This window comes from Stegodyphus dumicola, chromosome 3 (assembly GCF_044657685.1).
Source record: "Stegodyphus dumicola isolate Sdum_Otavi_A_Nest chromosome 3, ASM4465768v1".
NCBI lineage: Eukaryota > Metazoa > Arthropoda > Arachnida > Araneae > Eresidae > Stegodyphus > Stegodyphus dumicola.
Window position 1 is genome coordinate 71,747,688 of NC_140770.1, and position 72,089 is coordinate 71,819,776.

Genomic DNA, 72,089 nt, shown 5'->3' on the forward strand with positions numbered 1-72,089 from the left:
AATACGTATGCACTCCTCTCATTCAGACTCCGGGAACAAATAGATTGTATTTGATTACTTAGTTAATGTAAATCACAAGAATACGTCTGCCTAATGTGATTTAAATTTTGGTCAAGAGCACTAATCTACACAGAAATCGAGTCTGAGATGTGTTAGGGATTTGCCTGTTTTTTTTTTTTTCAGCCATAGTAAATCATGCAAAGAGTACATAACTATAAAGAAGGAATTCCTCATTGAACCACATCCTAAAGAAAACTGGCCGATGTTCATAGGAGGACTTACACCCACTGTTTTCTTTCTCTTAACTAGCGGTTATTATTTAAAGCTTGTAAGAGTAATCAGTGCATTACAAAATGACTTAACCACACTTAATTACAATGCAGTGTCAAAGCCAAAGAAATTTCATTTAAGCATTCATTTTGGACTCAAATTTATATGTTTTAAATGTTTAAATTTATGTATTTTAAAAAACGCACACAAGAGCTATCTGTCAAGGGAAAGACAACTTTCTGGAAGGCTTTCGAAATTAAATTTTGTTCATATTCATATTGCGCATGAGAAAAACAATGAAAATGCCAGTGCAGCCAGCCCCCTCCACCAGGATTTGAATCAGGATCAAATGAATGATACTTCTCTGACAATTTTGTGGTTAAATTAGGTTAACTGAGACAAAAGTGCACGACAGCTATCTGTCTAAGAGAAGAAATGCCTTCGCAGAGAACTTTCTAAAGAAAATTGGCTCTTATTCATGTTACACATGGGGAAAGCCATGAAAATTCCCAATCAGCGAATCCATTCACCGGGATTTGAACCCAAGCCGAATTATCAGTATTCAGCGATCTTATTCGTTTGGCTAATGGTGCACTCATTCATTTAATACCGAAGAAGGAATTAAAATTTTTTTAAGTCGTTTAACTTCTTAAATTCATATTAAAACAGTGTTTTTCAGAAATAATATTAGGAAGAAATAAAATGCAGAGAATTAATATTAATCAAGAGGAGTAAACTACACTTAGGCACAAAGAAGTTGAAGCAAAACCTTGGAAAGCAAAACTGAAATGATAGTACTGATGTAATAATAAATTTATTTTATTCTTGACTAATATAAATTCTGTATATTTTAGCTGTGTCTTAGTTAAATTTATAGAATTTTGAGTGACATTATTTATTATTTATTAATTAATCAATTTTTAATATTTTTATACATATTTCAAAATATTTAGAAAAACTTAAAATTCAGAAAATGCAGAAAAGAGAAACGATGCTGTGTTTCATCATGCAGAAGAATTTGAAACATTACATATACCAAATAATAACATGCAATGCAATTTTTTTGAGGATTTCTCTTTACCTACGTGTCTGTTGTAAAGAGGTTTACTCAACAGCATTTTTGCGGGAAGCAGTAATGCGAAGCAAACATAAAATGGTTTAACACGGTGTAACTTATGTAATTGTTGCTTCATGAAATTCACTTTTATTTTCTTTTCTTCTAGACTTATGAAGTACACAACCATTCGACGCATGACTGAAGATATAAAATTGTATTTTTAACCCCAAAGACATTTTTGCAACTAAAGCTGAAAAATTCCTTAAAGGGTTACAATAATTTAAAAAGTAAAAAAAAAAAAAAAAATTAAATAAAACTCTTTTATTGCATTAGTTTTTCTCGCTGGTGCGTTTTCGTAGCTTGCATAATTTAAAACTCTCTTTTGAGTACAGCAATAAAGCAAAAATATATGAAAGAATATAGCAAAGAAACAGCACCTTTTGTTTTCTCTACCTATTTTGATCCATTTATCTAAGTTTACGGAGCTTTGTTTTGTTTCAAAATTCAAGTAAATTTTAAATGCGTATTTGTATAAGAAACTTGTAGCTGAATGAGCAGTATATGGTGTTATAAATGTTCTCCTTAAAAGCACTAATTGTGTAACCATTTATAAAAGTATTTTTAGATACATTACAAATTAAACTGAACAGACAGAATTGTTGTATTTTATAAATGAGTTACAAGAGCACATTGAAATATTATGAAATATAATTTACATAATCTGAAGGGTTTATTAAGATCTTCCTCCTCAAAATATACGCCTTTAAAAATAGTATTTTGCCTATACAATTAATTAAAGTTTTTATGCACGTCCTGTCAGAATTGGTCATTTGTCATGCTTCGTGATAATAAATGCTATGGGAGAATAAGGTAAAAATATAACATTGCATGAAAAATTCAAAGCAAAACTAAACTTTGCATGTTTCTAAGGTCTCAAACTCTTTCAGCAAAATTTGCATCTTAACTCTTGTCTGATATGCAACGAATGTTGGTTGGAATCAATAACATCATGTTTCATTTGATATCTTTGTTTATTTATCGAGAGTTTTTCCAAGTATGTGATAAAATTTTCAATATTTTCAGTAATAATATTTAATGTGTTTAAACATAAAGAAAATATTGATAATTTCTAGGTATACTTTATTACAGATTTCAAAAGCGTACGTAAAAATGTGATTTTCATTTAAAGTCGTTTTCCACCAATGACCGAACGGAAAAGACCGTTCAACACCGGAAATTCAAATTAAACAAAATCGGTTTTTAATCCTGACAAACAAGCTGTCTGCGTGTGTGCATTTCCGCATGTGTAGTTTAAATACAAGACAAGTTGCTTAGAAAACTCTCCGACGAAGTCATGCCTTTCCAAAGGAATACAGTTCTCGTGAATTCTGCTGCATTCAGACAAATAACATTTACAGAACCCCTGTGATCCTACCTTTAATTTACATATAAATGTTTCGTTATACCAAATAAGATGTTAAAAGATTAAATTTAGTATCAAATTTTTAACATCTATGTTAATATAGGTTCTGTGCTTTTCAGTACTGTAATCTTTTGTAAGCTCTGCAGTCGAAAAGAAAACATACATAGAATAACTTCATATAATTTTGCGAGGCATTATATTAAAGCAAATAAGGCTCTCGATATATTGAAATATGATTCTATGAAAAGATTTTTAAAACCTTGACTATAAAGAAGCTCATAAGGTGTTCAGCCATTTTTTTTTTGTTTAAATGAAAAAATATTAATGCTTATCAAATTTATTTTAATATTTTCTCTTGTTTGGAAAGTAAAATAATGAAAGAAAAATACGAAGCCTATAATTTGAACAGCTTAGAATGTACAAAATGAAAAACAATCAAGAGCTGGAATGAACATCTGTTCATACTCATTTATTTCCTTTAAAGGGAAGCAAACAAATTGTTTAACTATCAGATGCATGACAGAAAAGAATTCATTCCATGCTATCATTACTCAAAACATCGTCTGGCATTTAAAGTTCGTTTTTATGATCAAAAGTTTTATTGTTATCAATCTATTAGCATTATGATGTCTTTTCCTATAAAATGCACGGCTGTATTTTCCATTATATGTTGCGTAAGTAAATTTTATTTTCTTAAAAATATTCTTAAATATATTTATTCTTCTATTGCTGTGTAGACAACAAATATTTTCCTTTTATCTTATTTTGTATGCCAAGTAAATGTAACGCATTTTTATATATTTAATCACCTTCAAAATATTATGATACTTTTAATAACTAAAAATGCATTAAAAACTAAGAAACCTACTGAAAGAATTTATCCAATATATCTTCGATGTTATCATAAATTTTCATTTTCTGACTGAAGGATTCAATTTTAGGAATTATTCAAAATTTCTTAAGGTTCTATAATTACTTGTTAACTATCACTTTGTCGGATTATTTCACCAATTTATCTATCCGTTAAATAAGATGTAAACATATAGACATATATATTTACGACAACAGTTAAATCCATTATTTGCTCTTCGATGATTATGCGTATGTGTGATTTCATTGCCCATTATATTCGTTTCCTTATTACTTCTTTTTTTTTTTTTTTTCAGTTTTAAATTGAGAAAAAATAATTTGGCTTTTTTGGGCGTTTGTTTAGGTATTCACATAGCTGCAGTTTTATTGTGAATATCCACATTTCCTTGCGTTTTACATGTACTTTTTTTTCATTTTGTCACAACGTTCGCTTTTTTTTATTCTTATATTTATATACTTTTACAATTTTTATTTTAGTTTTACACATTTTATGTTTTTCTATACGACTCCAAGCATTTTAAAATTGTCATACTGGCTCTGAAGAGAAATATATGAAAGATTAAATATTAACTTTGATTTGATATACCTCTTAACTCTGTGTTTTAATTTCGTTATTTTCCCTTTCTGTTTTAAAATAATAACTGCCTATAATAAATCCCCCTTAATTACTAAAATCGTCACTTAAAAATTTATCCCCTTCACGTAATCATTATGTAATCCTAAAGACGCAGGTACTTATATAAAGTTTCAGAAAATAATAATTTAAAATTTTGTGTATTTAAACCTAAAACCAGCCTGTAAGGAAATAGTAAAAATTTAACATTACTAGAGCTTTATTTGGAAACATCGTATTTCTTCTGGCTTTTCTACGGCTTACATACTTGATACCCGTTGCTATTCCATCTATGCATCACAAATCTAAATATCCATTAAAATGAAATAAAATGAACGCCTAAGAAAAAACTAAAACTGTGTTACTCAAAGCAACAGACCAATTTCTTAATTACTACAGTGTGCAAATTGATTGGAGCTAAGCGATTTTTCCACAGAATTTCATTTTGGTAACCATTTGGCTCCAGCAGGTCTCTCAAAATTCTTTTATCTGCGTTAAGGTCATTTGGATGTCTGCTTTCGACTATTAAAAACTGGTTTAGGCAACAAATCAGGATTATTGCATTATTTTTAAGCTCGATTCTGTGAAAGGAAGAAGAAGAAGTTAGTTTTGCATTCGCTCAGTTTAGTTTTCCAGAAATTGATATAACGTTTAGAAAGCAAAGATTATTGCACTTAACAGTTATACATCCATGACTTGCGTGAAGAAACACTACTTGCGTGGTTGGTGTTTGAAAATCGAGCGTTTTCGAATTTTGAGGAAACACAATGCAACTGGATACTTTTCTCCGTGAAGGAAGGGCAGATATGGAAGGTAAGGGAATACAACTCCAAAACCTTATTAATTAATGCACCGAAATAGCATTATTAATATAAGAAAAATGAACAAAGACCTTAAAAGAGATCTCTTTTATATGGATATTCCTTTTTCAAATGTGCGGCACAGACTTCTGTCTCCTGGTCGGAAGGCGAGAGTGCCAATTAAAAAACAAATTTCGGCACGTCAAAATGAAGTGAAAACGATTACTGTGAGCCAAAAAATGCAAATCTTGGACCATACATGACTAAATAAAATCACTTCCAGCTGTGAAACTCATTTGTTTTTTCATTGTTACGCATCTAGCGTTGTTAGATGATGAAAGTGTGAATCAGTAAGACCTCAGCGTTTACAACAAACCATAAAATATCGTCAAAAATAAATATTGTGGGGTTTTCTTCACTGCAGATTACATTGGAAATCATTCTAATTGACGAAATTAATTTATAGACTTATATAGATAGTTTAAAGCGTAGGATTGTGTCATTCTTGAAAACGTTAGCAGGGATATTTCAAGATGACTTGGCTCTAGGCCGCAATTCCAAATCTCTTAGAAAGTTCACGTTGTAAAATAAAATTACTGTGGAAAATTGGCCTGGAAATTCATCAGACATAAATCCGATCGAAAACTTGTGGCAAATTCTGAACTTAGTAAAATGGATTGTTCGACAAAAGAGTGCAGGATTAAGAATGCTATTAAAATTTGGTTCCACCATAAAGAAGTAAAAAATATATCCGTAAGTTAGGTAGAGTTAATGCCTAAGCGCATTCTAGAGATCATCTCCGCTAAATGAGGATACATTTCCTATTAATTTCATTACTATCGCTGTATGTTAAAGTATGTACATAATTTCTCAAACAAATCGCTTTATTCCAATCAATTTGCACACTATTAGCAGAAAATTCTAAAGCACTTCTACTTAAAAATATTTCTTTTACACATGACGTACACGTTTCGATTAAAATTAATTGAGGCGATTGTTTTACAAAAGGCGAACTATATGATTTCATAGCTTAACATATAAAGTTTGCATTAAAATTAGGTAAATATCTAAACAAGGATAATTGAATTAGATTTAACTATTTTAGTAGATAATTTATTTTTTTTTTCAGCTTTATTAATTCTTTACTTTACTTTTAAATGTTTATTGGTGGTTATTTTACATAACCGCACTTTTATTTACATCATATGATTCTCGCACAATACATATACTACTCCTTTTCTGAGGCAGTGTCAGAAATTCTCAATATGCGTTTTCAAATCATATGTAGTGTATTTCACTTCATATATAGTGGCACAGATTTTCCGTATTCATTGTCCTTGTTCTGCAATAATGAGAATCTTTGGATTTAACGATGCTTCGTTGTATTAATACATAATATTTCAAAGACAAATTCTTCAATCGCCCATCGAAAGCATTTTAAAAATTCAGCGCTCTTAATCTTATAACGTGCGACTCTGAATTTTAATTGCATGCTAAGTCAGTGGTCCCAAGAGACTTGAGCAGAAATTAGTTAAAAGCAGCCTGTCTATGAAAATTGTTTCCCAATATAATGTATTGGTCTCATCATTTGAAGGTGTTTTCATACATGATTACATTACATTCAAAAGCGGAAACTACAGTTAGCTAATAGTGTCTTTCTAACTACTGATGATAAAATGTGAAACATTCTGCTTTTTCGTACATACCACACTGTCATTTCTACTATTCTAAATTCCACTTAAATTTGATCACATTCACTAAGTGCACAATACTCACTACCTTTGGATTTGCTTTGTGGAGTCTAACCATTATAGTACTTACTTTAGTGTGATACTAGCTGACTAAATTCAATATGCAGTCATAGAATTTAAATTCCTTAAATAAATATTCAAGTAAGCAATGAAACAATTAACCAATCACTTAATGCAAAATGAAAATAATTAAAGACCTAAAAATAATTCCGAACCAAATTTCTGCTGTTAGCAGTATGGAACAGGTGTTTACGCCCATATTTATCGACAATATATATCGATGTAACATTTTTTCTTCTTAAGCTTCTTGCTTTGACTAGATAATTTGTTAACCTAACTTTAGCTAACTTCTAATCTAAATAAAAGTTAAATCCAATAAGACAAAAGTTACTTATTGAAGCTTGCCCAAACCTCATTTTATTACTCCATAGCAAGAGCTGTGAAAAATACTTTACGTGCTTACCAGAGATTTAGGTTCAGTAAATCATCTGTGACCTATTACTGCTTTCCAAGTGTGCATCATTTCCTTCTTTTACACTGTTTCATTCTGCATACTTCTGGAGAGAGTAATGCGAACTGGAGGTGAGGAAATTACCGTGAAGCACTAAACATTCCATTATATTGAGACTTATCCTAATTTTGATTAGCAAAAATTCGGTTAGTTAGTTAAAATGGTAAAACGCACTCCCCGCTGATATATTGCTTAGTTTCGAGCGAGTCCCTTTCGACATATCAATAACGGTATTTGAAGATTTCAACCCCTTTAAAATGCTACCGGCACTTTTGTTTTAAGAAAGAATGCAAATTTAATTTTATTTAAATTATTTATTGATTCAAAGAAAATACTTTTATATCCGGTCATATTGTAAATCCTTATAATCACAGAAGTTGAAACAAATCAAAATCTTTCTTCCACTCCAAGCATTTCATGACTGTTATTGAACATTGAAAGACTCTTTTAATTACTTGAATGAAACTAAATAGTATCCTAAGAATAGTTTTGACTTCCTATTGACTTATTATTCATCTTGAACGAATTATGTGATCTCATCATCATTTTCTAAATAATATTAAAGATCATCTGTACCAACATTTAACTATTTATCAATTTCGAAATCATCTAATTTAAGATTTTTTTTTATCTCCACTGTCTATCAACATTGTATGTATTGTATCTGATATTTATTACCATATTGTTCAGCATCGCGCGCCTTCTTCTTCCCCCCCCCTCCTGCTTAAAACATTTCCTAGGCCCATTGTTTTTTTTTTTTTTTTTTTGTTTGTTTTTTTTTTTTTTCCTAAGCCATTCTGCTTTTTGGTTTAAAGCTTGAAATTTTGAAGTCTGTATACTTGGACAGCTCACATAATTAGAATTTGTGTAATCGAACGCTCTTTTGTAATAAATTAACGGAATGGAGAAATTTATAAATGATGTATTGCTTCAAGTTCAAAGCAAAACTTTAGAATATAAAAGTGATAAGATACTTCTTCAAAGTTTTCATAAAATAGTAACATGTTTCCAAATGTTTTTTAGGTAATTTTCAGTTCTCGAGCATCAAGACCATCGTGGTTTAATCCTAACGAAGAAGAAAGGGAAATCTGCCAACGCAATGCAGGAAACCGTAAATTAATAGATGTAAAGAAGGTAACTACTGAAATATGCTTATAATTAACAGCCTTTGCGGAAGAAAAATACAGTAGTCTCTAAACCAGAAATCTTTTTTCATTATGTTTGGTATGTTGGTTGCTTTATTTAGGCAAAATACTTTAAAACACTCTGCTGAAACGGAGCAATACCTTCGATGAGGACTTTCTGAGGGAAAGGGCTCACTTTCATGTAAACCATGAAACCTTCACATAGTCAGCTCATTCGCTATTTTTTGAACCTAAGTCAAACTACTAGTGTTCAGTGCTTTATCATCTCGTCCATTTTTGGACAGTTTTAGTGGATCTTGTTGATTATGTAAATATAATAAACATTATAATATAAACTTGGGTTTTTTTTTACACTGAAATACGGAGTTGCTGAAATGAAAGATTTCACGGAACCAAATTTTTTTTCTCTCTGTTGAATTGTATAAATCTAAGTCGAAATTTACCATTAAGGGTGAATCGCTTTGGTATCATTTAGCCACTGCTTTGGCCTATTATATATAAATATAACAACGATGACTTGAAATCTTTATGTCAGTTTTATAATGTTTAACGTTTGGTTGAAAAAGAAATTTTCTAGGTTCCGTTATATTGTTATAATGTCATACTATTATTTTTAGAAAACCTGCTTAATGAATGAAACTACTGCGCAACAAGAGAAATACCCCAGAAAACATTAATTCAGAACAGTTTTGCAAACTATATAGCCATTTTTGGGGGCTGTAGCATTGTCAGAAAAATCTAATCGAAAGCCAAATCAGGTCGAATGAAATGTTTCTGAGGAATATTGCAAATTAACTAACTTCAGTATTAGGAAATCACAGGAAAAAGAAAGTACATTTTTCAAACGACAGGAGCAGATTCAACAATCAACCTGAGGAAAATATTAATTTTCGCTTGAGGAAAAATAAGTTTACATATTTAGCATTGGGAATTTTATAAGTGCATGATATTAAAAATGCGTGAGATAAGTTAGTGTGTGCGATTTTAAAAATGCATGGGATTTTAAAAAGTGCTTGAATTTAAAAGTTTGCCTGAAACAGCGCTTAGAGCTTCAAAAATAAGTATGATAACATTTATATACATAAATGTAATTTTATAAGAAACGTATTTTCTCTGGCGCAATCTATGGAAGATTAAACTGAATACTCAGAGATGCAAAACTTTTCTTTTCTGGAAATACAAAGAAATAAATTTGTTGATAGAAATATTAGATATAGTTGGGAATTTAATTTCAATCCGAGATTGTTACAAGTGTATAGCACAAGGGTTCTCAACCGGGGGCGGGGTGAATTCCCCTAGGGGGAATTTCATAGTTTCAGAGAAGGGGATGCAGTCAGCTTTTTATTTACTTTCTAAGTATTTCCTTTTATTATATTAATATAGAAAATTATTTTTATTCAGTTTTTGGTATTTATTAATATTTTCTATACTTTTAATTCTTTAATTTATAAAACGCTTTAAAAAAATCTAAATTTAAATAAATGTATACATATTTTTCGAGTTTGGGAACATGGTTTGGGGTAATGATCATCTAGCAGTGATAAAAAAAAAAAGGTACATGGAGCAAAAAAAGTTTAAAACACCTGCTCTAGAACTTACTTTGGGTTTCACAATTAAAAGTTAGAAATCACATTATCTAATATAGTTTCTAACTTTCTATTACGTGTCTATGAAGCAGACAGAATAATGTATAAAGTGTACGTTACTCCAAGCTATATCTTAATATTAATCGGACTTTGATGATTTCCCACTCTAGGGAACTGTTCCTAAGTTGCACAGAAAATCAAAACAGATTTTCAGAACAAAGCGTTACATGTTACTTGACATATGCGTAATACAGCTTTACATAAAACTTTTAAATATCATAATATTTAATAACTATATTCTTGCTGCTGCTCTTAATTATTATTCCAGTATTATCAAAAACTCATGCTTTATGATTTTGCAATTAAAGACTGTTTTAGTTCTCTTACATTATTTCCCATAACATGAACTTGAGTATAAACTTTGTATTTTCGAGTCTTAACTTTGTACTTTAAGCCAGCAGGTAATGATACCTATCAACAGTCTAAGAAAGATACTTTGATGCACGTTCGGGGTAAATGTATTTATCATATAAATGCAGCGAAAGGACGTTCAGTAATTTAAAATTGTAAGTTTTATACTAATAGAAAAAAGCCATCTACAATGTAAGAATAAACGTTTTTAATATTTCGACATTAGACAAAACTTAAATTTATGTCACTAAATATTAAATAAAAGCCAGCCTTCTTTCTAAAGAAGAACTGTATAACAAAACTTAGGACTTTCTTGTACGGCCTATTAAATTATATGTATTATTTTGCTGCATTTAATTTAAACTCATTTTCTAGAATTTTCCTAGAGATATATTTCTCATTCAATTAATTCAATTCTCACTTCGCGGTAGGGCAAAAGTACACATAAACTCAAAACATCTTCATTAAAAACTGAAAGGTATAGAAAAACATAAAACACAAATACAGTTAAAGCGGTCCTTTTTTTTCAGTTAAAATTAGAGTTTGCATGCAAGAGCAAGCATTTCGGCCAGAGGGCAAGAAGGAGAGGGCAGATTTTTTGGTGCAAAAAAAAAATGAAAGTTCACTTTTGATCCTATTCGGCGAAAAGACCCTGAAGATGCAGAAACTGACTTAATTCGCTATTCGGCTAAGTTTGAAATGTAAACAAATGGCTGCTTCGTTATGATTAGCCGTACATAACAACATTTAAATTGTTTATAAATCTACAACTATTGCATGCAGATTAATTAAAGCCATAAAAACCTTAACCAGAAGTTAAGAACAACATAATTCAATCACTTTTAGAGCACAAAAATGCACAATTTACCAGCATATACGAATAAAAACTCTGAGCTCACCGAGTTGAGTAAAAGAGTGAGTATATATACCCACTCTCTCTTTATGTAAATATATATATGTATATATATTTATATACTTTTGGTGATGCCGATTGCAGCCAAAAAGTGAGATGCACAACTACATATTAGAGCAGACCCATGTACAAAATTTCAACTTCCTTCTTGTATAACGCGAGATACATATAAATGTACGTGCAGAAGTCACGGAAAAAATCTCTTCTGAATCAACTTTTAATCCGTTTTGGGGAAACGAAACCTTTATTCTGTCTGTATCTACAGATATCACGCAAAAACATCGTTCAAATGGATTCGAGAGCAGTAAAAATGGATATTTTCGTTGAAATATGTTATCCGAAAGTTTTCGATATTACAATACTTCCTTTACTTCGTTCAAGGAAGTAAAAAGAGTAGAACTATCTTTAAAAACAAATTCTTCAAAAATATATTTGAGCAAAGAATTTTAATAATTCCAACCAAATTTTTTTTTACAAAACTGTATGTATCTTAAATATTCATTATAAAATTTGTCTTGTTTATTAATCGGTATTTTATTATTATTTATATACTTTAGTTATATTCTACGACAATCACACTAACACATAAACTTTAACTACTCTTGTGAACTGCTGCACATTAAAGCAGTATACCTACTAAAATCTAGAAAAATTGCTAAATCTATAAACGGTATATAGAATTGGAAAATTGTTTTAAACTCATATATAATTTTAACAAATTTTATGATAAGAATGTAATCTATTCGATCATTCAATTTAATAAATTCCTTCAAGGAAATAAGTTGTGAGAGCAAATTAAGACTTGTCAAGTTGAAAGAATGTCTATGTGGTTTGCATAAACTACTTTTCTTTAGTTTATCTAAACTAATAAATTGCATTAACTTCATTCTCAATGACAGTTCTATATTTAATAATTGGTAAAATCAATCTTAATTTGGCGATAATTTCAATAATAAACTTTTCAAGAAACTTCATTACCTAGGTTTACCTCCTTCAAGATTTAAAGCATACTATATTTATTGACATTTTATATGAATTAAATTATTATTGAATTTTTCTGGGGTTAAATTCCAGGTACATTCCTTCTATGTTCTAAGAGTTTAGATGCATTAGTACACTCTTAGAGTTTGAAATTCGAATCAAAAATGAGTAAAAGAAATAATCCGTGGAAGCTCCTTTCATATTTTACATGAAACGTATGCTAATAGATTAACTTATCACGCATTTTTCTGAATTCATACATCGCTGTAGTTTTTTATCAGAGATTTTATTTTTTATATGTGTTTAATATACATCACCGTGTCCCTTGTTCGAAGTTTCTATAAATCAAGGTATAAAATTAAGGCGCCATTTGACGAAAATCGGTCAAGTGCTGCAATACAGAATTCAATATTTACTAAATATATATAATTTATATTAATACTGAGTCTGATATAATTACTTCACTTTTTAATCCAAAATATACATACGGGTTCACTTGAAATTTTATTGATTGTTAAAATTTCTTTCAGTTGCACATCATTTATTTCCCGAAATTTTTGTTTCAGATATAAATAACTGAAATTCAGTTGAAATTTTTAGTAATCTCAGAAATTAACGACCCTTTTAATGAAACAGGAATAATGCCATATATTTTCCACTATTTGCTTTCTCTATCCAGACGGAGTTTCAGAGGAAATTAACTTGTTGCTAATAATGTGATATTGCTGAAACTTTAATTTAATTTCTAATGCTATCAGCTTCGAAATATTATTAATAATTGCATTTTCACTTAAAGTAGCAGGCTAATATCATTTAAGCAAGTAAAGGCCTTGCCCGTTGATGACGTGGTTGATTCCAAGGTGAGACACCACTGGTGTAAACAGTATTCTCAAACTGCGGGATTGGTTTGTTAAGTGATTATGGCAAAGAACTTTCAAGTTCTCTGCTTTAAAAAAGTGATACCTTCGTGGAGGACATTCTAAGAGAAGCTTATTCGTATTTATGGTTACGCGTGAGGAAAATTACTTCCATTCTCCGAGATTCTGAAGCTGATCGAGCTACTAATATTCAATGGCCTTTTCCATTCTGTCATTTTTACTTCCTTGTACGAAGTAAAAAGGAAGTATTGTAATCGCGAAAAATTTCGCGTATCATATTTTAACGAAAATATCCATTTTGACGGCTATCGAATGCAATTTAACGATGTTTTGGCGTGACATCTGTACGGAAGGACAGAATAAAGAAATCTGTTTTCCCCAAAAAATTATAAAACTGATTTAAAACAAATTCTGAAGAGAATTTTTCGTAGCGTCTGTGCGTACGTACATATGCATGCATGTATGCATCTCGCATAACTCAAAAACGATAAGTTTCAGAATGTTGAAATTTTGTGTGTAGGACTCATATAATATGTAGATGTGCACCTCCTATTTTGGTTGCAATCAGCCGCGCCAAAAGGATATAAATATATGCTCACTCTATTACTCGACTTTGTGAGCTCAGATTTTTAATCTTATATGTCGGTAAATTGTGTGTTTTTTGCTTTAAAAATGATATAATCATGTTGTTCTTATCTTCTGGTTAAGGTTTTTATGCCTTAGTTAATCTGCATGTTATAGTTGTATAATTATTAAAAATTTAAAAGTTGTTTAAGTGAGGCTAAGCCTAATTTTTTCTACTATAGCAGCCAAGTTTGTTTGCATTAAAAACTTAGCAGAATAGTGGATTTGTTGCCAATCTAGAGAAACTAAGCTTCGCAACTACAAATTAACGTCTTCTTTTATTATTGCGAATTAAATTATGCTTAATATATTCTGGAATTATCATTTAAGTTATTAAATTATCCCATGCATTGATTCAGCAAAGCGTCCACAACAAATTAAATCAGTATCTACATTTTCAGTGTCTTTTTGGAGAGTGAGACCAAACGTAAACTTTCGGTTGGGTGCACCGAAAAATCTGTCTTCGCGCTCGCTAGAAGAATTGCTGGTTTTTGCGTAAAACTGTAATTTTAATTGTACAAATTATTTTTAATTTTTTTAACTGTATTTGGTGTTTTATGTTTTTCTATATCTTTAAATTTTTAATGAAGATATTTTGTGCTTTTTTTATTTTTACCTTGCCGCGAAGTGGGAACTGAATTAATTGAATATGAATTATATCTCTAAAGAAATTCGAGGAAATAAGTGTTTCATGCTAGCGGAAAATACTGTCGGCCAGCCTGTTTCGGGCAGAGCAGAATGTTTACGAGTACCGCATACGCATTAGCTAAGCTACGCTGAATCGTGTATGAAAAACTATTTACTTTTTATTTAACTTCTTTTATACATCGTTTTAGATTTATTATATTATTTGTGGCAACGATTAGATAATTCTTCAGATGATTCTTTTTGCACGCGGGCATTCTGAGTTATAAAATGAATGAGATATAGCCAGAGTATCGCTGTAGTAAATATATAGAATTTTAAAAAGCGCATTTATTCGATTGTGGTTTATGCGCTATCGACGACGTAGATTTAATTCAATTCAATAATGTTTAAATGAAATGCAGGAAAAAAGCGTCATGTGATGTACACATCATATTTTTATTTATCTTACGCTGCAGCAAAGACAACCTTCAAAGCTATTTTAATTGTTTCTTAGAGCAATTTACACCATCACACAGGACAATTAAGATGTTCTTTATCAATTATTATGAATGTTCTCCATTACTGTGAGTTACTTACTCACAATACTTACTGGCACATTAGTTACTTAAGCCAGTTATTACCTTATGCAGAAATAATCAGTTTTTAATATTTCACAAATAAAAGATACATGCAGTTCAAAAATAGTTTATTGCATGCACCTTTTTCATAAATATCAGCTCAAAATTTCATTTTAAAGAGCAGTCTTAGAGGTTATTTCTATAGCTTAATTAACATTGAAGAATTTTACGTTTGAAAATATGTAACCGATGGCATAAATTGCTTCTTTTCTTATTGCAATTAGGCAGTACAGAATGAACTATAGACATGTTTACTACCTATATAAATTAACTCGAAACGAAAAAACAACCATCGAACTTCATTCTAATTACCCTGCTCAGACCTCATTAGGTTTACAATCAATTGTAAGGACATCTGCTTTGTTTTCGCGTTATTCTGGTAGAAAGAAGTCTGCCATTTTATTTACGTTTTACCTTATTACTAGCCGAAAATATTAAAATTGATTTGCAAATTTTAAGATTTATTCTCTTTTTATTACGTACATCTCATATTTTTCGAAAGTATAAAAGCTGAGCAGAAAATTTCGTTTTCTTTTGTAGGCTTTCTATAGTATGATGAATACAATCGTATAGAAAGAGTTATGCATGATACTTTGGGCGGGATAATCCAAGTTTATATGGATGATGTCGGTGAGGTCAATATTTATATTTTTATTAATCTGTGCGTATTATATTCTGTGCCAACGATGGGGTATTTTTTGTCGAGCTTTGTAGACTTTGTCATAACAAAATCAAGGGGGAAGACCCTCAGTACCTCAATGACTTGCATCGAAGATGCTGGAGAGGTATGATGGGTATGGCAAATGAACAGAAACGGGCTTGTTTGCAAGGAAAGCAAGGTTTTCCTCATGGAAGTGAAACTGCGATCCTAGATGGAGGCTACGTTACAAAATAATGCATTTTGAAATGATTTTATACCAGGAACTCAGGAGATGTGACGCAATGCCCCATTTCATACTTGGGTGGCGCGTTTTATACTGTTAGTGAGATTGCCAATGCGCTCCTGATAATTTTAAGGTGAGGAGTCCATAATGGTTTATTATCAAAGGACAGACCTAAGTGTGGCACTGTGTAGTGTCATTAGGTTAGTTGCAAGCAGAAGACGTGAAAAATGCGCAGTGCCTTCGCCGGGACTCGAACCCTGGATCTCTCGAATACGCTTCGAGTATGCTTCCAGTTACACCACGAAAACATGCGGAAAGAAGGGAGAAATTACCTTATAGCTATTTTTAGTGAATGTCCCTGCAATTTTAGGTAAATATTTCTCCGCAGAGAGTGACGGCATCTTATTAACATGCTCTACGCGTACTTCAAGTTTATATTTTCTGGCTCATTGAGCAAAGATATCATCTAGACGCTCCTGCGATCTTTGCTGGATCTCGTTACGACCCGCTACAATTATAAGGAAATCATCAGTGCATGCCAAAACCCTGACTTGGTTGCTGAAGCACTAGAATGCTGTGCTTACTACTAAGTCGTACTTAGGTAGGATCCTTAAAGGCAGCCACGAGTGACTGCTTCGGCACTGGTGTCGATATTCATCGTGATCTGGAATGAGATCTCAGTAAAGCAGGAGAGGGACGAGAAGCTGCTGATAATATCTAACCAACAGATGACGTCGAATGCTCCCTGGATGTCTACGGGAATGATGAGGATGTGTCTGCTTGAGTCCTCATTAAGTTATTAGATCATCCAATGCATTTTCAATTTGCATTCCTGCTCGAAATCTGTACTGCTTACGATGCAGTGGTGGAAAGGTTGTTTTTGGTACATTGTAGAACTTTTCCAAGCGCGGGTAGTAAGCAGATGGGGCGGCATATTGAATAGGGTGTCTTTTAATGATGGAAACTGCTGATAGATAATTTTGATAATGTTATTATCTAGCCCATCTGGGCCAGGGGTTATTTAGAAGCTAAGTATTTATTTAATTATGTGGCTAAACTCATATGCTGTGGGACATAGCACTTTGATTTGTTTGCTGATATCATATGTTTGTTAAAGAGGTGCATTGCATGCTTTTGTGCTGCCGAACTGTTTTCGTTGCTATCTGTGTGATATATGCAATCCATTATACGTCTCACCACGTCTGCACTCTGACTTAGCAGAAGGTAAATGTGAAACTGTCAGCTTTGACCAGGTTATTTAGTTAACACAACAACCACTTCTTTTCCCAATCTTCTATACTTACGGGATACTTTATGAAGTTCACTGTACAGTGTTTCTGCTTGGGCGAGAAAACTGGATATCAGTATTTATAAGTGATTGCTGTTGGTGTTAAGGAAGCTTTTGATGAGTCAGTTATTATTATTATTAACCTTCCACTTTTATACACATTTTCTATCTTGAAATGTAGTTTCATTTATTATAATTAGAAAGTTTACGTTCCATATCTTATATCGTACCGTATATTTTTTCATTTTTTCTAACGACAGGATCGTTCCTTGTCTTGTCACGTGATATGCTATTATGATGATGAATCTGAAGAAATGCGCAATTCACCAAATGGGCAACTCTGCTGTGATATGGTAGGAGTTGGACCAACTGGGGTGAGAATAATTCTTTGCTTTTTTATACATAATAATTTATACTAAAATACATCTTAAATAAAAAAAATTATCTCCATTAACATGTTAGTAATTATAGGTTTTCTAATGTAGAAAATATTTGGAGCTTAATGAACATTTTGTGTACAAAACTACTAAAATAATTTCTTTATAAATTGTTGAAACAATTATACATTCCTTTTAACAGCCAGAAAATGGATCTGTATTGAAAACAATATAGTGCTAGGAAATTATGGAGCTAAAAACGTTCCTCTTATGTCAGACTGAGAAAAAATAGATAATGGAAAGCAAAAGATGAGAAAACTGATAAATTTATCTAATTCATTCCCATAATATCTTGTTAGTATAAATCAAAAGCTGTTAATATTTCATATGCTTAACATATTATCAATGAAAATATATAACTTTAAAGCTAGTTTATGTCTCGACTTTACCTTCTGCATGTTTTAATCTTATTTGCAATTTTTCAGAAATTTATATTAATTCATTTATATTCAAACTTCTAAGACTTCTAAACTTCTAAGAGGCTGTTCGCACATTTTTAGACGATTTTGGTAAGCAGTAATAAGACCTCGTTTTCTGCAAAAGAAGTAATTGTAATTGCACTATGTTTTTAAAAGTCAAAATTATCGTCTGTGGCTTGAAAATTTTGTTTTTATTCAAAATGGCGAATTTAACAAAGCAGTGGTTCGAAAGATACATTTACGCTCTTTCCGAAGAGAAATATGCATACTCCGTTATCCAAAAACGATGTGAGAGTCATGGTTTTGTGATATCTAAAGCGTCGATAGATAATATCATCAACAAGAAAGGAAAAAAAAATGTCAAATTGGAGCCTCAAGTGGGACATAAATTCCAAACAAGTATCCAAGGAAAAACGGACATCTTCGACTATTGCAAAGGTACGTTGTTTAATGTTAAAAGAAAATCCCCCTAGTCAAAGGACAGTTGGAAAATCATTAAAATGCTCGGTGTCCACTGTAAACAAAATGACAAACGTTGATTTAAATCTTAAGAAAGATAAAAACGCAATGTGCATCGTCTTCTTTCAAAGCATATCGCTCAACGCAGGACATGCTGCAGAATTCTATATGAGAAACACTTATCCAAATAAAAATGGAAAACAATTGTCACAATAGATGAAGCATGGGAGTATTTAGATGATTGTAACATAAAAAGAGCCATTTATTATCATAAAAGAGGAGAAAAAAATTCAAGTACATGGTTCAAAGAATCGAAAGAAAGTTTTTCTAAGGGATTCATGATTGTTGCTGTTTTTTCTTATAATGGCAAGTTAAAAATAAACAGAGTGCAAAAAAATTTCAAGATACTATCAGGAACATATTTTATCGCCAGTTTTTCTGAATGAAATACCATCGCTTACCCACAGTGCCATCAATATGTGAGACTCCATCAGGACAAAGCTCGCAGTCACACATCAAAATCCACTGTAAATTTCCTAAAATAAATGGAACAAAAAACTGATATCAAGGCCATACCCTTCACTGTTATCCCTACTAAATCTACCGATGTGTCACCTATGAATTTTTGTGCTTTCGGACTTTTAAAAACTGCATTATCCAAACGTTGTCCCAAAACCCTAACAGGACTCTGGAAAGCTGTTCAGAAGGAATGGGATAGAATATCTCTTCTACCACTTCAAACGGCATTATTATCCTGGAAATTGCGGTGCCGAAAGATAGTTCAGAATAAGGGATGTCAAATAGAAGATTTAAAACACAAGAATTTTATGTAATTTAGTTTTGTGAATATAATATACATCGTCTAAAAAGTGTGTGAACAGCCTCTGTACATGAAAATCAAATATAACATTTATTATTGTCTCAATGTGAATTGAAATTACAATATAGGATGCAAAAGGTATTATGCGCAGGCTGAAAGCGCAATGGATAACTTTCAGTAAGCATGTAAAACGGAACAAAATTCAACCTCGGATTAGTGATAGTTTTATAGAAAAGTGTTGAACTCAAGGACGTCAGATACGAAGTACATGTTTTTTCAGGACTGAAATTATTCTACTTTTGACAACTAGCCTTAGGATGCTTGAAGTATAATCTTCAGGTTGTTGACTGATAAGCAATTTTACTATAAAATCATTGAAAATCTCAATGTAATTTTTCTTAAAATTTGCATAAAGGGAACCATCTTAATGATTTAAAGTACTCTGGTTGTTGGCTTAGAAGCAATTTAATTACAAATTGAAGAACATTGTGTAACACTGAAGAACATTGTGTAATTTTTCTTGAAACTGTAAGGGAATCCATTTTAATAACGTCAAAATTGTACAAAGGGAACTAAATTGGTTACCTGGATTGGGTAAGGAAATTGTTCCAAATTTAGAAGAAGTCTATCAAAGTTTATTTAAAGATTAAAGATATCCAAGGGAGGTTCATTCTTTAAATTTAAAATGCGCTGTTTTTAGGTACATTAAAATGCTAATATCATTAGTAACTCTAACATGCAGAAGAAGTCCACCACAAAATGTTATTTAACATCACACATTTTCGATTTTAATGGCATAATAAGTTTACTTTTTAATTTGTTAAAATTAGCCATGTATACATATGCGTATGTTTTTTATTTACATAGAAATCAAACATAAGGCTGTAATATTTCTGTTAAATTACAGGTATGCGAGGATGGGAAATGTCCGGTAGGTGGTATGATTACTGAAGCCACGTAGGTGGAATGAAGAGATGGTGTTCGATTTGAAGACCTTTCGGTAAGAATGTATTAGCGGCATAAAACAATGGATGGATGTATAAGTTTTATCGAAATAAAATGCACCTAAAAAAATAAATTTTGTCTCTTTCATTACAGTAAATACGTATTCGACCAATAAAAAAATATTTATTCATTTTTCAAATATCTGATAGGGCTGTTCTCCCATTTTATTATTATTATTTACGTGTTCCGCCCTAAGGCACTAGACGGAAGGAAGAGATGCCTTTGGGGACAACTTTCTAAGGGAACTAGCTCGTAATTATACGTTACAAATGGGGATAATCACGAAAACGCCCATGCAGCCAGCCCGTTCGCGGGATTCGAACCTCGAATCGAACTACCAGTGTTCAGGGATTTTACCGCTCGGCCGTTGATGAGCCTGTGCTCCCATTTATCCCGGATATTTACAGTCGGCTTCAGCACTTGTAATGACGAAGAAAAAGTGCTGCTATTTGCTGATGATAGATCCCGGAATTGATCACTGAACTAAGAAAGTCACTGCAACTTTTATTTAAAGACATTCTCCATTTTCATTCATTTTTTATAAAAAAAATTCTCTTATCCTTTCTGTGCTTGGTTCAAATAGAAAATATAGTAGAATATTGAATTATGTTACAGAGACTATTAGGCTACCTTATTCAAAATTTTAAATTTTGATCATTTCTTTAAAATGATATGCATGAAATTGAAATTAAAGTGTTGCCAAACAGAAGTACACAAAATTGAAAACTAAAAAGAAGTAGAAAAGTAAATATTCTTTGTGCCTCAAAATATGTGCTATAAAATTTAATTTTATGAGAAATATCTTTGTCAGTGAAACTTTCAGTATTTAGTGTAATCAAAATTCTGAACTTGAATTTCAAATATATCATTCAATGTTCATGTGTAACATTACTTTTACAAAAATAATATAGGAGTTACAGTTTTACTTTATATGTTTCGGAATACGATCTTCATATTTGAGGTTTTAAAAATTTAATCAGAATTTTAATAAATCAAAAAGTTTAATTGTGTCAGAATTCACTTTTTACAACTTATTTAATGTACTCAGCAATAAAAATCTTAGAAAATTTTCTATTTGCAGTAATGCAAAAGGGCACAATTAAAAGATTTCAATTACTCAAGTTCATCAGTAATTTGTTCCACTGTAAATAAAAATTATACTTTATATCTAAACTTTTATCAAATTATTGAATGAATATACTTTGGGTATATAATATTGAGTTTGATAAAAATTTCTACAGGCAGAAAAAGTTTCATCTTTCAGATTTTTTGAGCAACCTGCAATTCGCATTCCTAATTAGCAATGCATATAGAAAACAGACGAGAAATAATTCTGATGCTGACATGTCTATTATGTTGCAACTGTAGAATCTTTACAGAAATGTAAGAGCTTCACTCTTTTCAAAAGGAAAATGAAATATGAAAGGTAATATCAATGGGCACCTGCTCAAAGCATATGTTTATCTATCACAAACGTTTTGTCTGGTACAACAGTGTCGTTAAGATCTGCTAAAAAGTAAATGTAAAAATAACATAGAATTAGTATAAACATTGCAGGTTATCATAAAGAGTCAGTAGATCTAAATTCTGCCATCAGATCCGCATTAATTTAACATGTCTTCTTCCGTAATTTTTGTAACTGTAATTTGTTTGGTTAGTTTGTTAGTTAGTTCTAAGCACTGGCCTCCAGCCCACCTAACAGATGAAACCTGCCATATGGCTATGAGGGGACAGGGCTAGCCATAAAGCATAACAACCGAGGGCATAACAACCTCCCACCCAAATCGGTCAACCGGTTGAAAAGTTTCAAATCATGAACCATAATAAAATCATATTGTTGCGTTTTTCTCTTCCTGACACCAGTTGGTACGTTAATTTCTTCTTTCATTTCTACGTCGTCTTTTATGGCTCTAGTTTCTTCTGTAAGCTACTCTTCTACCTGTCGGAGTTGCTCTCGCACCTTCTCTTGGCCGCCATTTATTTCTTCTCGTCGGGTTTTCTTCTCTTCCAGTCCGGCCAGGCTTTGATCTCAGCTCTCATCTCTTCCTGTCCGGCTTTCAACTCGGCTAAAAGGTCCATCAAAGTCTTCGTTTCTTCCGCCATGGCTTTTCTCTGCAAGCGGGTCACTGGCATTCACTCGCAAATCCCACTTCTAACACCAATTGTTGCGTTATTTTCTTCCTTCGCTTTCGTACGGGGTTTGTAGATTTGGGAATGAATAACGACGACACCTGATGAAGTATCGAAACGCACTTTACTTACCTAGTATTAATCAGAACAGCTCCAATATCCTCTCTAAGCTCCACGATCTCGCTTTTAATCTTTTCTTGTTCCACTTCCACTTCCATCTGTTAGAATTTTTCTTGGATCTTTTCTTGAATGGGTTTTATTTCGCTCTTGATCTCAGCTCTTATCTCCTCCTGTCCAGCTTTCAACTCGGCTAAAAGGTCCATCAAAGTCTTCGTTTCTTCCGCCATGGCTTTCCTCTGCAGGCGGGTAACTGGCATTCACTCGCAAATCCCACTTATCACACCGGTGACACTGCAACTAAAAGGTACTGGGTCTTATATCGATTATGGGAAAGCGACGATGGGACTAATAAGAGATGGCAGCTGCTGCTTCCTCGAATACCTGATGTTCTGGAGGAAATACACAGCAGCTCAACAGGAAGGCATTTCGGCGGTATGAAGACGCTAAACAAGGTCCGAGAGCGCTTCTTCTGGAGTTCGGCGAGAAACGATGTTGAGAAGTGGTGCCGATCTTGTGATGCTTGCGCAGCCAGGAAAGGACCGAAGGGACGTAGCCGAGGAAAGCTGCAGTGATACAAAGTAGAAGCGCTTTTCAAGCGAATTGCCCTCGACATACTTGGACCTTTTCCTCGGACCATGCATAGCAACAAATACATCCTCGTTGTCATGGATTACTTTACGAAGTGGCCCGAAGCTTACCCAGTTACCAGCTGTCACGACAGCTGAAATTCTGTTACAGAATTGGGTGTCCAGATTTGGGACCTCCCCTCAAGGCAGGAACTTCACTTCAGCAATATTCAAGGGACTCTGCTACTTGTTGGGAATCAAAAAAACGCAGACGATCCAGTTACATTCGCAGTCTGGTGGCATGTTGAAGAGGTTTAACCGTACAATCCTGAACCACCTCTCGCTCATGGTTTCCAAAAACCAAGAAGACTGGGATCGCAAGCTGCCCCTGTTCCTGCTTGCAACCCTAAAACTGCTTTGCCGGGAAGCCATCTTACCGCACCTGTACATTTCGTAACAATATACTAAAATACCTCTTTGGTGCAGTGCCGTAGCACCCCAATTAAAATTTTTAGAATTAAAATCACCTAATATTATAAAATTAAAATTGTACAATTTTAAAACGTTTTCTAAAGCATATAAATGTGTATTCAAATCCTCCGCTGGTAAGAAATAAACCGAAGTAATACCAAAGTTATTTTGACCATCAGACGTGCAAACAGCCACAACACAATCTTGTACTACGTCCACTACAAATTCAACTTGTTTCTTAGTAATAATGATAGCGGTTCTACCCATTTCTGCATGCACAACTCTTCAAGTCCATAGAACATGCGCAATTTATTTTAAATATAATAGGGCTCTTGTAAAGTAATAACGCCTGGTGTTTCTTTGATAATGGTATCAATTGCAGAGAGCCTACAAGCAGCGGCAGCACAGTGACTAAAATTAGAGTTTAAAATTTTCATAGATTAAAAGGGGTTCAGAGGTAAAAAGAATATAAATATATAAAAAGATAAAATATGAGTTCACTACATTGTTGCAAATATTTTATACTAAAATAGGTATAATCAGCTAAAAATTTTTATAATTAAAATCATAAAATCATAGTCTCTAGATCAATTAGAAACAAAATCTAGAATAGCCGCTGTGCTTAAAAAATCAAAATAAAAGGCAAGGGAAAATTTTTTTCATTACAAAAATTCACTAGAGTGCAGAAATGTAAATCACAAATAACGACAATGATTTGAAATGTCCCAGCCGACCAAAATAAATAAGATATAAATAAACTTTATATATCAAGATGATCCTTAATAAATCTAATTTCTTCCAAATACACAGGACATTCCTTAGAAAGAGCATCATGTTCCTCATTATACAGCGTGTTTCAAAAAGAATATACGCATTTCGAATGCATATATTTATTAAACTGTATGACATACGAATATGAAACTTTACGCACATATGTACGAACCTCTCAAGTTCAGATTAGAGATGTTAAATATGTCTTCCCATCAGCGACACGAACAATATCACATCGATACTCAAATTCCTCTCATACACAAGCAAGCATCTCCGTCGTCACTGATGTTACAGTACGGATCCGGTTCTTCACCTCTTCCAGGTTATGTGGGAGTGGTGGTACATAAGCGTTGTTTTTAACGAAAACCCCACAGGGTCACAGAATGCCAAATCCGGTGACCGTGGAGGCCATAAGCATATAAATGCTGAGACATGCTAAGTCGCCAGCTCCTTGACGACTAATCTAACGGTTCGGTAGAGTTTCATTCAGATAATCGCGCACTTGGCGACACCAGTGATGGGGGGGCTGTCTTGTTGAAAAATTGTGTTGTCTTAGTGCAGCCTCGGAAACAACCAGTTTTGTAACATAGCGAGATACTACTGACCGTTAACAGTGTTTCCATCAAAGAAGAATGGGCCATATACAGGTGATCGGGATATCGCATAAAACACATTGATTTTGGGCGAATCTCGTACAAGTTCAATGGCTGCATATGGGTTTTGTAAGCCCCAGATTCGAACATTGTGGTTGTTTAAATGACCACTAACATGAAAAGTCGCTTCATCACTGAACACGATGCGTTGTGCGAAAGTGTCAATAGCATCAATAATCTGTAACTTGTACGGCTTCATAACTAACCGATGTCTCAAAACACGCCAAATTGTTGTTGTAGGCAGTTGTAATTCACGACTGGCACGACGAGTTTAATTTGAAGGACTATGTTGGAGAGCAGTTTGAATTCGTGCAACATTTTCGACGGGAACACGAGGGTGGCCAGGACTCTTTACTTTACATACACATCCTGTATTTACAAACTGTGGATACCATCTGCGAATGTTCCACCCATTCGGAGGATCACTTTGGTATCTCAACTTGAAACGCCTTTGCACTGTAATCAGGAAATTTCACTTCGCAAACTCGAGAATACAAAATAATTTCTGCTGCGGAGTATTTAAACATGTGACGGTTACCACACAAAACAGAAGACATCTAGCGGCTATTAATATAAACTGGACTATATATTCGTTTCGCCAATAGCCGAGCCAAGACGATAGTTTGGACAAAGTAACACTTTATAATACGTATATTCTTTTTGAAACACTCTGTATTTAGTACTGAAACGTCGATTGTATTTTTGCAATTTGTAAATAGAATGAAATCAGAAGAACACTTAGAACGCAAATGATTCTCCTCACACACTCCACAAACGGTTGTGTTTTCACAAAAATCATCTTGTGTGCCCGAAGCCAAGCAGTTGGTGATTGTTTAAGACGAATATATAATTTTACAGAATAAGATTTCCAATTTTACAGAATAAGATTGCTATTCTCTGATCCTCCAAAATAAAATTTTGACACTCGTGAAACATGAAAAACTCAATGCAATATTTCCTGTTCTGAGGCTTCCATTTTATACAATGGCGAACACAGCATCACATGAATATTCCCTTTTTAAAGCCTCTATAAGTATGTCGTCTGAAAGAAAATTAGAAACATCGTAAATAATAGCCTTAGGTCGTATAAATTTTCTACGTTTCGGCGTTACAAGTTGATTAAGTTTTTCGTTATCAATAATCGTTTTTTCCAATTTTCTACAGTCTTCTCTGCTCTTCAGTATAACTACCATATCCTCATTTTTCCTGCAAAAAGAATCTACAATACCGATTTCAATTTTTTTATCAATATTATTTTTTTGTTTCATAATATACATCAATATCTTCCTTGAGGGGCTTTAAGATGATTTCTTTATTTCTCCAGAAATCGGAATGTTCATTCTTCTGATAATTATATGTTTCACTTCATTTTTCTTCACCTCTTTTTCTATACATTGTCAGTTTCTCGTGATCTAATAAATCACGAATCTCACAAACTTCTTTGCCAATAAAATCCAGTTTGTCTTCCTTACGTAGATTTCTTTGCATTTCAACATGTTCCAAATTCTTTAGCGTAATCCATTCTGTGATCTTGTTAATACCAGAACTCAAAGTTTCAATTAAATCTTTATAAACACGTTTTTCTTTCAAAGTTTTCCATGCATGTATACAATAATATAGACACGGAGTAATTAAAATTTGAAAATAGGCTTTTACATAAAAGTACATTAAAATTCGAAAGGCAAATGTTTTCATACATCTGCAAGACAACTTTCAAATGTAAATAAACTGTCTCCTTGCAAAGCTATCTCTGTTCGAAGTTTCAGATATTCATAAAAACATGAAAACGGTCTGAAAATCCATGTAAATCAATTTATAGGTAAATAAAACCATGTAGAATCATAAAAGTACTTCGAAAGTTATTTTCATAGTACCTAAAGTTCAAAATAACGTTATATTATTATTTGGGGACTCTGGTCAAGGTGTTAAACACGCCTTGTTGAGTTTGCAAATAAATGCAATGAATTATATGGTTTCAAACCCACAATCTATTTAAATCTAGATTTGTAACGTAATTAGAACGCTCTATAAATTAATTGAAAAATACAGAAATCTACAAAATAGTAAGTTAGTAAGACGAAATATTTCCTTGAATAAAAATGCTTTTAAGAATTTTATTACAAAACAAGGATAATGTTTCAGCTAACAACACGAGAACAACCAATGAGAAAACAACAAAAAATACTCTTTTTTTCCTACTATAAGATAAACAGCAGATGTGTTAAATAACTCTGAAAGAAACTTGTTCTTTTAACACAAACATATAGATAGTATGGTGAAACTATGCTTGGCGAAAAAAACTAAATTTAAATGGTTAAAAGAACTAACTTTGTCTTATGAAACAGATGAACAACTGATAAGCTAATTCAAAATAATCGCAATCTAGAAAGTATAGTAGATTTACTATTATTTGTTAGCACTATAAACAAGCAGAGCATATGTTAAAAAGTTTACCTCACAGGGAGCTAGGTATAGCCAAGCTTTAAGAGCCTTGGGTGAAAACTAGAAGTCAAAACTATGACCATGCTCCTTCCAAAAGAAATAATTATAATAATAACTCTCAGACCGAGTATATTAGATCACTGAACACTGGCAATTCCACCCGAGTTCAAGTTTCGGTGAACAGGATGTTTGCATATGTACTTTTGTCGTTTCCACATTAGAACATACGTATAGGCCAGTTTCTCTTATAATTTTTTCCACGAAGCCATTTTTTCCCTTAGGTAGATAGGCCTAATATACGCTTTGCCATATTTAAATAATCTAGTCCGAAAGTACCTTTTTAAACTGTAGCTTCACAATATATTTTCATAGCTTCACAAATTATGTTTTAACTATAACTTCACAATATATTTTTAACTTTTAAACAATATATTTTAAACTTTTAAACAATATATTTTTAACTTTTAAACAATATATTGCGAAGCTATAGATAAAACTATAGCTTCACAATATATTGTTTAAAAGTTAAACTATATCTTCACAATAAAAGCTATAAGCTATAACTTCACAATATATTTTTTAAAATTTAACAAGCTGTTAAAATTTGAATTCGATCAAATCGCGATGATTATTTATAAATTAGTGTGGCTTGGGATACTTACTGTGTTATTTCCTGAAACAAAGGTAGTCATATTTCTTAAAATCAGATGATGCGACTGACAATATTAACAGCTTGTGTATTATATGCAGAGATGGGACAGTTTAAATAGCTTCAGGGTATATATTTAAAATGTACGCAAGGATACTTTATTTATTAAACATTAACTTAAAATAAAGAATAAATAAATTGTTCAGCTAAGAGTTTAAAGAATCTGAAAAGCAGTAAAAATCACCCGCAATTTTCTGCAAGCATAATTGAACTTTTCTGCTTCACATATGTTTCGCTTCACCCACTTCGAACAAGCATATTAGAGGAACATTGGTAATTAACAGATTATATGCAAATGAATTGAACTATACCGCTCATCAAGTAATGTCTGTCATTTTCCTTTGAATACAACAGTTGAATTAGGAGAGTTATTGTATAGCTTCAATAAGCTTTCGAAATGTATTAAATAAAAATTACAATTAACATCTGCTCCAAACATATGTTAATTCATCCGATGCCTTGTGTTTGACACATGAATGACACTAGAAATTATGATGGGGTAAATGGAAAAGGTCATTAAGTTAGTATAAATACTTGAAGTGTTCACCAACTAGAAACAGTTCACTCTGAAGACAAGTATCTTACCTTCAGGCTTTTGTTACATCAACATGTCGTCTTCTCTACTATTCGTAGCTCTGGTTTGCTTCGCATCATGCGTAAGTAACTTCTATTTCCCAATTTCTTTCCACATTAAACTTTAAAAAAATTCTAATGAAACATGTGAGGATTTATGACTAGCAAAATGTAAGTGAACATTTGCGACTTTTACCAGCTCATCTTTCAATATATAAGCTAAACATACTCGGATACTGATATTAGACCAAGAAAGAATAACATTCGATTAGTTTATTAGCGATAGATACCATACCATTTTTAACTAGCGATAGATACAATTTTACAATATAAATACCATTGCAATGCAACTCAAATTAGATTTATAGGCAATATTAATCGCGTCTGTGATATCCTTGATTCACACGTTCCTCCTGGGTGGTGCTAACTGAGTAACAACTATAGCTAAGGCGACTCAGAAAGAGAGGAACACTTGAGCCACAAGACAGCAAACCACTTCCTCCAGATGCACTTGAAAAGCATATTTTTGAGAAATTAATAGATACTCTTAAACCTGACCAGGCAGCAAAACCAACAGGCAAATCCTGGGGTAACATTCAAGACACTTGGAAAACGTTTTCTCAAAAACCCGTAAAGAGGCTGTGGCAAACTTCAGACTGCTTACAGACTACAGTTGCATGGCACATCATCTTAATAAAATTGGCATCCTTCCATCTAGTATATGCCGAATTTGTTATTCGGGTATCATAAATGCAGAATATCTTCTTATATGCCCAGAACTAGAACTAGCAAAGAGTCTCAGAAACGTGGTGAGATAAGCAAACTATACTGTAATGCCAAAACTTATATGAACTCCTTGTTAAGACTACATCTGTTATGTTTCTTGTTTAAATTTTTAACTTTTTACTTTTGTTCCCATGTTCATTCCCTTTTTTATTCATTGTTGTTGGCTGTTTGATGTGTTTGGATTTATCCTTTCTATCAACAGATTTATAGCATTTTACATTAATATTACGATAGATACTATTTTACAATACACTACAAATACATTTTGCAATTTTACGATAGTAACCATTTTACATTTAGCGATAGATACCATTTTACAAAGCAAAATACAATGAAGCAAAAATTCTTATGTATAATTTCTTGATTTCATTACAAAATAGCCTAAACTGAGAAGCAGTAAATGTTAAACTAAGTATGATGCTTACTATAAAATTTAGAAATTGACATAACTATGATTATTTAAGTAATTAACTAAGTAAATTATCTGGTGTTTTTAATCTATACGCAGATCAAGCACTAGTTCTAGATGCAGTGATCAAATCGTCAAAAATTATCACATTATCCCTTTGTATAGTCTTCCAGTGTAAGAGGTTATCGCGACCAGCGAGTGATTGGAGAATTCAGTATTCGAGTATCAGAGAAGGTACAGCTGAATTTTCTTTTTTTCTGCTTCGAGAAAAATATCTAAGAATTTTTACAGTGATGTAAACAGCAGAATAACCGCTATACTTACCAGGGTAGCCCAGTCATCCCTTAGGAAAGAATGTATCGGAATGTAAAAAACTACAGCATTTCCCCGTGCATTTAGTTGTAAAGTAGTAATTGGTAAGTATAGTTGGTAAGTGAACATTCGTGGTTCAATTCTTGGAGAGTGCATAAATGGTTTTCATATTTCCTGCTCGTCTTTGTACAATATGTTACGAATATTATTTCTCATTCGATATCAGGGAACTGGAGTGAGTTTTTCTAGTGAAGAGTACATATTTCCTTAGTTGACAAGTGTTGGTTCTTACAGTAAACTCAAAGGGACACTTAAAGTAGTTAATGCAATGAATAAGACTTTGCCAAAAGAGCACAGTCATTCTCTTAATTAATTTATTTATTTATCAGTCTTACATAATTTATATTGTCATTACATCTGCATATTCAATGAGAGATGTCATAGTAAATTAAATATTTAAAAATACCAGAGTTTTAAATTAAATCAACCAGTCATTATTTTAGTCAAATCCAATATTTAAAATTTTCTATGTTTATTTAGAGGATCGGAAATTTTTAAAAATGTGTTTTACGCTTGGAAGTTCAGTACCGGTACACAACTTTGATGATATGAATTATGAGTAATGACTGATTACTCATAATTCATTATTATGAATTATGAGTAATGACTGATGAATGAGTAATGGACTAAAAATGAAAAGCATTTTAAATCAAAAAAAATTGCAAACAGCTGGCAGTTTAGCTATTAATACACAGATATTGCGTTCTCCAAAAGATAAGTTTCAGGTCCCCTTCTTTTATTATAATCAAAGATACAACTTAACTTTCACTAAACGGATTAGCTCAATAGTTAAATTATCATAATAATAAGTTTTCATTTTTGTACAATTTACATGAAATTAACAGAGCTTCATAGCGGTGCTCCACAGATTACGCCACTTTATGCAAGGTATCTGTTTGAAAAAAAAATCCATAAAGATTCCTTAGCATCCTTATAAAACCAGCATCCTTATAAAAGAGATTTTTTATTCATTCCAACAGCTGCCGACTTGCATGAAGGTGCCAGATCCTTGATGATGGTGTGCCATCTTGAAGGCGACCTATTAATAATACTGAACTACTTAATAAAAATCTCATCAGAACTACGAAAGATACATATTGATACATATATCTATGAAGAAATATCAAAGTCTAAAAATTGACTTACGTTTGATTTCCAACACACCAACTGAAAAATCCCCAAAATATTTTTAAATTTATTTGCGAAAAGGAATTATTTTTCCCTAATTTAATTATAGCATTAACATCACGAAATATTCTTGTATTTGGTACATACTTAGTAGCATATGATACATAAAATAAATCAGATACTTTTTTAAATTATTCATGATTTTTCAAACACCAAAGGATAAAAATTAGCGTTATAGCGTATAAATTAAGATTTTAGTTTATTACATCCAAGCGTATTTTGTTCCTCAAGGCGATATCTACTTTCTCTCCTAACGACACAGAGTTAAGTCTGGCTCAGACGAAGCTAATTAAAGTCTTTGCTATTCAAGGTTCGAGATCTAAAACTTTCTTACGTATTTTTTAGTACTGTTCTCGATGCAATGCTTGTACAAGGAACTGGTGAATTTTTGTTTCCCAGTTTCAGTGATCTGAAAGCCAGAAACGAAAATAGTGTTGAAATAGAACATTTTTATCTCCAGCGTGTCAGACTGTTGCCGTTCGGTAAAATGTAAGACTAAGGATCTTGAATAGCAAAGACTTAAATTAGCTTCGTCTGAGGCAGACTTAAATTACTTTGTCTTTAAACTTTAATCACAAATTCGGCTATTTAAAAGCAATGTGTTGCCACTGCCTTAAATGGAATACTTATAATTTCCATTCACCAGTGTGTTGCCATTTTGTAAAGAGTAAGATTTTTAACTTTTAAATTTAGTCTTTCTGTTACTGAGTTGCAAATCAAAGGATTGAAAAGCAATAAATGCAATTTTTAGACGTAGTTGTCTACTTTTTTATCTGATTGATTTAATTAAAAATGCATTAATATCATGAGATGTCTAATTATAAATATTATATATATATATATGAAATATGACTCTTACTGGGCTCATTAAAATCATTGTATACTTGTTCTTTTTTATGATAACTCTTTCAGGCGGCTGGCTGCTGAGCGATTAGTTTTCAAAGATTTAATGTAGAAAATAAAGAAAAAGAATAGCGTACTATCCTAACATTCTATCGGGAAATATAAAATATGCATTTAAAAAATACTTTGTATCTTTGCTATTGAATTTTTTATTTTTGAATTTTATGTGACATAAGTGCGAAGAAAACGCTACCTAATAATAAAGCTTAAAGGAAAATAAAAAAGGGTTTATCAACAGGTATGAGTCTAAGAGCAGATTTGTAAACTTCGATGCTCATCGAGAGCATTAAAAACCTTAACAAATCTTCTGGTGCCAGATTAAAAATTAAATGATTTAGTTTTCTTTCTTTCTTTTTCTATATTTTTAACTCAAAAGGGCTGTTAGTCTCCGATCACGATGTTTTCTTGATTCATGCACTGTAAACGGGTTATTTAATTTTTGAGTCTTTGCCTTTCAGCGAAATGTATTATCTTTCAGTTGAACTCATACTTGTTTCTATACCAGACTGCTGAGCAAAAATTCTGTGGATAAAATTAAATGCTTTTCTTCTGTCCTTACCAAAACAATTTAAAGGTTTTAGAATAATTGTTAAAAATCGAAAAATAAATGACAACGATTTCCTTGCGAACTATAGTCATAAGTCTTACAAATAAGAAATTCAGAGATTTTAACTTTAGCATTTTTCGGTTTGAAGCATAGTTTTCAGCTCAACGATCCGCTGAAATGTAAATTCAAATCTTAAAAATCTTGCTGATAATGTTTCTGTCACTTTCAGGGCTAATAGTATGTTAAGCTTTTAGATAAATAAGGGCCAAAAGTAGTATAAGATAATTAAATTCTTACTTTATTACTACTTTTCCAGAAATGAATAACTAAGTATATTTTCTTGCCTGTGTAACTTTAATATAAATCAATTTCCCTCAGAAAGTTCGCCATGAAAGCATCATTCTTATAGCATATAATCACCGAGTATATCTCCTTAACAAACAGCCGTACTTTTTTCCCCAGGTGGTGGTTTATACTCAAGATGGCGGCCAAGGAGGTCAAGGCGGTGGCATGTCTCGACCTTCGTGGATTATGCCGAATGAGCAAGAGAAGAAAATTTGTGAAGATAATGCAAATGGAAGAACCGTAGTTGAAGCCAAAAAGGTAACTAAAAGTTAATATATATATATATTGTACGTTGGGAAATAAAGCGATATAACTTAAACCTGGTATCTTCCCCAAAATGTGACAAAATGATTTTCAATTCTTTACATTGTAAATTTCAGTAATAATAAATTCTTAACTTTCCTTTTTAATCAAAACGCGCAATGAACATTACACGCAGTAATATTTAAATGTAATAAATGAGAAAATTTAAACAAAGGAAAAAATTTAAAATCCAAAGTACATTGAAACCTAACGAGATAAAGAATTTTTAACATTATAGTTAGTTACTCCAAATAACCGTGAATCAAATTTTAATTTATCTCGGCTTTACTCATAGTTTCACAAGAGAATTTTAACTATAGATGCATCAGGTGAAAAAAAAATTAATTTCACATATCTCATTTAAATGACTATATATTTCCGTATTCCAATGGAATCTTAATGGCCACCATTAATATTCTCGATAAACACTACAAACGCGTTTATACTTTAAGCGTATATTAAACAAAATTTTATTTCAATTGAATAGTAATGGAAAATCAATATTTTAATTGAAATCTAAAATTACTTTAGCCCGCGAACTATCTAAACTTTAAGATGAATTATCAATTACTCAATCTGCATGATATAGACACCTCATTAAAGTAAACTGTAAATTATGTAGTTGAAATTACGTAGTTAAAAATAATTATTTTAAGAATATACTAGCCTGATTCAAATGTAAAGATAGCTAACTTTCTTCCATTTTTCTCTATTTAGGAATACTTCTGTGCAATAAAATGAGATTATAAGGGTAAATATTTGCTGTGATCATCTTTTCAAAATTCTTTCACCTGATCTTTTATGTCTTCTGCGCAAAGGACTTTGTGCAGAAGCATTTGCAGAAATTTCCATTCAGTAAATTTAAAATGTATTTTAAATATTCTCTTCAGTATGAGTAATAGTTAAAGACAAATAAATATCAATTAAAAACTGCAAAACTATTCTTATATTCTTCCTTTAGAAGAAATTTTGAAATTAATGTTGCCACCTTATAATTTCTTTCAGTTTATTATAATATTTAATAAAAACATACGGTTAAAAAAATCTGAAAGGTTTCAGATCTTAAATTTCGTCCAAAGGGGCGTTTTTTTAACATTTTGTGTGTTACCTTTATTTATTAAATATCATGTTCTTTGCATTTAAACCATAAAATTCAGTTCAGTAGCAATGTCGCAATATATATTTTTTTTTTTTTAAATGAACATATCTTTAGAATTTTCGATACACAGTTCCGCTTCTGCTGGAGATAAAAAAGTTTTTTCCTTCCGCCGTAGAGTGTTGTCATTGCTCACTTTTAAATCGTTGTGTTTGTTACTCAAAAGTTCTATAAAGTTTTACAAAAGAGTAAATCGATAAGGAAACAAATTCCAAATTTCAAATTTGGTTTTCCACATGTCCATATTCGTAGGAGGATTACGTCATTCAAACTTCGATGTCTCTAGGTACCGTTGTTTTGTCACAATGCGAGAAATATACGTACATTTACGCAGATTTTTCATTATTTAATTTCTTCAAATATAATGCAGGACTCTAACATTTGGTGGCAACAGTTTGAAAAGTGAAACGGACATTTATTGTGATTCAACGCAAAGCAAAACGAAAACAATAGTCCTTTAGAGACAAAGTTCCTTTGGACTAAAAATTATCAGAGAAGAAAGTATAGCTAATTTTTAAGATAATTTTTCCCAATTTCAGGATCGGCCTCTATCTTGTCACGTGTTGTGCTACTATGACGATGGGTCTGATGAGATGTACAACTCACCAGACAGGCAACTTTGCTGTGATGTAGGTGGTGTCATGCCAACAGGAGTGAGTATCCTTATTATTTTCTTTTACTTTTCTAGTATCAACATAATTTTACATTATACAAACCAATCTTTCCTACCTTACGCAAGCTAATCTTTCTGAAAAATTTAAATCATGGAAGTTTTATTTTTTTACTCATATATTTTCATTTTAATTCATAATCTACTCCTAATGAATTACTTTAGCTTTGCAAACTATCTGCATATTAACAAATTAGTAGAAGTATAAAGTGAAACTCGTGCTGCTTTATAAATCTCATGTGCAAATAATTTGTAATAAGCACAAATGCATGTATAAATTAATAAAAGAATTATTTTTATCTATTTTTAGTTCTGCAAAAATGGAAAATGCCCAATCGGAGGAATGTTTGGTTGAATCTGTCGAATAGAAAACGTTTTACAACTTACAATTCCTACACAATGAATGTATCAGTGAATGAAATAAAATTGCAGTAGCCTCTGTTTTATGTTTATATTTCTTTTTTCTCAGTTTGTGGTGTACGGTAAATTTAACATTTAAAAAATATATGAAACAAAATCTGCTGTAGACACCACATGACTTCCTTATATGGCCTATTAAATTATATACAATTTATTTAATTTTATTTCCTCGACTTTCATTAGAAATGTTTTTCAATCATTAATTCAGTTCTCACTTCGCCGCAAGCCAAAAATACACAAAACTTCAAAACATCTTCATTAAAAATTGAAAAATACAGAAAAACATTAAACACAATGCGGCTGAAACAAAATTTTTGCAATTAAAATTATTGTTTCTACGCAAAAACAAGCAGTTTAGCCAGCGGACAAGAAGGCAGATTTTTTTGGTGCACAAAACTGAAAGTTTATATTTGATCCCACCTGGCAAAAAAATTTTGAAGTTGCATAAATTGACTTAAATCACTATTCTGTTAAGTTTCAATTGTAAATAAATGCCTGCTCCGTTAGGCTTAGTCGCAATTAAGCGACTTTTAAATTGAGGATAATTCTACAGCTATAGAACCAAGATTAACTAAGGCATAAAAGCCTTAACCGGAACATAAGAACAATATAACTGAATCACTTTTAAAGCAAATAATGCACAATTTACCAACATAAAAATCAATTTACCAAGAATAAAAAAGTGAGCTCAACGTGCCGGTAGCAGAGTGGGTATAACTCGTTTTTGAGTTATGCGAGATATATACATACGTACGTACGTACCGACGTCACGAAAAATATCTCTTCTGAATGCCTTTTAAATCCATTTTTTAATCCGTTTTGGGAAACAGAGACCTTCATTCTGTCCGCTCATACAGATATCACGCAAAAACATCGTTCCGATGGATTCGAGAGCGCTCAAAATGGATATTTTCTTTGAAATTTGATACCCAAAATTTTTTACGATTACAACACTTCCTTTACTTTGGCAGTAAATATTAGATGCAAAGCCTTACGCATAATTTCTGGCGTTAAATGCAGGATTTCAGACCAAACCTTCTCTCTCATTTGGGAATTTCAATTATTTTTAAATTTTTTTATGGGCTAAGCAAATTTTTAGAATTTCTTTTATGTGGTAGTTTGCATGAATATTATAATTTCTATTAGTTTACGTCTCTGTTACTTCTATTGTGAAACTGATTTAACTAGCTGCTTCAAAGTTGAAAAGCATTCAGAGTTAGGTTGTTATTAATAATTTAATCTCTATTAGTTTTATCAAAATTCCTTACATATTTATAAGGTTTATTCATCGAGATGACACACCATTGCCCGAATAGTTAAAGATCGCTAACTATTGCAGCTCGTCTCGGGTTCGAACCCAGAAAGTAAGCTGCATTGTAAGTTTTGGTGAAGTTACAATGCAGTTACTAACCCAGCTGCATTGTAAATTTTCGTGAGTTTCCTCATACGCAACGTGAATATGAGCTATTTAGCTTAGGAATTCTTCAAGGAAAGTGTTTTTTTTTTTTTTTTTTAATATGTGATTACGGCAAAGCCTCAAGGTCCATCTGCTTAAGCAGAAGGATATCTTTGGAGTGAACTTTCTAAGGAAAACTGGCTCGTATACACGTTACACATGGAAAAAACCACGAAAACGCCCACGTAGCCAGCCCGTTCGCGGGATTCGAACCTCGGACCGAATTTAGATCAAACTTCGGATTTACAGCTTTCCTGTAAAATAAAATAAATGGCAAACTAAGTTTTGCATAATATTAAAGCTCAGAGTAGCATCTTTCACTTATATTCATGATTTTTTTATATTTCAGATATTTCTTTCAACGCATGCAATAAAGTTTTCTGCAGCTTATAAGAATATTTCCAATTAAAATGGTTTGGTGAAAATGCAGCTCTACTATATGCAAATATGTAGAAAATGAATAATAATATCCACAGATTAATTACTTTATTTAGAATAATATATCACTGATAAATAATGTAACATTTTAATGGAATTTAAACTATGCATCGACCACCAAAATATTATTCGAATTTTCAAACATTTCACAATAATAACATCTGTATACACTGGTTATAAACTTGAAGAGTAAATAAAATAGTTATTCTTAATAGCGTGAACTGGCAGCTCAAATTATGTTTGTTACATCTTTTTCCGTTTAAATCCTACGTTAAAATATTTTAAAAGAGTAACCTACATCTTTGTAAAGCTTAATACCAAATCAAAAACCAGTTCAATTTTTCTTTATCTTCGTTTATGTATTTTGGCCACGTATATTACTTTAGGGATATTTGAGATAGGGTTAATAAATGTCTTAAAGTTTTTGCACTCCTTAATTGCAAAACGAAAGAGAGAAATTTTTGGCATAAAGTGTACAATTACTACTGAATTTTACGGAACCCTTTAATATTCAGTGCGAGATAATATCCTTAACCTCCTGTATTTAGCACTTTGAGCTTTACACATCTTATCTTATCTACTACTAATCCCGATTCACAATACTTCTTTACTAGTTGGTAGATAATGTCCTTCATAGGCGCCGGAGTATTTTTACAAGAAGATTTCGGCATACCAACATTAGGATTTCTTACGGAAAAGTTTACTGAACAACTTTTTTCTGCTCAAAGGTTATCCCTCAACTAATTGACATTCAGTGGCTCTCTAGAAAGCATGAGTAGCAATTTTGCTATCAAAACTTCCATAAAAGCATGTATGAGCATTCTATAGCTAAAGTTTATAACTGTGAAAGTCGTCATGGTGGACAAGAAATTATGTTTGATTGCTTTCACAAACATTTTCTTCAGCCGAAAAAATAATTGTCAAGCACTGGATGTTTGCCAAATGTATGAGATTTTGCGACATACACGTGAAATAAGGTAGCATATGTTATAGTTTGTATGCTGATAATTAGCAGTACATTTTAAATAAAACATGAGGTTTAATAAGAGCTTTGCTTTGTCTACGAACTCAAAACAAAATAAAATCAGGCTAAACCAGGGAGTTTAACTCCAATTAAAAGAAACTAAATTCTCTTAAGCATTTTGAACCGAAACAAAATGCTTCTCTAATTAAAGATCTTCTCTGAGATTTGCTGTTCAGTCCCCTGAAACTGAAGTCCTAAACTGAAGGTCGTTAACTGATAGGAGACCTTGACTCTTTTAGAGAATTCTTGACAATTAAATGGCTTCATTTGCTTCGTTCTAAAGATGCTTAGAAATATAATGTAATTCGATTGCTGAAGATTACACTCTATAAATATGAACTTATTGAGAAAATCAAATGCAAATGAATGTGATCATGAAATCAAGATCACATTAAAAAAATTTATAAAGAAGTAAGTAAATAAAATCCGGAATTCAGTAAAAATTCAGAAACACTGAAGATTCATTAGTTTTTTTTTTCGTGTGTGCGTGTGTGTGTGTGTGTGTGCTTTGTTTCGAAACAGGAGACGTAAAAATTATGCCATGCCCTAGCCGGGACTCGAACCCTGGACTTCTCAAATATGCGTCTAATATATTTAAAATTACACCACAAAGGCGTGCAGAAAGGAGTGAGAATATGCCTTATAACATTTTATTCCTTTGCAACTGTATAAATTTTGAATCAAATGCCAATTCTAGAATCTCTGTTTTATTGAACACTGGGAAAAGTCTTCAGCCCTTTGAGTCAAGAATTATCTATTTATATTTTTTTGACTAATTTAAGAATCCCACAGTTCTTTCTTAGCTTCTAAATAGTGACCACAGATATTACGAAGACATTTTGTCCACTGAGTATATTCATTTCATTGAATGAACTGAATAAATATTTAAAACTTTCTCTTACTTTTCTGCAACAAGATTTTATTTTATGAGTCGACTTTTAGAGCTTTTTTCCCTTGATGCATCACTTTCAGAGTGCTTGAGCTTCAAAGCTATGTCCATAAATAGTTAATGCATTCAACGTTGCTTAGAATCGAAAATCTATTTTAGGAGTAGTTAGTTTAATGAGTTCTTTACATAGCTGATCGTAAAACAGATGTTAAACCACTTTAAGCTGATGGTGAATAGTTATCAAGTTTTAATACTTTACTCGTTGAAGTGTGCTTCTAAATCCCTTTTAATTTTGATTTATTTGACATCAACACTTGAGCTTTTCGAATTTAAGTAGAAAACCCTAAATATATAAAGCACGTGGTGTGGCCGCCATTTTGTGATTGTAGAAGTTTCGGTGAGTACATTTTTGCAATTTTCAAGTTATGTTTATGTTTTGTACATTTGGATATTGTGCTTTGCTTGTCTGATTTCATGCATTTTGCTTACAAACGTTTTGTTTTCTATTCATTTCAGTGAGGGATTTTTCTGTGTTTTGTGTGTACTTTATTATTGCTCAGTTAATTTAGTTTGATTTTTGCATTGTTTATCATGCCTTCATCCGTTAATCGTTTCACTAAATTACGCCTGAAACGGCAAAAATTCCTGAATCATCTTGACTTTTTACTTAAATGTAAATGTAAAAAATTGATCCCCAATTTTATTCAAATCAAATCTAATCAAAAACCTTCGAGTCGCGTTTCAAGAATTCTGTTAAATTGCAAGCTTGCCTTACTTCGGTCCGTGATAAGGGATACACGTCAACAATTGTCCAAAATTGAACATGAACTCTATAAGCTTCATCTGGAACTCGCTAAATCATATCCAAAATTCACTGCCCTTGAACAAAAGTCTTGGTCTAGAACGTAGAATGCAGTTAACCGTCATAAAAACACCCTTGCAGTTAAATTCGAAAAACTTCTTTTACAGTCTTCCAGTTCAAGTAGTTCAAAAAATCTTCCCATTGTAAACATCAAGACAATAGTTAATATTTCTAATGTTAGTCTTTCAGAAGAACAAGAGAGAATTCTAAAATATAATTTTAACTTCTCACAAACCTGTAAACCCTCGATTCCAAAGATTTTGGCTCCTATCGAAAAAGCTTTCAAGTTCAGTAAAGTTTCAGATTCACAGAAAGAAATGATTAGGCATCTTATCGCTCATAATGTGAAATTCAATAATAAACCTTTGAAACCAAATCTAACTGCGAGAGAAAGAGCTACAATGCGCGAAATTCATTCTAACCCGGATATTATCATTTCAAAGGCCGACAAAGGCGGCCAGATAGTCGTCATGGATAAGAACACTTACATCGATGGTGTCACTAAACTCTTAAACGAAGGACCATATAATCCGATCCCTAAAGATCCTTCACCTTCGGACTTATCCAAAATAAAAACTGCGATCAAATCTTCGCAAATCATTTCAAGCAACTTAAAACATTCGCTTATCCCATCTGTTGCGAATTGTGCCAGATTATATGCTCTTCCCAAAATTCATAAAAGTGGTATTCCTTTCCGCCCTATTGTATCAAATTTAGGTACTGCCTCGTATCCTTTAGCTAAATATTTAGTTTCTAGATTTTCCACTCTATTAGACAATAAGATTTACACCATAAAAAATTCAATAGAGTTTGTAAAAAAGGTTAAAAACATTTCTCCTAGTAATGGTTTACTCATGGTTTCTTTTGATGTAAAATCATTATTCACCAATGTCCCAGTGGAGGGTGCATTAAGATGTCTAGAAACCAGACTTCGCGAATTTCATTTCTCTTGCATCGAAATTGATGAGCTAATTTCTCTCACTCAACTCTGTTTGAAACAAACACATTTTGTATTCCAAAATAAATATTACAAGCAAACTGAGGGATTAGCCATGGGAAGTCCCCTCAGTCCCATCCTGGCTGATATCTACATGCATTATTATGAATCAAAATTGTTTGAAACTTTAAACTTCCCGGCATGGTTCCGCTACGTAGACGATACTTTTACCCTGTTTGAAGGTAATAAAGATGATTTAAATAAAGTTCTTTCAACAATGAATTCTATTGATCCTGCTATTCAGTTCACTTTTGAACTTGAGACTTGCAATTCTCTTCCGTTTCTCGACATTCTGGTCACACGTAACACATCCAACTTCAGTACTACAGTTTACCGTAAACCTTCATCGGTTTGCCTTCCACCACACTTTAAATCATGTCATCCGACTAAACAAAAGTTAGCTTCATTTTATTCCTATGTTTTCCGTGCTCTTCAAGTTTGCTCCTCCAAATTAGCCCTTGATGAAGAACTAAATTATTTAAAAGCAATAGCTATTGACAGGGGCTTTTCACCCAACATTATTAATCAAGCAGTTTAAAAATTCTCATCTGAACACACTAAAAGCCACACTCTTATTTTAGGAGATTATAAAAATCCTGTTGTCATTCCCTTCTTTCCATCAATTAGCTATAAAGTTGCACATATTTTGCAGAAATTTAACTTTCGGGTTGTTTATTCTCCCATTAATAAAATTCCAACTTCTATACTCAAGGACCCCATTCCGGATATGAATTCCTGGGGTATTTATAGGATTCCTTGCCAGTGTGGTTTAATTTACATTGGCCAAACTAAGAGAGCATTAAAATTTCGCGTCAAAGAACATGAGGCATATGTTAGAAAAAAGGAAACACAGAAGTCTTCTGTTGCTCAACATTGTTGGTCCGAAAATCACACTTTCAATTTTTCTGCTGCCAAAATTATTCAAAAAACATCTTCCATTGGAGAACTGGATTTTCTAAAGGCATTTCACATTCATAAAAATCTTTCTGTTCTAGTTAACGATCCTAATTCCAATCCAAATTTGCCTTCGGCTTTGAGAAATTATGTTTTAGTTCTGGTTTCGCCAACAGATGGCGCCACTTGCTTATTCTTGTCCAGGCTTTCTTATCTTATCTAATCATTATTTCCTATCTTGTTCATTTGCGGTTTTGCAGCTGAAGATGATGGTTCGGTAAAACCATCGAAACTAGTCCTGTGAAAATTTTGTAGGTATAACGCTGATTTTTGTTGTTTGACTTCTGAATTAATATAAAGCAGCATTAGGTATATCTAACTTATAATGATTTTTAGCAGTGCGTGGCTCATTAATTCTTTTCATATTAACACTTTAGAGATAATTAAAAAATTATTGGTAAGACACATTTAAAAAGCGCTTAACATAAACCATAAACCATGTAGCTTTGCTCTAAATTTGCAGGGACTATTTGCTACGATGACAATTGGTGGATAGTAATTACGTGTCGAGAAATTGCTATACTATATATTATTTTATACGAACCAGAATGTAATACTACACATAGCAGTGCCCAAACTTGCAGCTGCAACATCTTCCTTCATAATGTAATATTTTTGAAGCAAGAACTGTCTTACAAAAATTGATGCCTATGAGATAAATAAAATCTTTCGTACTTCTTACAGGAGACGACATTCTTATCGTAATATTAAAATCACTTGAAAAATATGAATTAAATTTTGTTACAAAGGTACTTTTACAATAAAGTTCTGAAAAAAATCTTTATTCTGTTACATTACAGTAGTAAAGTTTGCCGTTTAATGTTAGTTTTCTGACTAGGGTTTTATAAAAGGATGATTTTAGGCAGTAAATTTTGAAAAACCGATTTTGAAGCGCAAAAGAAGAAAACGTGAAACATACATAACCGTAAACTTTATTGAGAAGAATAAAAATGTTTCTTGTCGGTATTTTTCCTGTTTTCTGTTCACGAAGAGCAGTGAAACGTTATCTAATGCATTGAAAAATGTTACGCTTACAAAAACTGATACCACCCCCCACAACATGTTTTCTGCTATAAAAGAAGTACAATAACAAGTCTTCCAAACATTTTGTTTTGTTTGCTCAAGTTTATAGTACTTGAGAAATACAAATTAAAAAAACAAAATATTAGTTGCACTTATTCAACAAGATTTTATTATAGTTCTATTTTTAACAAAAGGTCCAAGGGAGGAAAAAATTTTAATCTATGCTGGAATCAAACCGGTGGTTTAATCTTTATGTCCATTGAATTGCCGTCCATGGTTCTAGCTCTTCAGCAAGGCATCTATCCCTTTAAAAGATAAAACTTCTGGTGAAGGATCAATATCACACAATCAGATTAACCACAATGGTTCCAGTTAGTTTAGAGATATTTTATAGGACGCGTAGTTAGAGTTTCAGTTAACTATTTCAAATTGTTAAAACTATAAATTACTCATCGAAGTATATCTGAGCTACTATGAGTTTTTCCACAGGAATAGTATCCTGAAAAAGTTTGATAGACATATTCGTTGAAGCTACTATTGCAAGCAGCAATGTTATCTCGATCCGCACCAGGAAGCAAATCCTGGAAACGAAGTCATCCCACTCAGTTACTGAACTTCCATTACTTTATGAGTGAAATTGTTGCCTTTTTATCAGTAACAAACTTCGAAAGTGGTTTATTACTGCTAAACAACTTGACTACTTTGACTGACATCTTACGATTCCCAATCAGCCAGATTCCAGTTTCAAAACTTTCGACTGCAATCTGGAGAGAAAAATCTTGTGATGTGATTTTAAATACCTTCAAGATTCTGTTCGTTAAAATTAAAATCGCGGTGTTAAATATTACAAAGTTATGCATGCAGAAAGATCTGTATTAATCCACTCAGTTCTTTTGCACATTAGTCCTGTTATAGCGAAATACAATGCTATAACCTTGATGATTGCTTTCATAAGACCATCGCGGCTCAGATGTACTTATTTGTGGCCTATCTTTCAATTTCAGTAACAAACTTGAATTTAATTTACATCTTTCCTGAATGCCACATTTGCTCAAACTCGCTCATTCCAGATAATTATGTAGGTGTAACTAGCAAGCAGTTTTGAACAAAGATAGGGAAATAGCTCGTAACCGTATGAACGTTTAGATAAATTTTTTGGCAGACACTCAATACGCTTGCCCCTAAACTAAAGCCGCTTCTTAACAAGAAATTACAATGCCATGACAATTTGGCTTTATTGGTAAGTTAAGATTTTGAGGTAACTTTTCGTGGTCGAGTCTCAGCTTATACTCTTGCTTAAAAATATTTAGAAATGTAAATAAAATGACTATTAATGGACATTTTATTTCGTGCTTTGTCAATGTTTATGTTGAATGTTTTACTTTATCCCTCATAAGTAGCCAGGTAAATTTAAGCTAAATGCCAGATATTTATTTTTTGTACGATTTCAACATTTATTTACGTTATCAGTGCTAACTCGCAAAATAGACAAAATATATTTTAAATGACTTTTAAGTAGTAGTTTTGAGTTAAATTTGAGCATTGTACTACACAGACATACCTCCCTTGCAACAGTTGCGTATTCTGTTGAAAAGGAAGAGAAAACGGGAAGTTACAGTTTTGTATTATTGTATTCAGCTTTTTTACCTATTGGTCACTTTACACTATTAAAAAGACATCTAAACTAAGTAAAATATTGCCAATACATTACGATGAAAAAAAAAAAAAAAATTACTGATACAGGAAAGCTTAATGTCTCAGATAAGAAAACATAACACTAAATTCGATAGAAGTAAATGCGGTTTAGTTACGTAAAGAAACACTTTTACACTACTTTATAAATTAAGACCCACTTGAAGTCCTATCATTGCTTATTGCAGTTATTTACATCCAATTAAAATGGAGGATTTCATTATGTAAAATATCTGTGCAATATGCACAAGCTTAAAGTATCAAAGATTCATGACACAGCAATTATTTCTGTGACATTCCTCTAAGGTAAGAGATATTTAAAGAGAGATAACTTTGTAATGATTCAGCTAGAACTCCAGAAATTCGGAAAATTGAGGAAATGTTAATTTAAATTGCTTACTTATTTTACTGTTTAGGCTGGTAAATTTAAGCTAAATACCAGATACCTTAGTTCTACACTAATATATTAATTTGATGTTACGAACTTATCAGAGGAGCTCACTTCTTCATAAAAGTGTAGAAATGTATGAAAGTTTGTACGTATGATTCCCTTCGTGGCTTATAATATGTTATCTGAGCCCAGAAAATCGTACTACTTCTCACTCCTATTTAATATTTTAGACTCAATCTATGAATTTTTAACTGAAATTATTAAGAAAGTTCTGAAAAGAACTGCAGCTTATTTAAGTTCACATTGCGGTATTTTGTTACGTATTTTGTTATTAATTTTCGAATATTCTTTCTTCACTAAGATTCCTAAGAAATTACAATTATTAATCTCTTGTTAATGGTGTATTGCTTATAAAATATTATTACGAATTTTGTACATACGTGAATAATTTTAGGGAAATTATATGCGGAATTTAAATATTGTTTGTATAATGTAACATGAAATGCTTGAAAAGACAAAGCTCTGCCGGAAAGGTAATATTACAGGGGCAAGTCTATTTAACGTTGAGGTAAATGGCTATCTCGTTAATCTGGCGAGATATGATCAAAACGGCAATGATTTTGGCAAGTAATTTTTGCAGCCAAAGTGAGCGAGAAATCTCCAAATTCGCCAAACTTGGCGAGCATTTTTGTGACTTTTTGGTCCGATTCCTGTATAACTGTAATTGGTACTGTAATTGATTCCTCTATGCAACTGTAACCATTTCCGGCCGTTATATCTTACTTTAACCGTATATGCCTTCCAGTAATTTAAAAAAATGAAATGTTAGGGATTTCTCGCGGCCGGGAGAACTATATAAGCCCGAGGAGAGCATCAGTTTCTCAGTTGTTAGTTTAGAGCTGAATTCGAGTATTGGGATATCCGTAAGTGTTTCGCCTTTAAATGCGCTTTGCATTGCCTTCTGTCAAACGTTTTCGGTACTTTAAAATAGTAACTACTGGTTATGCTCTGTCATACTGAGAAAAGCTATAAAAATACGTTTGTGGAAAGTTATAGAATTGTAAAGTGTTTCTTTCGTGAAAATAAATCTTATCAAACTATCGTCAGTTCTGTGCACATTCAATCCATTACGAACCTGCACGCACACATTAGATATCGAATAAAGTTTTAGCTTTCAAAATTGTACGTGGTTTAAAAATATTTCTCGTCCTAAATATGAAATGAAAGATGCACGTATTTGCCTTCTGAAGCAACTAATTCTCATCTTTTCGGTATTCATTGTGAAACTTAAATAGTAATTATCTTTTTTAAAAAAGAAATCTATTAACTTGTTAAAATTTTTATTACGATTTGTGCCTACTTTCGCAATATCACTTGATTTACTGAGAATAAAGATGAAGTAAGTACTTCAAAACTGTACTTCTGTAGGTCACTCGATACAGCACTCCTTGCAATATTCTAAAACATCATTATATGATAATATTCTAATTCTGAATCCTAGTCGAGAACAAATTATGTCATTTACACTTAAAAACGACTATATTGAAAGCTCATGACGCTTATGATAAAGAAAAGGCATAAAAGATAATAACGCTTATAAGATCTTTAGATCAGTGGTCTCAAAGTGGCGGCTTGCGAGCTGCACGCTGTTCCCGAAGGAATTTCAACTTTGCTTGTATTGCAAAAAGTGTGTTGCGAAGATTTCGAGATTTTAATTATCTGAAGTTTGGGCTTATATTATTTTCATTTCCATTAAAAATGAATATGAATAACGCACTAATCTGTAAATAAAACTAATCTATAAATCTATAATTGGTTTGGCCCACCAGCGGCCAAGCGGTAAAGTCGCTGAACACTGGTAGTTCGGTCCGAGGTTCGAATCCCGCGAACGGGCTGGCTGCATGGGCGTTTTCGTGGTTTTCCCATGTGTAACGTGTATACGAGCCAGTTTGCCTTAGAAAGTCCTCCACGAAAGGCATCCCTCCCCTTAGGCAGATAGCCCTCGTGTGCTTTGCCATAATTAAATACACCAACACACCTATAATTGGTTTGCTTTGGTTTGATAGATTATTGCAAAGCACATTAGGGCTATCCTCCTACCGGGAGGGATGCCTTCGTGGAGGACTTCCTAAGGTAAACTGAGTGGTATACACGTTACACATGGGGAAAACCACGAAAACGTCAATGCAGCCAGCCATTTGGGGGGATTCAAACCTCGGACTGAATTACCAGTGTTTAGTGAATTTATCGCTCGTTGCTGGTGGGCCTTTAAATCCAAAAATAAAACTAATTTATTTACATTGTGATATAAATATTGATGAAAGAGTTGAAGAGGAAAACTTTTGTTAACTTTTATTCACATTCACCGCCCCCCAAAGGCTGAATTACGAACTTTGTCACTAAAAATAATAGTTTGCTTAGGGCCCATTTCAAAAGTGAAAAAAATTATTTTGCAGTTGGAAATTAATAATAAATGAATAGATGAACAGACGAAGATCTACAAAACATGATGAAAATAATTTCTAATAATTTCTCACAAGTCTTCAAACTTTATCAGAATAGAAACACCAACATTTGTCAAGCTGTAGCAAGAAATAGAGTTGTTTATAATTATTTAAGTATAAACACAGGTATTTTTATTTATGCGTCGAAGAAAAATCTAGTAAATAAGAGAGTGAGACTGAATTATTAATTATTCTCGTGTTTTGCCCACATGGTAAATTTTCTCTGAAAATTTAGAAAGTTTTCATTATTCGTTTAATTTTAGTTTTAACTAAAATAAGTTATTTACTGTTAAAAAAAGTCAGACTAAGAATTTAATATTTAGCTCTGAATTAAAATCAGACTAAGAATTTAATATTTAGCTCTGAATTACAAAGTGTAATCAACAAAAGCTTCTCAAAGGTATAAACTTTATTTCAGACAGAAAATAAATCTGAGTTTTGTTTTCCTCTTTGCGATATTATTATTGTTGTTATGCACGTTCTGATAAAATATTTAGTAAAAAAAATTAAAGTTTATTTAAAATATTTTTTATTTTGTAAGTAAAAATTGTTATTAAAAAATAATAATCTGTCGCATCATTTTCAGTCAGTCCGCATGCAGTTTAAGACCCCTTACTTTAGGAAAAAAATAAAAAAGGCAGAAATTTATCTGAAGTTAGCTTTCCTCCCCCTCCTCAAGAAAACATAACTTATTATTTACTACAGTACTTAATCTGAGGTTTATATGTAAGTAACAATGGTGTAGTATGTTACTTATAAAACAATTTCTAAAACATTGCCGTACCAGAAATAAACGAAGAAAACATGACACTAAATGCTTCCTGGAATTACATGTTATTGAAGCACGAACGCAAAGCTAAAAAAAATTATAAATCAGTAATATAACAAATATTATGATATCCTTACTATCCGATTTGTCTGCGAGTCAAAATATCTTTCGAAAGACAACGCAAATTTTATGCTCAGATTTTTACTAAGATAAAGTAAGACATTTTTCCTTCTTCAGCACCATACTTCAGAATTTGAGACAAATTCCGTGGCACATGCAAATTACGATGCTATTCATATACGATCTGATAATTTTTGCCATCATTCGAGAATCCTGTCAGAAGTAAAGCAGATGTAAGGACCAGGAATAGATAAAGTAGGAAAAGTTCAAAGTCCCGGTAAAGTCTCCTGGGATATTTCTCCGCAATGACGGGAAGTAAGTTTCGAGACAAAGAAAGAAAAGCAGGTGGCAGTTTGAGGGGCAGCTGATGTTACACAGGGAAAGGGGTGTGGGCTACTATTTTTTAATGACAGGTTATTAGGAAGGAGGTCCCACGAGGGACACATTAGTTGCATGATTGATGGTCACTGGATCAAGTAGATTCTAAGGAAGAAATTCCCCCTCCTTAAGATATTAAGTATAGCACAACTTGGAAATCCCCATTTTGTAATATGAAATGATTTAATAGCGAAGAATTTGAATAGATACATGATTGAAACTTAGGCTTGAAGCAAGTAGATTATTGATAGAAAAAAGAGAAAGATCACTCATACTTGATTAAGTAAGCTAGCCAACCTGTAGTTAAAAACTTTTAGCTTATGTATCATGTTACCTAATTTTATTTATTTGTGTACAACAACAGTCAAACACATTTTAAGTGTAACAGTATCTTGAAACCTCAAAAAAAGTATTTCAAAATGTTTCGCAAATGGAAAAGGAAAAATAAAATTATCTTTCAGTTTCTATTTTAATATTTAATTAAACACAATTAATCCGTGATTGCTTTTACATAATTACTTAATGAATGATCTCATATTAGATTTTATTAGAAGTTATAAAAATAGTGTAACAAAATTTTAAACGCAGTTTGTTCCTAAAAAAATATTAAAGCGTAAGTAAAATATGCATTAAATTGTACAATTAACTAATTGTTATCAATTACGATGCATATTTATTTATCATCATCCATCCTAAAATTTAAACTACTACCTCAGTAATTCTTAAGTTGACACACAGAAAAAAATATTTTATTGTAGATATGTAAAAGTTGTTAATAATCACATGTATCACAATTATTGTGAATTTATCATTAAGTGTAGGAAATATCTGTTCATAAAAGTAATATATGCTTCATTTCTATAAAGTTTATGAATAGAAAATTCAAAGTTCTGTTCATTTTTAGCAAGCTAACTGTGAAATCTGATTCCCCCGTGCGTGCTGTCGTGTAGTAAGTAGTTAGCTATACCACTGGCAACTGGCAGATTTGTGGGTTGAAATGGCACAATTGTTTTCTCACTTTTTACTGCTCCAAAATTCTAAACAGATTTTAGACTGGGGCCTGACGTGGTAAATGCTAACTCGTCTCTGCATGAATTTTGTCCACTCTGTCTAGGTTCCTCTCCTCAGTCGCCTTTTAGGCGGAAAGAACGTAAGGAATCATTACTTTACTTCCTGCGTGCTTTTACAGAGTATATAATTAAGACACCCAGTTAGCACTTATGGCTGCTATTCCACTAAGAGCATAACTAATTTCCCTCGTTTCCTGATCCAAAAATACCTTTGCCTCGACAAGTATATGATTATAAAGTAGATATCACGCTAAAGATGATAAATGAGGCGTGAGAATAAAATCATATACAATTTGCAATGCTAGCATGTAAATTCGTATACTATAATGAATGTATGAAAATGAAAATGTCCTGGTTATATAGCCATACTGGGTGATAATTCACAAATACTCGTAGAAAGAAAATGCAATGCTAATGAAGACATTATGAACTAAACATAAGTCACACAGTATAGATTGTTTAAGACCGGAATTCTATAAGTTCAGATGTTCGAGTAAGAAAAGTTTAGAATTATATTAATATTGTTACGAAATGTCAAGGCGCGGTGAGATGGCTTCCCCGCAAAGCAGTTTTAGGCGATATACTATGGACGGTTGGAGAACCTTCTGGAATGAATTCTTACTGGTTTAGCCCATAATGTTCTCAAACACAGGCCGAAAGCTATATAAACTCTGCTGGTCCGCTGTCAGTCAGAGTGCCTCGTCGAGAGGACGAGTGTGTGTGCCTCGTCTAGCGACCTGATATTCAGTCATTGAGCGAGTGTCTCGAAGTGTAGCGTTGAGGTGGTGGTCGAGAGAGTCTTTTAGTGCATCGCGAATTAGTGCATCGTCGAGTTTTGTCTTAGACTGTGCTGAGTCGAGAGCTATACTCTTGTGTATCGTCGAGTGCATCGCGTGGAGAGTCTCGAGAGTACGCGGAGTGCCGAGAACGACCAAGCAGAGTTGGGAGCTGTACTCGGGTGCTTTGCAGTGAAGCTGTCTCCACCGTTATTGCCTGACAGTGGGAAGACTGTGTCGCTGATCGTGTCAGCGTGTTTATAACAGTTCGACGACTGTGAAAGTGATTTGGAGCTATCTGATTAATATTGGTAAATAAAGTGAGTTTCGATACTTCATCAAGTGCGTCTTTATTCACTCCAAATCTACAAAACCCGTACGAAAGTGAAGGAAGAAAATAATGCAGCAACTGGTGTTAGAAGAGAAAAACGTATAATAATATAATGTATTTGGCAATATATAAAAATAAATAAATTGAAGTAGATGAAGATATCACCGACGGTAGACAAATATACTTCACAACGAGCACTATCTAAAGCAAGCAGCACCCCTCATAGGACTGAGGCAGTTGCTCGTATAATGTAGCTTAATAGATATGCATTAATTCATAAAATAAAATAAAATATTCTTAACATGCTTAAGAGTGTTAATATACTCGAAATATTCTTTACTTTTCTTATTATATACTTGTCGTACTTAAAGACAAAAACAGAGACAAACTGTAAGGTTTTGAAATTTGGACACCGATAATATTAGTGGTATATTCCACTGCATAGTGTGTTTAATTCTCGAAAGATTTCGGAGACGTTTACTTAATGCTTTTAATATTATATATGATAGCCTTTTTTAACTATAAGTCTGCATCGTGATTGCCATAACAGAATGGCGTTTCGTAAAATTCATATGCAATTCCTGTATCAGTCTTCATTTTTTCAAGGAATGCAGTGATACTTTCCGAAGCATGACATTTTTGCTTTATCTTGAAGTTGCACTCATTGAAAGTCATTGAGACAAAGAAATGGAATTTCTTACATAAATATCAGTTATAAAACTTTCTATTGAGTTTTAAATTTTTTCCCACGCTTTTTGTTTATAATTTCCCATTGTAAGAGAATCTTGCGACAATCATAAATCTCTTACTGAATCTTACCTTGCATTGACGGAACTAGATTTGTATATTTTTTCCTCTTCGGTTTCGATAATAAATAGAACCTTTATTTGTTGCATTCATTTAGGTAAACTTATGCTTCATCAAAAACCAACGTATTAACTCCTGCTAAATAGTTTTCATTCAGGGTTCTAAAAATTGTTCTGTATTGAGTCACATGCCTCAGAAAAAGCTGGTAAACATAATGTTTTTTTTTAGATGTTTAAGTTGTAAATTTTAGCTTATTATTTTATTATATTGTATTTACTGTTGCTACAGATGTATTTAAAATATTTGCAACTGATATATGCCTCGGATTTTCTTTTGTAACCAAATTAAACTATTCCACCAAATTTCAAAGCGAGCAATGGCAACTTTGTACAGAAAAGAACATTTTTATCTCCGCGCGAGACTGTATATCGGAAGTTGTAAAGATATAAAAATATTTTGAGATATTGCTCTTGAACTAAATCTTATGGTTTAAGTGCGAAGAACATGATATTTGATACATAAAGGTAACACACAAAATGTTAAAAAACGCCCCTTTGGAAGCAATTTAAAATCCGAAGCCTTTCAGATTTTCTTTTATTCTTATATGTTGGTAATTGAGCATCTTTTTTTTTTTTTTTATTACTTATTTATTTATTTTCTCCATTTAGATTTCTACAGCGTAAAAAATGCAGTTTTTATTTAAAAATACCTAACGTAAAGTCATCAAAATTTAGTTGAATTCACAAATAAATTGCAGTCGAGTTATAAGTTCCTATGCATTAGGTGCAATTTTTGGTAGAGATATTTGATAGCTTTAATTTTTAACTCATTCTGTCTGCCATATCAACGGATTTCCCTTTCAGACAGTGAAATTGTCCTTAATTTCTTTAAAATTTACTTAATCATTGAATATTTCTTTCCGCAAACTTTCAGAACTGTGAATTAAACTCAAGTATTACCAGTTTTTTAGAATCATATCACAAACTACGTAACTTTCTCCCAAAACTGTTTTTTTTCCAGTTTCGGAATATGTCAGTGTAACACGCAGCTCAAATCTTTTATGAGTATTTACAGGAATCATAAGATATTTGGCAGAACATGGAAACTATAATTCAGACGTTCTGTATTATGGCTTTAAATAAATTATATCGATTTAAAATACAGAAATTTTTGAAAGGTTGATAAAGTACTGAAATTACTTTCATTGATAAAACAGTAATCACTTTCTAAATTAGATGCAAATAATGCCTCAAATAATCTTAAAAGATTACATAAAATTTCATTTAATGAAACCTAACATAAAAAATTAGTTTGGCAACATAGTGTTCAAAATATGCCGAAAAAAACTGATTTATGGTTTAATATCTCCTCTATTAAAAATATAAAAAAGTCTAATTTATATTTTAATATTTCCTCTATTAAAAAATTTTAATTTTCCCTAAAATTCTCAATTCAATCTTTTCAGCGTATAGAAATATTTATATTAATAGCCGCTTACGAAATATACATTATGAAGAATACAAAAAAGAACTGTACGATATTTACATTTCTTTTGTATTTGCTATTAATTTCTTTCTTTCCATTGTTTTAAATAAATATTTCGTCCAAATCTTTTTAAATTTACTAAACGTCTCAAAGATTTTCAAGTTGTTTTTTTTATTTTCAGACTGGCAGTGCTGTAGCAAAATGAAAAGTATTGTGCGTTGAGAGAAATATTTGTTACAAACCTCGTACGTAAGCGATCCAATATATTAAATGCCAATATATTAGCTATGTTCTGAATAGCTAAATGTTTTCTATATTAAATAAGCACTCAAGTCTCTATACAGGGTTAATTTACCATAAAAGTGATTTTTAATGATTTGGCATCGCTATTTTTAACATCTTATTTTAAATATGATATTTTATGTTTTTTTATTTCTCTAGCTATTAAGTCTATCGTAACTGTTCGGCTTAAAATTGTTCCAGGTATTAAACTTAAATCCACATAGCTTAAAATTTCTTTTTAAAATCTTTAATCTTATATTTAAAAATTTTAAAATATTTTTGTAACATTTTTTTTTTTTTTTTTTTTTTTTTTTTTTTTTTTTTTGTTTGTTGTTGGTTTGTTTGACGTTGAAGTTTTAGACTACAAATTTATTTAAATTTTTGTCATATTTTTTTACATTTATTTCATCAGTGCATTTTTAATTGTAATTTTTGGCTCCTTAACTTCTGTTTATTTAATTTTACAATTATATACCAACTGCAAGTAAATGCAGTTTTAGCCATAGATGCCTAACAATAAGAAAAATATATCTATTTTTTCCTCCACAAATAACTTTAATGCCATTAACACATCAGTCTAAATACGTATTCCCATATTTCCAACTTATTTTCTAAAAAACACTTCTCCCACATAAAATAATCGCTCATTTTAAGACATACTAGTTTCTTAATTTCAATAGTTCAGCTGTTAGCATAATCATAAAATAGTGAGCAAATAATACAGGCTAAAATTCTAAGTAAAAACTATTTGAACCCCTTTTGCGTATAAAAATATATAGCTTCAAGATTAGGCATAGTAAATATTTTAGCAAGGGAGGCAGATAATTTTTTCTTTCAGTTTTTAAAGGGAACAAAAATATTTTACAGCAGTTCATCGCTAGGGTGGCTGCTTCTTTTCGAACTCTGAACTTGTGCTGGTTTAATTGGCTAATAACAGGTCTGCAGTCAGGAAACAAAAAGAACGTGGGCTGTTAATTTAGAGTCAATTGCCTTCCTGGACGACACTTTTTCTCTTGTTTTATTTTTGCTAATTTCGACAAAATCATTGACAAGAATGAAAAGAAAAGCAAAAAAGTGATAGCTTCCCAATAGGGGGGAGTTTAAAAGGAGGGTTCTCAACTAATTGTTCGCTTGGCATTGTCATCACGTCCATAATTCGTTTACAGGAAAATAATGTATTTCTGAAAGCGTCTGCTAAAGAGCATCAGTTTGGAGAACTAACTAATGGAAGGTGTATTTGTTTTATTAGATGGCTGAAAAAAACTTATTTTTATTAATTATTTGTATAAAAATGCTTGATATCTGATAACGGAATTAATGATTCCTTGTATGCCTTTATTTGGAATTGTTTAATGAGGTGCTTCTAAACAGCATTAGATGCTCGATAAATATCCATTCCATAGCCATTATATAATATACCTAGTGTAATTTGCATAATTATACGTTTTACTGTATCATTATATTTATGCCCGATATAAAAGGATTTCTGTTGTATACATCTAGAAAGAATTAGATGTCTATATTGTTGCACAATTTTGTAAATATTTAAATTTATTTTTTCATAGTTTCTTTTCTCCATGAATTTTTAATTTGTTGTGCACTTATTTTTGCTGCTTTTATTAATTTATTTATCTAGGTGTTACATTACATTATGATTATCTGTTTATTTATTACTTATTTTATTTAGTTCCGAATGTGTATCCTTTCAGTACGCTTGTATATGCTTATTTTCATGCATTATACTCTAGATCTTTTGAGTTTGAATCGCTTGACATTTAAATCTCAAGGACAGGTTATATAGAACCGGAGATCTAAATGAACACTCTCCTACCAGGTAATTTTTGTCGTGGCGACATTCTGGAATTTTCTTGAAGAAAATGTTCGAAGCTCTGGGAAAGTTTTTTTCTCGAAACGTGTAGAAATGTTTTCCTTTCCCTTGAGCATCCATTTGACTGAGAAATGAGATTACATCGGAACCTGCATTAAACTAGTTCAGTTTGAAGTTGTACGACTGCCCTGAGCTTAATTTAGACTTCGATCTGCAATAAATTTTAATGATGTGTGATATTTCTCGCGGGTTAAAGATAATTTCTCCTTATCTCTATTTTTCTGTCTGGGCTATTTGTAACTTTTTATCTTGCTGCCCTTTTTCTCAAATATATTTGCTTTATAAGAGCTCTTTTTTCAATAAAATGTTTCCTCTCCATCTTAGATTTTTAAAAAGCTATTTTTAAGAAGATCACTACGAAACCGTATAACGTAACAATATATGCATGTATATTCACACTGGTTCATAGGACGAGAATATATTTAGAGAGGGCACATAATTAAAGTAAAGTTTAATTCAAATATACGATAGCTACCTGCATAAGCTTGTTTCAGTTTTAACAAAAAGCACTTCAAAGGAATTTATTTAATAGTGAAATAGGATTCTATACTGATGATAATTTCAAATCTGATACGCTTTCAGTAGTAAAATTATTCTGCATAAATATTTCTATCTATCCCTTTTCTGTAAGAATGACAAAATAGCAATATTTATACAAAATCAATAAATATGTAGATTAATGTAGTTTTAATCTGCAAAAGTAATTCAGACACATCTGGTTATTTTAATGCATAAGCATCTGAAGTAAAGCACTAGTTCTTTGCAGAAAGAAATAGTGCTTTACTTCAGATCTCATAATATAACTTTGAAAGAAAGATGAATTTGGGAATTGTTCTTTGTACGCATGAGACGTTAAAACATGAAAGCATCAAATATTAAAACATTCTGTTTAAGAAAAAATACATACAAGAGCAGCTATAACGTTTCACTCACAAGTGAAGCTGAGGTTTAATAGCTCTTATTTTCTCATATCTGATGGATGTAACCAAGCATAATATTTATGTTTATGAAGAAAGACTTCCCGGAGAAATTAGGGTACTCTATATTTAGAGAGCTTAGTTCATACTTAATTTATATGGCTAAAATTAGCTGCACAAACTTGAATCATTACATTTGAAAAGAACTGAAATTAACCTGAAGTGAAAATTGAAGTTAGACCGCATCATTTCATATCAGTTGTGAAGGTTGTAATTGGCAAATTCCAAAGCCAATTCAAAACCATGAAGAAGTTGGTAAATTCAAATCTTAAAGTAGAAACTAATCTAGCTCTCTGTACAGTAGATTTTCTGATTGAAGTAGAACAATAAAAAATATTAAAAAGATGTCTAGTATTAATTTTAGGGCATACGATACCTCAAAATGTCTTTGAAAATCATATATTGGCGACTAGAGTGTTCGTAATTTGAGACACCCACAGTTCATCACACAACGCATACGCATTTTTTGTTCAAATAGTTTGTTCGTGAAGTGAGGTGTTCGTGATCCGAGGGACCGCTGTACTTCTTTATAGTATCTTTGTTGCATCTGAATACAGATATTTCTGTAATTCTATTTCATAACCATTTCCAAAAACTATAGCCTTAGTTCCAGAGATAGTAATCATTTATGAATCTTTAAAATGCAACTGTCACAATAATTTTCTTAGGTTCTGTACCTCATCTTCAGCAGTTCTGCAAATAGTGTTTGAATTTTGATTACTAATATCATCAGGTCTGCTTTTACCAGGACAGATCTGGAAAACACGTACATTTCTTTCAATACAAGTTAAAAACTTTGGTTGGAGCAACTGTCAACCCGTTACTTATCATGATAAGTTTAAAACAATATCTTCTTGATTTATTTCTTCTGCTGTAATAAAGCATGTACATGACAAGTATCTAATTCAATGCTATCGTAAAATGGCTTCAGAGTCAATTTATCTGCTTGAAGAATGAACCTCGTAAAAGGATGAAATTTCAAGCTACCTAAAATAACACTTCCAAATATAGTTGCAAGAAAGTTTATCGAAAAATCTTTCTGAAAGCGCGATAGTTATAGTCTTTATTTTCCGTTCACTCTTCTAATAAGAAAAAAAGCCAATTTCTAGTCACTGTGATCCACTATCCCAAACATCCCCCCACTCTTCATCAAAATCCATCTTCGGGACTCATTTTTCTTCGTTTTCGATAACCATCGAGAAAGATTACCGTCTCCCAGAAATCCATCCTCCGCTTCCAACCACAGAAATTGATCAGTCTTCAATCACACGCGGTCTTAAGAAGGCTCCTTCACTCATCCTGAATGAGACATTCAGAAATGGGCTTGACTTGACATGAAGTGGGATTTAACCAGATTACAAGTGTTTCTGTTAAGTGTCAAACCGTGTCCTTCCCTTAGGTGTCTAATATCATTTCCTTTTCTGGAAGAAGGAATGAAAATAAATAGCTGCTCACTTGTCACTTCATTTCTTGTGCGATTTTAGAAGGTTACTTAATTAAAAACGGCATTAGATTCTAACATTTTACCCCTGTAAATGCGCTTTAATGGCTAATTTGTTTTATTACCTATCCTTCATTCAGTACTTCATCTCTCGTTAACTTAATGTTATAAATATTAACAACAGTGAATTTTAGCATACGACACAGGGCACTAAAGCTTGAATCTTCCATCTGAAATGAAATTGATATTCCAGATGAAGGACACCAAAGAATTATTAGGACTAGGTTTAGTAAAGTTTCTTTGGTAATCGTAATGCTTTAGGTTTCTGACAATGTTCTGATTTTAAAATCACTGCAGTAAGCTAGAAATTCTTATTTTCTAATTTATATTTATCCATTCAACATTAATTTTAAGCTGTTTTAAATTAAACTTTCAATATGAATTTTCAGAGTATAAATGATATTTGAAACTTGCGAAGGTATTCTAGATCCAAACTCAGAAAAATTTTAGGATTTAAGATTTGATTAATGTTGCAATGATTAATTTTAATTAACCTACTATCTTACAATTTGAACTTTACTATTATTGTTTTTCGTTAACTGTCACCTGGATGTAAATGTGATACTTACATATAACGGCAGAGGTTTTAGAAATTAAAGAGAGAGAGAGCTTTGGCAACAACACTGACAGTGTTACATTCATTGCCCCAATCTGAGAATTGAGTTATTCGGCGTCAGCTTTTCGCTAGCCAAGTTACTCGTGCAATTAATTTCGAATTGAACCAGTGCTTGTTAGATATTGCAATTGTAAATCTCCAAACTATTCAATTTCAACTCATAATTTTATTTTACCATTGAAGGACGCTCAGACGGGAAAGGGGTTGGCGACCCTAACTGCCGTGCCGAAGAGTCCGCGTTCGAGTCCTGGAGAAGGCATGGATGTAATTTGTCTGTCCTTTTATAGGAGACAGTGGCTGGCCCACCTATTAGTTGCTTTCCTAAAGATGAGACCACCGCTTCCGGCCTTAATATGGCCAACGCCTATAAATGGTTAGAGCTCGCCTTTGAGGGAAAAAAAAAGAAATGCTACCTTGAAATCCTGCAGGTAGTTGCGATTTATTAAATTTAAAATTTAAATAAAAATATTTGTTTAAACTTCATCAAACTCTGTTATTACTTACATAGACGGGGCGATAAGTCGTCTGACAGTCTCCAAGATCGAAGTTAAGCTAAGTAAGGAATGTAACTCTACAATGCGAATATTAACTTCGTTGTAGTACGCATACATTTGTTTTGAAAAGTCTTAGTGTGTAATTTTAATGCTTCTTATCAAATTACTTAAAATAAAATTATGAATGAAGGAAAGTAGTTTTTTGAAACACAAAATAAAATTTTTGTCATGGATTTACTTTTGGATTCGAAGAAAGCTGGAAAATGCATACTTTAGAGAAAGGTAAGTATTTTTTTAATTAATGTTGCAGCATTGTTTCACTTGCTAGCTAAATATTATACGTAACTGACAAAATTTAAATTTTAAAACAAACTTACATTTAACAAATGAATTAAACAAACACTGCATAAAAGAACTACAACAAATTAATTAAAACACAAACATTACATAAAAGAACTGCATGACAAAATTTATAAACGTAACATAAGGAAATTTATTCGGGGACAAGGGGAAAAGTTATGTCCATGAAAACATCCGCCGAAAATTCAAACTAACGGTTGAGTTGTTATTTTTTTTTTAAAATCGTCCGGTAAAGTGGCGCGTCAGAAATGGAAGCTGTTTTCTAGCATTTGGTTACACAGTTGCTTTACTGTTATTTTTTAACGAGCTTTCTGAGAAGACATCTTTGTTACAATGTTTATTTTATTTTCATTACCTATTAATTCCTCTCATAAAACTATTTTACTTATATCTATATTTTATGTTTACTTTTATACGCATTTATTCCTTTTATTTAGCTATATCCTTCCGAGGAGTAACATTCTGTTTGATATTCTACGTTATTACGTTTATAATAAGTTTTAATTTAGGAATTAAGCATGGACTCCAACAGAAGCAAACTACTAATTTTTTTCAGTGGTTTGCTTCTGTCGAATTTAGCCTTAATTTAGCCTAAAAAAGACTTTAATAAAATTTCAGTCTGAAAATTTAGTTTACAGACTAAAATATCAAAGGACAATTGCCCTTAAAAATTCCATAAAAAATAACTTTTTTAAGAGTTAAAAATGCCCATAAAATTTTTACCACTTATGTAATGTATGACTTTAGAAATAAATAATATTAGTTAAAAAAAAGCTGAAAATATTCATAAAAAATAATCAATTGCATATATTAGAAATTATATGTGATTTAATTCACACCCACTATATACATTGCTAAAATACAGATTTAAATTATTAAGACGTATGTTTATTCCTCTTAAATCGTGCAATGTGTTAATCAAATTTATTACAAATTAATAACAAATTAATTAATTCAATTCAGTTGATTAGTTCAGTTTATTACAAATTGATTAAATTAAAAAATGAAATTAAAGACCTTATGCTTTGATGCATGCGAGAGTGTCTTGAAGATAAATTAAAGGTTTTATACTCCATGCAGTGGCAACACATGCGAAGGTATGTAGACTCTAGATACTTTTAGATTCTTATCACTTTTCATTCATCAGCTTTCGAACCATGATTCGGCCTATAGAATTTATTTTGCTAGGAAGTGGTTTGGTTTGGTTTATTGAAAATACGGCAAAGAACACTAGGGCTATCTACCTAAGGGAAGGGATGCCTTCGTGGAGGACTTTCTAAGGAAAACTGGCTTGTATACACGTTATACATGGGGAAAAACCACGAAAACGCCCATGCAGCCAGCCCGTTTGCGGGATCGAACCTCGGACTGAACTACCAGTGTTCAGCGATTTTACCGCTCGGCCGCTGGTGGGCCCTTGCTAGGGAGTGATATTACATGTTAAGTAAAATAATCCACCTCCTTCAAGACTTCCTGTTTCTCCTTCAAATTAAAAACAATGGAACACTGCGGGCAAATAAATAAGAATCATTCTGTTACAAATTACTACAGGAAGCAATTATAACTGGCATACAAATAATTTTATTACCTAAAATTAAATTTTGATTATCCAAGTTACCTGAATTTTTATTTATAAAGTCTAAATAATAATAACGTCATCTTCTACACAATGTTATCTGAATTACGCTTTCTAAAAGTCTATAATTTCTGGATCGGGATAATGTAATCAAAATAATTTAACCTTTAATGCTGTAAGAATGCAAGCCTTTACATGAAGTTTAGTAGAGAGTAATTCTTCAAATACATTTAATCATTGAAAATATAACTGAAGGTAAACTACAGAATAGGTATAATTTATTATTCCTGATTATGTACTCCTTTTTATTTAAATAATAAATATGATGTTGAAATTATGAAATCTGACAGGAAGATATGAGTAAATATAAGCAACATTTAAAAGTCTAAGTGAGCATTCATTAGTGAATGTGTACCTAAATAAAGAGCGCTTGCTCATTCTATAGTCCATGTTATTTAGTTTTAAACTAAAAGCAATGAAACACTGCGGGCAAATAAATATTAATCGTTTCATTAATCCACCTTACTCACCTGATTCGACCCCTTTGGATTACTTTCCATTCTTTAAAATGAAATCTCATCTTATTTCAGAAATATAGGGAGATGTAATGAGATATTTTGAACATGTGTAGAGACATTAGGTTATTTCGAAGCAGGAATCATGAAAAATGTGCAACGCCTTGGCCGGGACTCGAAGCACGGATCTCTCGAATACGCGCCGAGAGTGCTTACCACTACGAAGGTGTACTTAAGAAGGGGGGAGAAATACCTTATACATGTATTCCACATATTATGAAAATGTTTAGAAGTTCTATGAATATGTCAAGAGGCTCAGTAACGTACAGGATAAGTCAAAAAGAATCATCCTGTTACAAATTACTACAGGAAGCAAATATAACTGGCATATAAATAATTTTATTACCTAAAATTAAATTTTGATTATCCAAGTTCTCTGTCACCCATTACAAATGACTATTCGATACCAGTTTTTACGTGACACTTGTACAGTGTGCAGGGTTTTTTAATGTACACGTTGAAGCATAGATTATGTGGACTTTTAATTCAACACAGTCGGATGGCAACGTAAGCACAAACAAAAATATCTTTTATATACATCTGACAAACATATCCCAAGTATAAGTCATTGATGAATCTGAAGGCCAAGTGAGGAACACATTATCATTTTCTGTTTGAGTTATGCATTAAGAGTGACACTAGATTAAAGACTCGATGTGAATCGCATTAGAATATAGACTAGATATGAGTTCTGTGAGAAAAAATATCACATACAGCCTCTGTAATATCTGACAAATTTTAATTTGATGCTTCACAGGTAAAATATGTGATAATTATATATACTTGCCGTAACCATTTTTAACAGAATTATTTTTGTAACTTATTCTGTGCAGCAATGATAAATGCATCTAATAGCTGTACGATGGTAAAAGTGATCTTTCCAAAATTAAAATATTATACAAATTTAATCCTAAAGCTTTGCAGGCCTTAAAACTCTGTCTAATTGCTGTCTTAATTGTTGCAAATCATATTTTAGTAAATTGTTTCATATCCGATATTAATTTTTTATTACTAATACATGAATTTTCATTAAATGTTTCCTTTTTCAACGTATATTAAAACAGCAGAATGTTGAAACAAATTGTGACATATCCATAGGACTCAATCAATCAAGACAGCTGTAGAAGTGGCGGCATGGCTTAGGAAAGTTATCTTTTTTCATTCCAACATATTGTTTCTTTTTTTTAAACTTAACATCAGAATGAAGAAGGGAGAGGCCCATTTACATTTAAATTATAAAGTTATTAATCTCTCTTTAAGATTAATTGAGAAGGATTCTGACTTTCTTTGAGCATGTATTTAACATCTCAATAAAGTTTCGTAAAGTTCGGGCGCCTACTTATACAATCGCTTAATCGAGAGAAAATCGAAAAAGTTTCGCTTGGAAACACCTGTTCAAAAGTTAATTGTGGTCGAAATTTTCTACCAAAGAGTATGGAAATATGCTGATAGAATTTTTTTTTACGTAGTGGAAGGAGATAATAAATTGTTTCGGCAGTGATCTGAAATTAAGCCATACATTCATGCATAAAGCAACTTAATAATAAGTTGTTTGGCACAAGAGAATAACTGAAAGCATGAAAAATTATACCAAGAAGGGTATAGTGACCAAAATTTATTATTTATTGAACAGTTTATACATGATATAGATTACTGATAGATTAGTATTAAAATTTCAGACATGTGGGAGGTTTCTTGTAAATTAATTGAAAAGTATATTATCATGAATAATTTTTGTATATATCATGTAGTTTTTCTGCGTTATCGGAACTTTAATTACTTTACATTTCGGAAACTGAAAGAAAGTATCAAATTAAATAAAGGGAAATGTTTTTCATAATAGCTTGAAAAGTCGTTAAAAGTTCATTAAATTATAAACAGAAAATTTAAAGGAATCAACCAAATAAGGTAGGTAACAACACTGAAAATATAATCATTAATATTTAAAATATCGAATTAATAAAAAATTATTAATATATTAAAACGCAAATCTATTAAAACATTATTATTAAGAGTTTACAACTTTGACGTTTAAATGTTCAATAAAAATTAGAGACGAGATATTTGAATCTTGCAATTCTTCACATCTTGAGAAAGATTCGAGATTCGAATCATTGGGGACTTTTTTTATCAGCCGAATATGTGTGATCCTTGTCTAAGAGACCCTTAAATGTTTTAGCTTGAAAATTTGTAAAGATTAGTTTTATTAACACCATACACTTCTCTCAGATCAATATATAAGTACGAATAATTAAATTCTAAACATTATCATCAGTACCATATAAGTATACCATTGTGTAAAAGCTTAGAATGTATTCAGTATTGGTATACGAAGATATACTTTTATACCATGTGTACAACTTCCTTTCTTATAGTAAATAGTTTATCTGGTAGTGTGACTGGATCACATTTGCACACTTAGTAGTGAAGTCTAGATATCCCGTCTGGATATCCGGTGGAAAAGTCATTAAAAAATAAAGCAATTACTTTAATTTCAGTAGTATCTAGAACTCCAGATTCTCAGGTAAATTTTTCAACACATTAAATGCCATAGTTATTACTATTACAAATATTTGTAAACATTTTGACCTTTTTGATTGCATTTTTATTTTCTGTAGTGTTACAGTATTTTGTATTGTTTTATTTATTTATTGTTTTTAGCATAATAATTTCATAGTTTATTTTCCTTTTAAATTAATTTGTGGGCACATGTCTTGTATTTAAGTATTTATTGCTTATTCTTTTAATTTTGAGTGCAGTGTCTTTCGAATTAAAAACAAATCTGATGTAGACACTACATGACTTAATATTAAGTTTAAAAGGCATTGTAACGGCCTATTAAAATATGCAAAATTTTTTCGGAATATCATTTAAACTCATTTCTTTGAATTTCGTTAGAGGTATATTTCTCATTCAATTAATTCAGTTCGCACTTCTCGCAAGGTAAAAATACAAAAACAACAACCAAAAAAAAAAAAAAAAAAAAAGCTCCCGTAAGGATGTTTCTTTCGTTTACAGACACGTTTCGAGAGCATTTTGGCTGACGCCACTTTTGACTACACATACTTAAAAACAGCATATTTTAGAATTCCGATAGGCAGTTTCGAGCGCTGGAGATAAAAATGTTTTACTTCCTATAGTATCCACTGCTCGCTTTGAAATTGATGAGTTTTTCAAATCAAAAATTCGTTAAAGTTTTACAAATTATGAAAACAGGCAGTAAAAGAAATTCGGGCTTCCAGGTGCCCATGTTCGGTAGGAGGACTATGTTGTTCACAATTTGTTGGCTATGGTTACAGTTCAGCTAAGAATTTGGGTTTACCCTGAAAGTGATTTGAGAAAATTTACGATTTATTTCGTGTGCTAAGGAGTTATTTCCAGTTATTATTGTGCTGTGTGTGCTATTTACTGACATTTTTTATTAGTTTAAGAAACAATAACGATTCCGTAGCTCGCAACAGTTGAAAAGAAGTCGATAGAGCCCATGGCGAAACAGAATGCTAGTTTTCTGAAATAAAATTCTCCATTAAAAGCTTGCAGTTTTAAAATTTCCTAAAAACATTCAGTGTTTAGTTGATTTAAAGTTCTTAAAATAAACGAATTCCTGATTTTTCTTAATTAAGCCTTACTCAATCTTTTTTTTTTTTTTTTTTTCCAAATTATGTTGAGAAAATGAACCTGTAGATTGTAGAGATGAACCTGTAGATTATTCCCTTTTTCCGCTTTATTATGCTTGCATATAGGTGTCTATCGAGATTCTTCTGACCTCTCGAATGTCAATCTTTCGAATCTGGAATCTCAAAAGTTTCGAGAATCTATGACTTAAGAAAATTAATTTTATTCCAACCTCAAATAAATTCGGTTACATAACTTTCTTTATTAAATATGAAAATATCTCATTTCTATAACGTTCATCATTTTTTATATATTCCTCAAGGCAATTAACCTATGCATTGCATTAATATAATTTTCCGCTCTATAATTTCAAATTCACTTAAAATCTGATGTAAAAAAATATAATTAATTATTTTCATTCTTAGTACTGATGAAAGAAGCTTGATTAGAGGCTTAATGAAGGTACGTATAGAATGCTCTTCAGAAAACCGGACAGCTCTTTATTAAAAGGGAGTAGGGAATTAAACAGTTTTTGGAATATTTTGGATGCTATCTTATCCTCCTGCTACCTTTCATATCTCTTCCATGGTATTAGTAAATCGAAAAGATGTGGATTAATTGAATGCTTACACAAAAATAAAGCACATAAAACTACATAAACTTCATATTTGACCGACAGCGGAAAAATGTAGTAATTCTTTTTCATATACCTCACTCATCCAAAAGTTACTATACCGACTTATAACATACAACATACGCTGAAGTAGCATAAGTAACGCCCGATTCGTGCTAAATATAACGAAACATATCTCGTGAATATTTTTAGACTGGATTTGTAACAGAAAGAAAAAGCATAGAATTATTTATTAGACACTAAGATTTAAATATTAGTCTCACGAGATTTTATGAGCTTTTATTATTTAATTAATGGTTATTTAAGTGAAAATTTATTGATTTACTTTACAATAACGCACTTTAAATGCACTCTTATCAAGATAACAAATATTATCATCTGAAGTATCTCCATAACCAGTATCACTGCATTCTTATGTTCATTTATAATTTAAAACGAGGATAATAGGCATCATCTAGTAAGTGTATTTGTCATACGTTTTTCTTTTCTACGTTACAAAGCATTAAATGAATATCAATGAAGGTTTATATAGATTAACATAAATTGGCACTTCTTGAAGGAACCATTATGCATAACTAAGTAGATAAATACACTAAAAATGTATAAGAAAGAATTTTTTTTGACTTATATAATTATGCGACGGGAAGAAGTTTGGGTGTGGAAGGAGATAATCTCGTAATACCTCAATAAAATGTATAACAACTAATTATATAATAGTTCTGCTAAAGATGGGTATTAGATACCATCTTTATCAGATTGTAGTATAGATATTATCTTTTATTTCTCGTAATTGGTTAGAGATTTTAGAATTGGACTTGGAATTGGAAAAGTCATTCATTCGTACTTTTGTTATTTAGCTTTTTAGTAAGATGAAATAAAACAGGCAGCTGTATTCTGTAAATTGTAAGTCAACTGTATTCAACGGTGAGCCTTATTAAAATAAAATATTGCTTATACATATTAAAATAAAAAATAGTGGCTAAAGCTATCAAACAAAATTCGAGGTGTGCTTATAATTAATGGAAGCCTTAACAGCAGCAAAATTAGGTACCCATAACAGAATATTTTTCTCCGAACGACATTTATTTTAATTGCATAATGTCTGAAATTTTTCCCCGTAAATCAGAATGGACACATATATACATTTATTTACATTGCTTGAGATATAGTCTAATAAAATATTCTTTAGATATTGATACATTTTCATTATGCTTGACATATATATTCTCATTTATAGGAAATGATTTCTAATTTTTTAACTGCACTAAATTCCATGTTGGAGGTCATTTTACATAAAAAGCAACTGCAAGTTGACAATCCTAAATCGTTTCATATTGCAATATTACGCCACGTAATATCTCATAGTGTTTTACATTATGAATTAGAAACAAATACAAGTACAATACAATCAACTACTATTACAACAACGCAGTCATGTAATATCTTACATTAGAAATAAATGTACGTACGAATAATTAACTGTAATATCTTACATTAGAAATAAATGTACGTACGAATAATTAACTGTAATATGTGTTACATTGAAAAACAATAATACATGTCACATTGAAAAACTATTCAACATGAAATAAACTATTCAAGAAAACATGCAAAACATGTAAGGCATTTATGATTAGAACATTCAAATTTCTTTAAAACATCGAGAACATACGCACTTCTAGCTGAAAGTCAAAATATCAGAGAAAACTTTTCATGAACTGCTACTTCCATCCCTGCAGTTTCCATATTTCTTAATAAACGGACAACGGTCATTTTCCTATGAATTAGGGAATACTGATATTTACACTTTTGGATAAAACTTTTCATTTCTTTTTTACTGTGGTATAACTATGCATATTAAATAAGCATCACGAAGCATTATGCAAATAAGTTATAAGGTATTTCTGCCGCCTTTTTAGCAAGCCTTCGTGGTGTAATAGTCAACACGCTAGACGTGTATTCGAGAGGTCCGTGGTTCGAGTCCCGGCGAAGGCATTGCTCATTTTTCATCTCTCCTGCTTCCAAAATATCTAATGTCTCTACAAAGCTTTTTAAAAATAATGATGAAAACACCTTATTAAAAAATGACGCAAAAAATATAAAAGTTAAAGTATTTGTTCTAGGACTTCTAAAAAGGATAGCTGAAAAGGAATAGTTATAAACAGTCCTTCGGATAATCCCTGTTACCGAAAAGTTATTGAATCCCCAAACTTTGAAGTAGTAGGCCAATTCACTTATATTTAGCGGCCAAATAATGGGCAAAAAAGTGTTGGTTTATGAGTGTTTGTTAATGGGATGTCCGACTACTAAGAAAAAGCACGTATCTTAAGTCTTAAGAAAGAATCTTAAATTACTGATACATATTCGCAACAGAAATGAGAAGCAAAACCTCTTATTGATAATATCATACGTTTAAACATAATTTTTAAATCATGTTCCGTTTTACACTGAAGTTTTAAGCTAGTTCTGCTCTGGCAGAATACATGTTTACACCAGCTTTCAGCTGTCAGATTAAGAATCTGATTGCATCCTCCCACTCTTTTCATTTCAAGCTTTAAGTTCATTTCAAGTTCTCTGTCTCTTCGTACTTTCATTGCATTTAAATGTTTTCACTTAGGATTTGGAATATATTTCTAAATTAGACTACAGCTCTTCATATAACTAGGACTAAATTTCTTAAACATTTTAATTAATTAATTAATTAATTTTAAGTCCAAAGGGGCGTTAGCCCAGAAGGGCTATTAGTCTCGAAACGGCATTTTTCTTTGAATCACTAAAAGAGCTTTATCACTTTTCAGATTGTTACCACCAAAAAATTATCGCCCTGTAGTACGTTAAAGAAATTAAATAATGAAGAATTTTCACGAATGTATGTGTTTCTCACCTTGTGAAAAACAACGGTATCTAGTTTTGAATAGCGTAGTCCTCCACACGAATATGAACACCTGAAAGCTCGAATTTAGACTTTGAAATTCGTTTTATTGTCTGTTTAATACTTTGTAAAACTTTAATTATTTTCATTCACTTTAATTATTTTTTTTATTAACAAATTCAACGATTTTAAGCGAGCAATGGCAACAATTTTGTGTCCATCACGAGAGACTATCGAAAATTCTAAAGATATGCTGCTTTTTAAATGCTTTTAGCCCAAATGCTGTCGTGTATGTAAATGAAAAAAGCCCCTTTTGGCGTAATAAAAAATCTAAAAGATTTCAGACTTTCCACCTTCAGTTTTTGATAATTCATGTACCAAATTTCAGTAATTTAACTCTCCTGCTCATAAAAATTTTAAGGTAATTTTTGAGATTTTGCAGAATTCTGCCACAACTCGTTCAAAGTTTGCTGTGCGTTTCAAGATTCAACATACGTATATTTTTTTGTCCTTTTTTAAATGTTGTTTACCATCAGAAATATTATAATCATACCAGTAACATTTAGTCTTAATTTGTATCTTATATCTTAAAAATTGATTGTAGTCATCTTACGAAAAGAGAGCAAATTGTAGTCTGGAAGCTTTAGATTACACATTAACACCTTAAAGAATTTATCATAAAGTTTCAAATTAAAAAAATCATAAACTTTATAAAATTTAAACACTTGCAATATAAATTTTATTTTGGCATTTATTTGAATCGTTTCTAAGATATACAATGCCGACAGGCATACTGGATTAAGAATCATTGTCTAGAAATTCTAGATATAGAACATTTTGTAACATATATCTAAAAAAACTGAGGCCGAGTGCATAAAAGCGATGAACATGGGTAGTTTGACAAACTTTCAAATCCTGGAGAACGAACTGGCTGCAGCGGTCTTTTCATAATTTTCTCACGTGCATATAAAAACAAGCTAATATCCTTTAGAAAAATCCTCCACGAAAATATTCTTTCCCTTGGATATGCAGCTTTAGTGTGCGCTACCATTAAACTATTGAATCCTGTTTCTGATCAAGTAGAAGTTACGCATGTTAGAAAACATTTGTTATGATTCATACATTAACATCACATGGAGTCTTATGTATTTATTTAATAAATACAAGCCTTAATTACTCTACATTTTTTCTTCACTGGATCGTTTAAGAAAGATACTTGCATTAAATGTTTCATCTAGGTGAAATGGTAAAGCTTTATACTTTATCAAGGAAGAAAATTAGGTAACTAAAAGTAATAAATATCTCTAAAGTGTCCCCCCCCAGAACCTTAAAACGAATAGACTTAGTCAAACGTTGGAGTGAGTATTCAGACTATTACCTAATATATATATTGTAATTTATTGCCAGTGCTATGTTTATAAATTACTATTATTATTATTATTATTATTAGTCCTTTGCTGTTGAAACGAAGACAGCTGTAATATTTAAAACTGCAGTTAAGTGTAAGAACATAATTTAAGTGTTAATTTTTAATTTATATTATTTGTGGAACAATAGACAATTTAAGTCACAGAAACTTTCCATAAACAATAATCAATATAAACTGCTGCTTATAAAGTGCATTTATTGAAATATAATATGCATAGAAAATTCGGTAACTTGTTTACCATCTATATACTGTGCATTATTCGGTTTTCGCATAGCTTAATGAATCCAGTCTCATAAGCTTTTCTTATATATTTTTCTATTTGACAAAAAATAATTAATTAAAGTCCACTCTGATTAGGTCTTAAAAATTTAACAGAACAGTTGCTAGATTTTTAACCACAAGAACATCTCCCCTTGTATGATTAACACTGTTAGAAATTCTAAGTTATTTTCCACCTTAAATCCGGAGTCATGAAAAGAAAGCAAACAGTACAAAGAAAAACATTATTTAGAAAATTCAGTAGCAAAATGAAAGTGAAAAAAAAGGATAACTATTGCGTTTTTATGGAAGAACACTGAGCCATTGATCAAAGCTGTGTGCCGAGAAGGACACGTGTAATCCCTTTAAATCCAGTTCATGCCATAACAAACACAGCGTAAGAAGTCTTCTCTGTGGACAACGCAGCAAAGCGACAGATAGCTCGGTTTCAAAAGCTTGCCTCTTGATTGAAAAGAAAGTTAACCCCCAAAGGGATCTATGGTCTCGCTAAATCTCACTTTTCTAGAGATTGGAATGAAAGAAAAAATATATTGCAGTCTACAGTGTTGCTTAGGTTTTATATTTGGACCTGAAACAGAATATTAAGCTGAAATGTCAACCAGAAACTACATTTTGAAGTGCATGAATTCTTGTTATTCACAATGTTTCCTAATTATGCTGTATAAAATAAGCAGTAGTATTTCTAAATTAAAACTCCAGTGTTATGTTCTCGTATTGGCTTTTATCTTTTGTGTCAAAAATTTACTGGATATAAAAACTGATATGTTTAATGCTTCTATTATCATTGAATCGAAATTCCCGCGAATTTCTTAAACGTTAATGTGACTTAATCACGCCTTTAACCTGATTTCGGCTCAGGAGTGATTCAAAGTCTGAGATGAAATCAAAATAACGAATACAAAATGTAGCCGTATTAATATGTAAGGAATTGTGCAGCTATAAAGTGATAGATGTTCATATCCTGACTTAGGTGTAATAAATAGAATTATTCATAGTTGCTCACAATTTTAAAGCAAATGAATTAAAACTGTCATATTGATCCTTGTTTTCGATTCATTTATAAGTAGACTAAATTCAAGCG

At 31.8% G+C, this 72,089-nt stretch overlaps 1 protein-coding gene across 2 annotated transcripts; it reads left to right on the top strand.

Moving 5' to 3' along the window:
• Nucleotides 1-3,274: 3,274 nt before the first annotated feature.
• On the top strand, nt 3,275-35,966 carry LOC118183534 (uncharacterized). 2 transcript variants are annotated; one of them, XM_085812993.1, is made up of 5 exons: nt 3,275-3,424; nt 8,319-8,429; nt 33,513-33,653; nt 35,394-35,507; nt 35,835-35,966. In XM_085812993.1, exons 1-5 carry the CDS (start codon nt 3,374-3,376, stop codon nt 35,877-35,879), a joined length of 462 nt encoding a protein of 153 aa, XP_085669119.1. In that variant the 5' UTR covers nt 3,275-3,373; the 3' UTR covers nt 35,880-35,966. The 2 variants fall into 2 exon arrangements, with proteins under 2 accessions (XP_085669119.1, XP_035209013.1); XM_035353122.2 differs by lacking the exons at nt 3,275-3,424; nt 8,319-8,429 and adding an exon at nt 28,807-28,928.
• Nucleotides 35,967-72,089: the final 36,123 nt, after the last annotated feature.

Bases quoted from the DNA above. Each gene is read 5' to 3' on its own strand.
- LOC118183534 (XM_085812993.1), top strand. From the start codon at position 3,374: ATGATGTCTTTTCCTATAAAATGCACGGCTGTATTTTCCATTATATGT. The intron at 33,654-35,393 runs GTAACTAAAAGT...TCCCAATTTCAG, and splicing joins CCGTAGTTGAAGCCAAAAAG to GATCGGCCTCTATCTTGTCA. The intron at 35,508-35,834 runs GTGAGTATCCTT...ATCTATTTTTAG, and splicing joins GTGGTGTCATGCCAACAGGA to TTCTGCAAAAATGGAAAATG.